Source organism: Micrasema longulum, unplaced genomic scaffold (genome assembly GCF_059751315.1).
Source record: "Micrasema longulum isolate JH-2025_06_02 unplaced genomic scaffold, ASM5975131v1 h1tg001206l, whole genome shotgun sequence".
NCBI classification, from domain to species: Eukaryota; Metazoa; Arthropoda; class Insecta; order Trichoptera; family Brachycentridae; genus Micrasema; species Micrasema longulum.
In genome coordinates this window covers 165,499-237,587 of record NW_028278393.1, presented here as the reverse complement: position 1 = coordinate 237,587, position 72,089 = coordinate 165,499, and the positions used below count along the sequence as shown (strand labels likewise).

The following is a 72,089-nucleotide window of genomic DNA, read 5'->3' as shown; positions in this document are numbered from 1 at the left end:
ACTCGATAGTGCAATGCTCTCTATTTTTGTTGTTTTGTTTGAAAAATGCGTGATTTTCATACATGACTCAAATATGGAAAAAAAATTTTTTTTCATTATGAAAAGTAAGAACATAGCAATGCGCAATGCTTGCGCTTGGCATATAATTTTCTCAAATATATTTGATCATTTACAAAATTCTAGTAAATTTATCTAATTTACCTGGTTAATATTCTTTTTGTATTTTTAGAAATCGAAATAGAACTTCTTATTTGGGCTACCAAAATAGTACTTTGAAAAAATTAACTGTTATTTTTAAACAGTTATTCTTTAGTAACAGCTTAAACAGTGACACAAAAAACTGTTTTTATTTCTGGAACAGTTGCGCAAGGAATTTTAACTGTTAATGCAAAGAAAAATTCATTAAAATATTCATTGAAATCGTTTTCAAAAATAAGGTGCGCGGCCAAAACCACCCTCTCGTTCCTAAAAAAAAAAAAGCTGTTTCTTGAATCACAGATTAAATCATTTTTGTGAACGGCAGCTGCTTATACCAAATGTTTTGCCCACGCCGCTCTGACCTATTTAGAAGCAGCTTCACAAAACAGTTTAATTTATTAAGCGTTAACTGTTATTGTTTTTTCTTTTACATAACCAAAACGCCCAACTCTAGTACTTAAACTTAAAAATTAAGAATGTTATAAAAGATAATTAAAATGTTACCTTATAACCTTAACTGTAATTAGTCATAATTAAGAAGTTTGGACAGTTAGTTCAATAGATATTCAAAGAGGATTGAGTTATTCAAAAAAAATTTCAATGAATAAATGCAAAAAAAAAATGTTTATGTAGGTAGCCAAAATTAGAAACTTATTTTTAGTAATCGAGAAAACTATCTCGATTACTAGTGGGGTGGCGATTACAATTTGCGTGGATATTATTTGACTGCATCGTTTATCTGTGTTAATTTTTGCGGGGAATAAATGGTGCGTTGCGCGGAGATGGAAAATGCGGAAAAGAACAGTATGCGGCCAAACAAACTGAAGCAGACAAAAATCCTACCTAAAGGAAGAAAGGAAAGGGAATCAGGGACAGGAATCCGGATGTTAAGTCTTGGCTTCTATGGGTAGTTTTTCATTTTTTTGTGAAAGATAAAGATGAATGTGGCGGAGCGGCAGTCACATGATGTAAAAATGTTCAGATGCGGGCAGATGATTATAGGACGAGCAGATGCGAGCAGATAAAATTATTTACATGTTGGCAGAAATTATCAAGAAGAGAAAAAATGTGTTTGTTTATGTTGGTCGCTAGGGATATGGAAAATTGTTCCCATAGCAACCGTAGCTACCCATGGCCATAGATACGAGGAGAATAACAAACATTGAAAGTTGGGAGATCACGGGATGGGTAGGATAGGTGGACCTTTATCCACTGGCGGCCCATCCAGCCACAAACCACTCAATCCCACCAACCACTATCAAAAAATATCAACAAAGAAAATTAGATCAATTTACTCGAATTTATTGAATGACGCAACATATTTTTATTTATTTTTTTATATGTTAATCGCAAATATTTCTAAATGCTATATTCTTAAATAAATCATAAATTTACAATAAAAATGTCATATTTTTTCGTAATGTTTGGTGGCCATAATTAGAAGTGCTCTCTCGATTATTAGAAATATGCAAAATACTATGAATCTGCTAAATTAACTAGAAATTTGAGAATTACCTTATTAGACAACTGACAAAATAACTTAGAAATTACTACAGAAATTTGAATTCTATTACTACTGTAATTTAGAACTAAGATATTTTTCTTATAAGCCGATTTTTATAATGAACTATTTTTTCTTGCACACGTAGCATTTTATGATGGCGACTAAGCATAAGTTCAACATATACCTTTTTTAATGGCACTATGTTGACAGGTAACCTAGTCGGATTTCAAAACTGTTATAAATATTCCATATTTTCAATGCACGTTAGTTCTCTAAAAGCTTTATGAACTTCCCCAGGAAATGCAATTTCCCGTCATTGTAAGCTTCCACGATAACTCAAAAGCTTCCAATTAAAGGCCAATTCGGTGTTGAACCAACCCTATTCGAAAAAATCGTGAGTTGTCACCTCAAAATCCCAGGGGACATTATAAATACCGACCTTTCTAAACCAACTTAGTCGGAAAATTTAAAGCGGAAGTTACAAAGGTAACGCACATTTATGAAAATGCTTTAAGTTTTAAAAAACCTTGTGATTTATTATTGTTTGACATCGTAATATCTTTTGTTTAATAATGGTCACTGATTTATTAAAAAAACAAAATTCCATAAAATAATTACAATAATTATTATAATAATCATTATCATTGTTTATTAACAAAAATAACAATTATTTTATGTACTACATACACACTTGGGTAATAGATTACTATGGATTATGTCTAGTCTGTCTAACTAGGTACAACATGTTTTAAGGCAGACATGCTTGTTTGTTTACTATACAGTTATAATTCAGAGTTTGTGATAGACCCCATGACCCATCCTCTAGTTTGACTTCTGGTAGTGTGGGAGTGTTCCTTTTCGGATTTGATAGAATAATTTACTTTCACAAATATTATTATTCTAAAAATATATAATTGCCTTATATCTTAGATCTCAAATTCCTCAAATAACTTGACGCAGGGGTACCTAAACGGCTTTTTTCAAAATTATTTTAATGATTGATTTTTGAGCAGATTCGAGAGGTTTTTATATTGATTTATTAGTGCCTCCCCATCCTATTATGTCATAAGTTATAATTGAGTTACATTAAATAAAATATAGTTGTTTGTTTCAATGCATGCTTTGTATGTTTATCGTGGTGCTAAAAAAATCAAATATGTTCTCAGAATTAATTATGATGAACGATGTAGCCACCTTATGAAATATTTTTCATAAAAAGTTATCATATTAATGATATGTTTTTTTTTGGCATTTTGATTTATGGATTTGGATATGGACAACACTGGATTTTTCAGAATGAGGAAGTTCAGTGGTATTAAAAAAATCATTTTTTATTTTTGATTTTTTTATCGTATTATCAGCGCTATGATTTTTTATATAATAATAATATAATATAATAACTTCACATGTGACGTCTCAAATTCACCTCCGCTTCTTCTTGGTCAATTCTAATGTCAAATGTATTGTTTATTGTTTGTGAACCATAATAAATAAAATAATTCTGCCTATTGGTCCGTTGACGGTAAGTAAACTTGACATATTTCACAACTCTCTTATCATTGGTTGATTAAAATTAACTAGTGACGTCGTTCAAAGTGATTCGTTTTTATAAAAATATTTTTCAATATTTTTTTCGAATATTTTCGATAATCTTTGCCACATAATTTGATGCCTTAATTTTTACCGTACATAGGAAAACATTTTTTGTATCGAATTTTCCGTAGGGCTGAAGTTCCTCATGGTAAAATAAACTTACATATACAAATAATAACGTTATTTGCATCTGTTGACTTCAACTTAAATTCCGATTTTAGAGCCCATCAAAGCTCCCCATAAACAATTAAAAATAAAAATGCATTATGTGATATTACAACAAAATACAAATTTTATGTTAAGTTAATATGTTTATTTAAATTAATGTTTCCCATTACGTATCATGTGTTGCCATCTATCAATATAATATCAGTACCATGGCATTAAGGTTTTTAAAAATTAAAAACATAAATAACAACCCAAAAATAGTAAAATTACAAAGACAACATATTAAAACCATAAAACTAATAGAGGTACAAATTATTAGTCTGCCTGACCCGTATGACTGAATTGTACGAAAAAACCTTCATATCATAACCACTGGAATAATAAATTGGTCTTAAAGGTTATACACAGCAATATTTCATTGTTCCTGGACTAGCACCTGAAGCTTTAGACTAAGCACCTTACCTTCCATGAACCTAAAAAAAATATTTTGATAGAAACGCTGCGATTGGAATGCCATTACGATACTACGTACACCTCTAGTGCATATAAAAAATATTGATCATTATTGAAACAGCTCAATATTACCATTAAAATCATTTTGGATGAATAAATAAATTAATAAATATATAACATGCAGTTCATATAAAGGTAGGTCATAAAATTTCATAAAAGGTTATGTGTCCAATGAAGAATGTCGGTTGATAATAATATGATCTGTCTTCTCGACGTTCATGTGGTTTATGATAATACAAACTACCAAAGTGAGTGGGCGGGATGTAGCGAGCAACCAACAATAGCGACCTCTGTGTATCTTATTCGAACTTAATAAATTAATATTTACCTTATCTTATCGGTATTTGGTTTTTTCACCGCTAGATGGCTTCACATTAAATGATTTTGATTTTATTTGGTGCACAAACAATGTAAATAGGTTTTATGATGCTTTTACAAAGAAATAAAAAGAAACTGACAATACATACTGGAGCCTGCCATCCAATTATGTGTATTCACATATATTTTACAAAATAAAGCGACGCGTGAGGGTTTAAACACAAATAATGAAATAACAAGTAATTAAAACTTCTTTATAATAAAAAAAAAACAATTCCGATAAAACTAGGAGATAATGGTAAAGGAAAATAAGGAAAGTGACGATGAATGACGGAAAATAGGAGGTAACGTTGCGTTTGATTTGATGACAAAAAATATATAAAACGTCTATTCTCTGTTATTTTTAATCGAGTTAATTATTTGTTCAGTGAGAATCTAGACTAATTAAATTCTTGTTTAATGTTTCACAAATACGAGGGATATTAGGATGTTTCCGATGATTAGTTTTAATGTAGGGAATATTGTAAAGATCCATTTATTTGACCTGGAAAGGACACGTGTATATATTGTATTATCTCTCGTGTGTGTTGGTGAATCAAGGTTTTGAAATTTTAAACAAGCTGTTTAATTTGGAAAGTGTAATTTAAATTGGTATTCTGAGTAATTCATAATGCAGAATTCTAATTGAAATCATTTAACTACATTGAAAATCTAAAATAAGTATCTTATGAAAATATTGATTATACAAATCGTGATTTAATTCAATTTTGATGACTAGAAATCATCATTCAGTATTATAACTTCACTACTCATTTTAAGACAGCATCAGTTCCTTTCCTTAAATCAATTTGATCAGTGTTTTAAACACTACAATAACACATGCTGGATATATTTTATACGTACACTTCTTATTGATAATTGAATCTATATTATTTAACATGTTCGTTCAAAAATATGTACAAATCACGTTAAATAAACAAAGGCACTCGATTGTTTTTACATGCGTTAATAAAGACAATGAATTAGTAATTTAGGTTCCTTAAAAATCGACAACGATGTCTGAGCACTTTTTTAAAGTTTTTTTATATTTCCTAACGTATATTTCCTATTACCGCATTTAGGGTTGGGTGTCTCAATTACATGCTCCAAAAGACCGACGCCTTTATTTCCTCCCCTTAACTCTGACAATAGAGGTTGGTTTCACATTTTCAGTATTGCTGGGGGAGGACCGTCAACTCCTTAAAAAAACCTTCTGTCAATGATGTCACAAATGAGCTGTGAACATCTGAAGAACGTTTAAAATCTGCGAGGGATAATAATTTGTTTTGGGTTATTTCGATGGCAGAGCTGAAGTTATTTTAATTTCAGGAATATTTACTTGAACTTACTTGTATTTTGGTGTTTAGTGACTTAAATAAAAAAAATGTGTGATTCCTGCCTCGACACTGGGAGGCAGGTAATCAAAAATAAAATGCTTTGTCTAAAAAAGTTTTTGCATTTATTTATAAATAAATAAACTCGATGTTTGTTCCTTTTCATAGTTATAGTAAAATAAGAAAAATACATTAAAATATTGTTCTACATAATTTTTAAAAAACTTAAAGGGTCACACATTATATAAATAGGCAATATAATGAAATAATGTCATGAAATAAGCACTATTACAAATTCTACCTAAAAATATTTTATTCAATAAATGCTACGAACGGATATGGAGATCCGATAAAAATATTTATCTAAATTAAGGACCATAAATACGCGAGTCATCTTCCCAGTCTCGAAGATGTCGCGAAAGCGATGAAACCGGTCACTGGATATTCCAAGTTTGTGGATTAAAGTATTACTTGTCTTTTATTTATATTATGCAATACTTTATGAAAGATGTAAATGAAAATTTCAATCGATTAACCAAATTCTCAATTGAAACATCGCACGAAATGAAAAATATTTTATTGCAGAACAAAGAGAATATTTAATATTTTAAGTAAAACCGTGTTTGTTGAATACATCATAAATTTATTGTACTTTTCTTTTCAAACAATATTTCGTTTACCAGGGCGACACGAGATACACGGAGGTCATATCCGACCGTTCCACTAGAATTGCTTGTAAATCTACAGCAAGCAAGTACTATGATATCCTATGTTTTCCTGATACTTAAGGATAAAAATCGTTAGGAAAGCGACGTAACATTTGTGCTGGCTCTCTTCTGTATTTCTGCTTCCCTGGTAATTTGAACTATATGATGGTCTTAAAATTGACTTGCGAAGATTTCTAACCTTGGAAAAATGAAACCTACTAGAAAATCTCCAAACGATTCGACCTTAAAATACAGAAAATTACCAAATTACATTTTCCAACAACTTAAAAATCATTCATTTGCTTTATTATTTAATACCACCAACGTATTATGTTATCCTGATAAGTTATCAATATGTTGTTATACCTAGTCACAAGCAACTGTAAAAAAAGTTTTTTAGGCATGCGCCCATGACGGAAATTTTAATTATTCTTTTTTATTTAGTTACCACCGTGAGTGTTAGTTACTTAACAACGACACTAGGATTTTCGAAAATATTTTCTCAATTCAAACGACCTGTTTTTGACAATAAATATTTATTATTCCATATTTTTTTTAATAAACAATAATTTTGTTCCTTATTTTTTTTCAACCTTTTGACATTATTTTTTTTTTAAAGTCCCGTGGTTATCAGAGTATTTTGTTACATTTTTGTGTGACTCCGTGTACCAGGAGTGCATAAAGGCGAGGAGGTAAGCATTAGCGACCAAGTAATGTTCCGTACGAATAAAATGTGAAACAGCAAACTTCTTCAACTTGGTGCTCTAGAAACAAAACCGCATACAGCTGAAAACATTAACTAACAAGGAATGGTTGTGAAGTTGTGCGTTCGAGGTTTTGTAGGAGGGGAGTTTATGCCAATATCTCTAGTAGCAAAATGTGTATGCGGGAACATGCCATATCCAAGCGTTTTATGTTCCCCTAATACTTTACGGTCTGCTAGTTTGTAGCACTGCCGCAGACCCCAACCACACAAATTTAGTAGGAATTAACGTCATCGTAACTCACTGGCTTTGATTAATTTAGAAAAATATGTTTGATTTCAGAATTTAACCATTTTATGGTGCATACAATTCTGAGGATATTTCCAATTAGTATGCTCGTTAACGAAGATTGGTGAATTACCAGCAAACAGTTTTTGTAATTGTTAAGTATTTTTTATCATGGCTTTTTAATAATAATTATTTTCTATATTCACCTCACAATATTTCCTCGACTATTTTTAAACCAGCTAGTTTTTATTAGACCTGCGCGCCATCAACAAAAAGCCTGCACGGCAGCAAACATTGACCATTTTTATGCTCTATAATTATTTAATAGCTTTTTCTTTAAATTTACTGCGATCTTTGATCTCCTGAAGCATTTTTAAAAAATAAATTAATATTATAGATATTATAACATTAATTGTATTTATTTGTAAAGTAAAGTAAAGTAGGTAGCCTTTTTAAAGTTACATGATCAAAAGACGGCTTTGCATAGAGATAGCTTTACAATAAAAGATTTCTTGTATTTATAAAAGTGTCGCAATAAAGTATGTAAGTCAAGTTTCAATTTGATTTACCAAGAAATTGCCATAGTTTTCTATGCACGGATTTTTAAATAGCCTTATGGACTCTTTTTTGTTGTAGCATTTTAATGAAATTGGAAATCTGTAATATCAGGCTGACATTTTTTTCTTTTAAATAGCTTATTGTTTTCGAGAGAGTAAAAATACGACTTTACAGCAGTTTTCGGCACGTCAACAAATAACACTATAATAGATGATAGCAACCGATGGCATTGACAAGTTTAATTGTCAAAAAGCTGTTCATACGTGTACAGAGGAGTGATTTATTTGTTTATAACGGCAGCACGGGAATGTATGTAGGCCCCGTAACCCAAAGAGAGTAAAAAAATTAAGGTTCAATGAAGAAATCGTGCCTTGTCTTCCGTTTTTTTTTATATTTTAAGATGGAATTTTATCTAGTAGACCGATGAGTGGCCGAACGCGATTAGTAAAAAAAATTATCGAGATTTACAAACATCCCGACAATATAAACAGATATTATGATATAGGGTAACCCTGGGGCATACCGACACCGTAGGGCAATTTTGTTGATATTTTTTATAATTCAGGTTATTGAAACAGGTTTTGGAACTGAAATTGAAGAAAAATGTTTATATAATGATAATTAAGAGTAATGGTTTGCCTCATTTGACGGGGCCAACCGACATTTAATTTCTACACCTTTTTTTCACACCGATTCCGCCTGAACTGTGGATCCTCCTAATAGGGTCTTTTCACATTTTTCGATTATTTTAATTTTGAAATAACAAAAAATTATGATAGTGACGGTATAAGTATTTTTTTCGTGCGACTTTGGATAAATTTTCAACAATGTTTTAAATCTTGCGTAATTTGAATTACCCGAAAACGAGACGTTGCGCGCCCTGAAACAAACGACACGTATGACGTTTTGGCGCCAAACTTGTACGCAATATTTATTTGAAGCGCAGAAGCGGCATAACGCGTGACGTCAAAATGACGTGATGCCAACTGCGAGCCGTTTCGTATGTGCTCATTTTTAAACCCGAAAATTATTAATGAAAACTTGTTTTGAACACTTTGAGAGTTATATCGTTGTAATTGTAAAAATCCGCTCTAAATATATATTATAATTTTAACGTTATTCCCAACTTCTGAAAATATTCTATTAGAATCACATTGCCTATAGTACCACTTCGAGCATTCAGGGCACTGGACCCACTCCTTTCCCAAGATTTTGCTCTGATTGCAGAATCCACAATGTTTGGAATGAGATCTTTTTCTGGGCGTAATATTGAAGGTAATTGCAGCAGTCAGTAGATACATTTGATTTATTTTGATTGCTTCTGCTACTTAAGTCTCATATATTTCATCGCAAAAGCATTGTTGAGAAATCCTTGACCTAACCTACCGTGGCTTTTGAAATAATAACTTTGTTTGGATTATATTATACCCACTTGCACAGCGCGGGTTTAAACTGTGCAACTCGGTTATAAGCTTAGACTATACCCTGTCTGCGTAATATATAAGTGTGAAAGCACTACAATTAATGAAATGAATCATACACGTATAAAACATGTGAGTCAATTTCAAAAATAGCTTTGACACGAAACAGATTTCACATTAACAAGCTGCATAAAGTGACTGCATTGTAAAAGCTCTAAGTACACAAATTAATATTCGCATTGATTATTACATTAACCCTGGTAATGTACGCTGCAAGGCGAATTGATTGTGACTGTTTTTTTTAAATAAAATAAGTCCTTAAAATTGTATATACTTTCATGCCGACACCGACACCGACGTGTCTACCGGCGCGGCGCAGCGGCGCGACGCTGCGTGGCGCGTATGGCTTCATTCACGAATACGTATTAAGGTAGGTAGTATTACTTCTCTTTAGTAAAATTTATTATTTTTTTAAATTTTACTATAAACTATATTTATAATTAATATTAGGATGATTACGTTTATTCATTTAACTACCTAATTGAAAGGATTTGGAATATGAAAAGAACGTGATAGGTCGCCTGATTTTCAATACCATGGATAGAAGTCACCTAATTTCTAATGTTATGCTCGGCTAGAGGTTTTTAACGACATAATCGTTTAAAATATTAACAATGACAATACAATATTAATTATTATTACTATGAGAATTTGATTATCAATAGAGATTAGATTTTTTATTGATTGTTCTTACATATGAAAATATTACTCAATCGATTTTTTTTTTTAAATAATATCTTACATCTACACTTTAAAAACAATATAAAAAAATTGAAAAGTGTATTTACACTTTTTGAGTACTTCTAAATTGTTTACTTAAGTGTTTTCCTTTGAATTTAATTTGTAAATTATTTATTTGTCATACTGTTCATTTACGTTTTTCACGCCTTTCAAATATTCGAAGATTGATTTAACCGTTAGTATTAATTTATTTTTAAATGTCATATTTTACAAATAACTTAACTCAATTTACTTGTATGTATGCATTTTTTTCATTATATGTGAAAGGCAAAAATAACTGTTTATTTAAATAAAACAAAATAACTACAATGTTTATGTCGTTATGGACACACATAAAGTATTCCGGACAAGTTTTTTAAAGTTTTATAATTCAAGCACAAATCTTGTGACTTTCAAGTCCGTATATTCCAAAAATGGTTCATGTAATTTAAATATGTCTTTCGTGCGTTTATTTGAGTTACTTCATGATGCAAATCTAAACGTCAAATGTTCAACAATGGCCTAAATAATCTACTTTCTGTAAGTGATTTCAAATAATTCAGAACATTTTAGTGTATGTTTAGTATCTTAATACATAAGTTCCTTCATTATAAGACTTGCACTTTTTCAATATCAATGGACATGATTATAAACTGGATAATAAAATCAAAATGTCATCTAATCAAATTATGGATTTGCATCCGTCTACCTCAGATATGATTATTAAGACATTTTTTTCCAAAATGTAAATCTCAAAAGTAGAGTTGCTTTAATAGGAAATTTAGACGGATTAAAGTTTCTAGGCAGCTTATGGTCTAAATATACTGCCATTATATTGCATAGATTACACTTTGATCTTAATCTGAGTATTACAATTTTGCTTTAGATAATTCAAAATTAATATTATATAGGTTAAACACATTCCGACATCTATATCTGTAATTGCGAATATCTCCTTTCTGGTATTATTTTCCCATTTCACAATACTTGGACGGTGTCAATTTATACGCGAGTAACACAATACAGTCGTAGAAATTTGATATGTTTGAGGTTTTAGCTAATAACGCAGTATTGCAAATCTTTAATAGCAAATTTACTCATTTGTTAACACTCATAGAATTGCGCCAATAATTACAAGTTGTCTGTGGACGCTTAGTGTAATTTTCTCGGTAGATAATAATTACACAAATTACATTTCGGCGTAACCTTCAATTTCTTTAGTTCTTTTGGAGAATCCATTATTTGTTTGTTATTCGTATCAGTGATGTTAGTACTAATGTTTTTCTTGATGGTCGGTTCCTCTTTTGCGCGTTCGCATAACATTCTCGGCGTTTTTCAATTTCCTTATAGAAGTCATTTCGAAGCGTTCGAGCCATTACTGAGAAGACTGGCAGAGAGGGGACATAATGTCACCGTTATCAGCTGCTTCCATATGCAAGATCCCCCCAAAAACTATCAAGAAATCGATATTGAAGGGTATACACAAATAAGCGACGATTATGGAGGCATTCAAGATTTGAATAACTTTGAATCGGGCCGTTATTTTGGAGTTGTGGAAATTCTGCGTCAGTTTAAAAGAACCGTTAAGGATTGTGAATATTTCATCACCCAGCCCGCAGTGCAAAGTTTTTTTGATTCTAAAGAAATATTTGATGTGATTATCGCTGAGCAATTTCTTGGCGACTGCAATCTCGGCGTTGTCCATAGGTTCAACAGCCATCTCATCGCTCTAAGTTTCCATGGCGTTTTACCCTGGCAATTTTCTAGAATGACCTCTTCTAACAGTCCATCTTTTATCCCATTATCTTTCTTCAACTACTCAAGAAAGACGCATTTCCTGCAGCGCATAGAAAACACAATATCGGGGTTGATCTTGAACGTTTTGCATAATGTAATAACTCAAATGGGAGAGCAAAGAGTTTTGATGAAACAGCTAGATCCGAAAACGCCACCGATTAAAAATTTAGCAAAGAAAACGCGGTTACTACTAGTCAACTCGTATTTTCCATTAAATGGTGTGTTGTCGCGAAGTCCAAATATTATTGAAGTTGGTGGAATGCATATAAAGGAATCAAAACTGCCAAAAGTAAGTATTATTGTATTGCTTTTGTCTTGTTTAAAAGTCTGTTGAGACATCAAATACCACTTATACAAAAAACGTAGCAAATCCAACGCCTCGTTTTAATAATCAAGTTTGTATCAATTATGATTTATTTCGTTTATTAATTTAATTTGTATATCGATTGATATTAGTTGTTTCCTTTTAGTGTCTATTTTATTTTGCACCTTTTCTCTTACATATTGAAACTCAAATAAATAAATAACACCGTTTATTAAGTGCTCGTCTGGTTAGTGCAGTCATCATGTGCTGTAAAATCATCATGTGATTTTAAATTTGACTCCAATGTATTTTTTTTAAGTAATCAAGTAATTCATTGTAGTTTTTAAATCCATTTTACAATATTTTTGAATGTCCTGCATTTGTCGTTGCCTTTTTAATGTTGTAAAGTTGTTGTCTTATATTATATTTGTGTATATCAGCATTTTTGGTTACTGTTGTATCTTGTATGTTTCCCAATACAATTTAGTATATAAATTTTAACGCCTCAATTTGCTTCAAATATTTTATGTCAAGGTTTTTTTTTATACAATTCAGTCGTAAGCGTCAAGTAGGGTTAGTTGTACATGTGTAAGGTTTATGATTTTATGTTGTTATCTTTGTATCCTTCTTATATATCCATTGTTTAAGATTCCTAGAGGGCAATCATATAACTCAATTTGCTTTTAACATATGCCTTTAACTCATCAAAATGAAAATGAGTTAGAAGTTGCTCGTAATTTTAATTTGAACGTGGGTTAGAAATTTGGAACTTATACAAAAGGTACTTTAAGAACTTTTTTTGAACAGATTCTAGTGAATTTATATGATTTTGATATGTGATTTTGTATAGATGATTTTAATATATGTGAATGGTTTTAAAAATACGTATTTGAATATGTAATTGATGTACTTTTTTAAAAATTTTAATGTTAATAAAATTAAACATCTAAAACCACGTTCAAAAAATCCAGAAAAATACAAATAATGCATTTCTAACAAGTCTAAAAATGTGATAAAAATACAGTAAAATGTAAAATAATTTAATTTTTCAATAAGTCATCTTAATTGATAGATTTTTTAGATATTCAACTTTTTAAAGCTAGTTTGTTGACAAAATAAATAAATTGGCGACATCAGTTCAAAACTTCAAACCTCAATATTTCAAAATGACGTTTTGACTTTGGCATTGACCGGACGAATAATACAAAATAATTTACTTCCACATTTTGACAAGTATAATATAATAGCCGTGTTGTGGTTCCAAGGTAGTGTTGTAGACTCACGGATCAAAGGTCCGAGGTTCAAATTTCACTCTTCTACAACTTTATTTCCATTTTCCGGCACAAGGTATTGACGCCTTTTGGGACATGGTCCGAAAATTTAAATAGTGGGGTTAATTTATTAGAAGTCAAATGTTTATTTTTAATAAAAAACATATAATAGACCAGCTTTTACCCGCGGTTTCGCTTATGTAGTATTGGAGAAATTAGTTAAGTAATTAATTCGTTTTGTCGTTAGGCAAAAAGAAGAAGAAGAAAGAAAGAAACCAAAAGTAGCTTGTATCGATTGCATGAAAAAAATACGACGTTTCGTTTGTCTACAACGACGTAGCATCGTTATTCTATTCACAAATTCAGAATCCTACTACAAAATTAAAACGAAAATCAAACCAAACTAACCATAGATAAAGCTAGTCAATCATAGAAAATTAAAGAATTAATTTCAAACTGATTCTTTTTGACAACCCGCCCTACCGCCTACTCATTTTCAAACAATGTTGCTCATTATTGACATAAATATATTTTTTTTTTTCTTTATACTTTCTTTTAATTCGAAATGAAAAATAAGCGTCATTTTTTACTTATTACCTCTCCAGTTATCCCTAAACAAAAAAGTATGTCAATCAGCCGCTCCGTTGAGACATGAAGAAAAAACAAACACTCTTTTGCGTTTATAATATTAGTATGGATACAAGGTACATACTTTCACTGCCTTATTATAAATGTGATATGTATTTGAATAACTCAGAACGTTCATTTAAATTTATTATACTTAGTATATGTTTATAATATTATTATTATTTAATTTAATATTGAATGGCTGACATGACCTTGTCTCTATTGTAGAAGTCCATCACAAAAAGCTTCTGATTTTTCATGCTTTTTTTATCTGTGGTTTAATATACTGATGTATGCAGGGTAGGTGAACACAGGGAATTATCTGGGCATCTTTTCAACGGGTATTTATTTAGCGTGATTCAACTTTTGATTAAAATAAGAAAACAATTCTTTGTTGGAATGAGTTTAACTCTTTTTTCCCGGTGATGTGTAGCTATCAAACATACGCGTTGCATCTAAACACTTTAATATCTCCATAAATATAATAAATTATGGGTTAAAATTTTCGGTTTCCTCCGTTATGAGTTGCTTATTTTTTGCCTCGCTTATTATATACAAGGCTTATATTAAATGCAAAATTTATGTTCCTTCTAATTACTTTGATTATAGTGTGAGGATACAGTTTGGATTTAGGAAAGTTTTTGGTACACGTAAAGCACTATTTGTAATGAATGTCTTTGAGGTCCTCATCTAGACTTCTACATCGCGCCTCTAGCTGTATTCGCTCTAAGCTGAAAATGGGACAATACATCATCAAATAAGGGGAATCTTGGGATGTCTCGTCATCACATGGATAGCTTTTGATTTCTGAGAGCTTAACACGGTGAAGATAGCTCATAAAACCTCCGTGGCCTGTGAGGATTTGAGTCAGTTTTTAGCCAACTTACTGCGTTTTCCTAAAATCAAAGGCATGAAAGATTATTGGAAAAAATATTTTAGTTACCTGTTCAGAAGTTTCACTTAAATTCCGGTCGTTCCAGAGCTAACGAGTTTTGCTTCTTATTTTCTTTTTGGCAAAACTTAAAGGAAATCTGGCAAAATCAGGAGCTGTTTTCTTGAGAGTAGCTTCTCGAGCCTTTTCATCTGCTTTTTCATTGCCATGAATTCCGCAGTGGTCTCTTATCCATCCAATATTTACACACAATGATCTGGATTTCAGTTTTTTTATATCTGTATGAATGTTTACAATAAGTGAGTTGACTGGACTTCGATCAGCTTTTGTTTCGATCCCTGATTTACAATCTGTCCAAACAATTATTTGTTTCCACTGGTTTGGTAGTTTCTTTAGGGCATAAACTAGATTTGAAACAAGGCCTGAAAAACAGAACAAAAATCATCAAGTTACAATTTTCTGGCCGGCAGCTATCTCATGCTATCAAAGGGTACAAATGATGCACCTATCTTACCGTTTAAGAGCCTGCCGTCAGTAAATGTTTTCAACTCTCCCTGCACCATTGCCGGTAAAGTTTCGTCACTGTAGCCAAGATCGATCCGGTAGCGCTCAGCAGTGTGAGATAAGAAGAAAAAGTTTGTGGTGCCCTGGTAATATCTGTCATTTGGCAGGTCCTGTATAGTGAAGCTGTTTTTGATGTCATGAACTTTTACAAATTCTCTAATCCTTAGATGAAGGGGCATGAATCCACCCAAAATTTGAGCAGATATTAAGGATATTGTTTTATATCCCTTGCAAAACCTAATGGTGATATGTCGCTGTATTGAGATTATTTTTTTTCAATTATATTTCTGGTTAACCGCTTCTACCCATACGCTTAAAGCATACGTAATCAAAGGCTCTATCGCTTCTATGTATATTTGTTGCATCACCGCTGAAGATGCTCCCCACGATGGTTTGGTTATGTGAACAATTTTATTTGTTACAGCTGCTGCTTTTTTACGAACTTTGTCAATATGATTGGACCAGTTGAGGTTTTGATCTATAGTAACTCCAAGAATCGATCCACATATTTCAAGTAGACACCATTCATCTGTATAGTTGGTTAGAAGTCTTTTCATCTAGATCTATATATATTGCATTTGTTTTATATTCTGCAAAGCGGACATTGGCTTTTGAGCCCCATTTTGTAATGATATCAAGTGCATACTCGGTCTTCTTCTCAAAATCTGCAGTTTTATCAGCTACCACTTTTTATGAAACATCATCTTCGAACGCTTTTATTCAACTCTATGACCTAGATCTTTCTGAAGTTCATCTTCTACGATGTAATTCCAGAAGCTAGGTAGAACATGAGGATCCTTGAACACAATATTTTGATTTGATTTTTTGATAATTTAACTTTTCTCTGTTGAAGATAACTTTTAACAATCATAAACAAGTTTTGAGGGCACTGTTTACAACATAATTGGTACATTAAAAATGGCCACCAAGCATTATCAAAGGCTCCTCTAATATCCAACGAAATAGCCATATTTAGATTTTTGTCTTGCAATGCAGTTTGTATCATTTTAACTGAAGCATTTAAAGCATCTTCTGTCGATTTTTTGAGAGTAAATCCAAATAACTTGAGACTTAGCTTACCGTTTCGATAAAAATGCTAGTTAATTCGATTTATTATTACCTTTTCCAACATTTTTCTAAAAACTGAAAGGAGACCAATAGGTCTATATGATTTTATATTTTCTAGGTCTTCTTTTCCTGGTTTAGGAATCACTATGATCCTGGCTTTTTTCTACTGAGTAGAAAAATGGCATATTCTTAAACACGCGTTGTACATAATTAATAATAATGACCTGTCAATGTAAAAGAAATGAAAGCTGATATCTGCATGGTAGTCCTCTTCCCCGGGCGCTTTATCTAGATTCATATTTAACATGATATCTTCGATTTCTTCTTCTGTAAAAGATGGATAATATGCCGTATGTGGAGTTATATCCGCCGTTCTCCTAACTTGGACTTGCTTAAGAGTTTCATGTTGTGTTGTATCGTCTAGAAAAAACCTCTTTAACAAATGCTTAACAGTTTTTTCAGCCGTTGCTAAGAGTTTGCTACCGTCTTTAAGTGCTTGATCAACACTCTATGTATAGCTGTCCAGGTAGACTCTTTGTTTTGTAAGGCGCAATGTATTTTCCACAATTCAATTTTGGTTTTGTTAATTGCTTCCTTGAAAGCTTGTTTAGCTTTTAAATATTTAGGAAGTAGTTATCCGACTTTCGCCAAGAAGCATGAGCATGAGCATGGTTTTATCATGTTTTTAGCTTCAATAATAAATAATTGCATCAATTGCGTATGCATATTACATTTAACCGATTTTAAATCTCTCATTTTTTGCATGTTTAATGACTTCACAACACCGCAACGCGTGGTGATTTTTGTGACAGTAAAGGAAAGGTTTAATTGTATTCAAAAGAAAGAAAATACAATTATTAAAAAAAAAATGGTATTGAACAATCGTCCTCGTGGCTAATAACGTAGTGGATTCTATGGATACAATATTTGGTGACGTTTCAAAAGTGGTTTTTTATTGTTTTATTCATTTTTGCTTTATTAAGTAAGTTGTACTAATATTGTAATTTCACCACCAAATTTCTCAGTAAGATATTTTTTCAAATTAATTTGAAATACTTTCCATTTCTTTTATTTCCTCAGGCAACTCATTGTACAGTTATAATCTCTTGAACAATGAGATTTGAGACTGTTTTTCTCTTCATTAGTAATCTTTTTTTATCCCTAGTTTGGTATGTACGATATTGTTGACTAAATTTGATTATTTAAAAAAAAAAAAAAATTTCCTTCAATTATTTTATGCATAAAAATTGTCACATATTTTATTTGTTGCTTTACTGTCAGCGTGCCAATTTCTTCGTTCATTCTTACTACATTATAATATGTATTTCTTTTCACTATAATCCTCATTGCCTTAATTTGAAGAATTTCTATATTTATAATATCCTCTTCATTACAAAGCAATGATATTTCTATGTCGTATAGATTTTTATGTCATAAAAATAGAATAGAAGAACAGATATTTATATGCTGGCAAATGATTCATAGATAAGAAAACAACTTTTCATATTTATTACATTTCCTTATCTTCCCATAAATGATTTTTTTGTTCAATTCAAATCCAAAAGTGGGTTTTGCATGCTAGTCTAATTGGTGTCCTGATGAATAGACGAGTACGTCTTGAAACCGGGAGACATAGAAAGAAACAAAGAATGGTTGTATACCAATATTTCTAACGTTTAGTAAAAAACAAATAGTTTAAAAAAACTATTTTGATTTTAATTACATAATTTACAGTATTTATTTTTTTTCAAATCAATACCATTAAACAGCACTTTTCTGATTTTTATAAAGGGCCGTTTAGAAAACAAGAATGCTTACATTGTCAATAATAGTCAGCCGGCGCGTTAGGAAGACCTTGACAGTGTTAGCAACTATAAATAGTGGTATTTTCAATGCTAATGACCGATTAGTGAAGTAGTCCCAGAATAAGTTATGTTGATGCCCCCTGCTCGGTGTATAACGTACTCGTATAGTAATGTAACGAGAAATAGTTCTCTGCCCGCAACAATAAATGAATTTATTATTTTTAGTTACGTAACCATCGAACGCCCGTCGGCCTCTACTCGCAATCGTCAGTCGACAGTATTCGGTTGATATTGAAACGGTTCGCGTCTCCGATAAACCGCGTGATAAGAAAACAAACGTAAACAAACCGAATGATAACGTCGGTAAACAGTTTCTGTTACGCCTTACCGGAAAATGATAACTAGAACTGTCATTGTTCTAATACTATGTGCTTGTGTGAGTTCTCTCAAAATCCTCGCCCTGTTCCCGTACACGGGGAAGAGTCACCACTATGTTATCGACCCGCTGATAACAGCCCTAGCCGACAAAGGTCACGACATCACAGTCGTAAGCCATTTCCCTCCGAAAATCCAGCAAAAAAACCGTAAAGATATCATCCTGACCTCGGAAGCCGGCCATTCGGAAGATGTCATTGATTTGGCTGATTTTGAGGAGATTCCAAAGTTTTTAAGCATGCTGCAAGTAGCGGTTGAAACTGAGTATCTTTTTCAATTCGGACAAGATATCTGTGAAGTTCTACTGAGTAACAAAGAGGTTTTGAAACTGGTCCACAGTGGACAAAAATTTGACATCGCTCTTATAGAGCAATTTAATTCCGATTGTTTACTTGGTATTGTACACAAAATCGGAGCTCCTTCAATTGGTATCACATCTGATACACTTATGCCTTGGCATTATGCGAGATTGGGCGCAATGACAAACCCTTCCTACGTTCCTTGTCACGCCCTCGGCTATGGGACCGAGCCTCGATTCTTCGAAGTGATTACCTCTTGGGCAGTTTGTTCGTGTATGAGGCTAGGATATTACTTCAGATCCACTCTCCCTACGCAGAAGATAATCTCCAAGTATTTAGGAGATAACATTCCGCCATTAGACACGCTCTCTAGAAAAATAAGCATGGTCATGACGAATTCCTACTTCCCCCTTCACGGCTCATTTCCACAATCACCTAATATCAAGGAAGTTGGTGGACTATACTTGAGAAGCAATAATACACTTCCCGATGTAAGTCGAAGCCTATTCTCATGTTTTGATTATAATTTAAGGCAGCCAGTTCCTGAGATATCTCCAATGAAAGAATTTATTTAACTTAAACATTACAATATACCAATTATTCAGGTCACCAGAGATTTCAGCTGTTACACTTTCACTTTATCAGTTGACTGACGACTTTGACGGTCAAATCTTTTAACTAAAATCGAATTCGTTGGAATAAAATAAAAAATAAATACATAATAAATATTATGTTGATTATTATTTACTTTGAGAGTTTTGGTAAAACTGTTAACAATACTTTTTTATTACTTTGGTGATAATTATATTGCGATGAATAAAATTATTAAAATTTTATGTGAATGTAATCGTATGTTTATAAAAGGGTTGTAGTACAATTAATCAACGAATAAAAAAATTTAAAAAGAAAAAAGTGGAAGTAAAAAATTGTTTAGACAAAGCCACCTCAAGAAAGCAGCTGCAAAAACAGAAAAAAAAGCATTAGTATTCGAGTTGTAAGACACCTAGCCACGAAACTAAGACCTGGTTTATAATTTTATGATCATACAGTCATACGTAAAAAAAGTATTGAATAATAAATATATAATTATAATTGTAAAGTGTTCTCGACACGGGTTACTCCATCGACGACACTTCATGTCATTATATATCATGTTTCATATTGTATATAATGGAAAAATAAGTATTTTTTTTGTATTTTTTTAAAATTATATTATTCATTGATTGCCAGATTAGCGCACGAACCAGTACACCATGAAGCCGAATTATCTCCACTCAATTCCCTTTTGCAATATTTTCACCCGCGTGTAAATAAAAACGAACGTTTCACTTAAGAAATAAATCGAAAAAATCAAATTTTAAATAAGTTTAAAACAAACTTTTTTTATTGGTGTTACACAATTTTAATATTTTAAAAAAACACAACTACATTTTAAAGAGAGCATTCCTCCCATCGACGGGTGATATTAAACTTTTAGATGTCGGTCTCTGATAATTTGTCTATATTTAGGTTGTTTGCGTCGCGTTATACGAATAAATACATGAATTTCTTCGTTGAATTCAATTGCAATTTTAAATAATAAGGTATAAATAAAATATTATTATTATTAGTATACTTCCGTTTGCTTACCAAATTAAAATTAAGTCTTTTGTTTTAGTAATAATATTACAATGCAGTTTGCCTTGAAAGAGTTGCAATCTTATAATGGTCCATAATAACGTATTACTGTATTAAATCATATATAAATATTACATGTTTCTCTCAGGGGCGAATCGTGTATAGAAGCGATTATGCGCAGCTTACAATTATATTTGACTAACCATAAAAATATTTTACCCTAACTTTATTTACAGAAAAACAAAAAAAAAAAAATTTTATTTTCAATCATTTCCAGCGTTTGTATTTTTATGCGTGTATAAAGATTAATATTTAAAAAGCGCGCCTAGCGCCTGCGGTGAGCCAAGAAACTAGCCGATTATTTCAGCTTATTTTTTTATACAAATAAGTATACTATATTTTGAATGTTTTAACCCCAGTACAAGTTTTTTCTCCTAGATTTAACTTGCAGATTACACAAATTATTTGCATATTTTTGATTTGGAAAACAGTATTTCAAAATTATTTCTTAAGGACTATTTTTCTTTGAGATGATACTTTTGACATAAGGCCACAATTACTTTCATGCGTCATATTGCAGGACATATTATGGCGCTCGACGCGGCCGTTTTAAGCACTATTAATTTCTAGAACAATTCGGCCAGTTGACATTTTAATTGAATCCCTAATATCGACTGAATTCATAGTGCTATTTTTTATTTATTTTTTAATAAGTTATGTGTTAACGAAATGGATAATATATCTATACAATATATTATATCACGAAGTTACGTCGTTTGAGTTGATTTCATGGATAGGAGTTGTTGTATCACACAGAAACACAGAAAAAAATCAGTTTATAGAATATATTACTTACATTATATTATGTACCTTCTATGTAGGTACAAATATATGATTTTTTTATAGCTTACCTGTAAATAAAATCAACATTTGCCACTGCTATCATCATACCCTTTAAGCACCTAGTGGTTCATAAGGCATCGATTTTGAAACCAAATGCAGCGTAGTTCAATCACCTTTTACAAGAAGGTAAGGTGAGAAAGGGAATGTTGATATCTATGTAATATAATATGTTACTTACATTTAATTATGTACTTTCTATTTAGGTACAAATATATGAATTATTTTTTTTGAATCTTACCTGTAAATAAAATTACCATTGGCCACTGGTTTATCTGCAATCATAATAAACCTTACATGTAGTAAAATAATATATATAACTATTACATAATGGTAATACATATGGGTTAAAAATAGTAATAAATATAACAAGGGCAAAACTGCTTAAAAATCTTGTTTAGTAAACAATAAAATCAAAATTTCAATATCTACCGTAGAATATTCTCACGAATCGGGAATATCAAACATTCAAAGCGGATTTTAACGACTTCTAATGATATAACTTTCAACTTTTCTAAAAACAAATTTTTCATTTATAATTTTCGGATTTAAAAACGAGAACATGCAAAGTGAATTATTTTAAAAATGAAAAATTTTGACGTCACACCTAATGCCCGCCGAGTGCTCTTCTAACAAACACTGCGTACAAGTATGGCGCAGTAACGTAATGCGTGCCGTTTGTCCCGTGGGGCGCGAAACATCTCGTTTTCAGGTAATTAAACATTTTCTTATTTTTAACCATTTTTAAAAAAATATCCTGCGTCGTCGTGAGGAAAAAAATAGTGTTTTAAGCGTATTTTTTGATTGTATAAAAATATAAGCGAGTAAAAACAATAAAAACAACTTATGTTATTTACACGGAAATTCATCTTCTTCCTTTCTACATCCGCTCCTAAGTGGAGCTTGTGGACATCACCAGTTGCCTCCAGAAGACCCTATCGCCAGCCAGCATTTTCGCCTCCTCCCACGTCAATCCAGCGCCCCTTAGTTTCGCCGAATAAAGTCAAAAAATCGTCATTGACGGCTTTCTAGGACAGCGAGAGCCTGCGGGTTTAAAGAAGAGGCAACTTGGGTTTAGGTTCTCCTGAGGCATGCGCGGCACGTGTCCAAGCCAGGTCCACCGCAGCATCCTCAAATCGCTCGTTTTAGGAGGCTGCTGCGTCCGTTCTCGGACTTCAATGTTAGTTATAAAATCAAACCACCTTATACTTAATATTCTTCTCAAGCACTTACTCTCAAAACTCGGAAGTTTTGTGTTTGCCTTTGGTGAGTTGCCAAGATTCACACCCATATAAGAGTACTGGCATTATACAAGAGTTGAATAATCGGCATTTCGTTTTGACCGAGTATATGTACCGAGTATTTGACCGAGTATACGACCGAGTATATTTTGACAGGAGTTGAAACATAAATAATTACTTAAAATAATGTTTGCAGTGAAAAGATCCAAGTGAAAAATACCTTATATTTATTGAACGAATTTTGTACATACTACATACATCTGTGCCCAGGCAGATGAAGAATTCACTAATGTCTGTGAAATAGAACGAGAAATCGGGACAATAATTTTATTTTATTGCTACTAAATTGGGAAGTTCAAGCTGTTTGAGTAATATATACGATGAGATACGTTTAGCTCGTGAATATAATTTGAAATTTCCCCTCATTCATCCGTTTAATTGCCACAAATTAAAATTTAAAATGCGCGTTTCAAAACAAACTTTTTTGTCTTATACTTAGTTTCTATAATAAAATCTTATTTTATCTCAAATTCTTAATATATTATATATTTTTATATTTTTGACACATATGCAGTAATATTTACACACATGTCCACCCCCATTTCATTATAACACCCACTAACCACCCTCTCACACATTTACACTAACACAATATTGTACGAGTATTTAATGTATTTCTGTGGATATCTGTCATTAGCTTTATTCTCTGTATATTTTATCTGTTATATTTTTTTTACGTGTATTACTGTTGATATCCCTAATAATTAAAATCAAAAAATTATAATTAAATTAAATATAAAAATTTCATACCTGAAGGAACCCAAAATTCCTTCAAAAATGTTGTCCTTTGATGAATCGAGAATGTGCAGATTATACTACAGCATTGAAAACGTAGAGATTCACATTTTTAACACTCGGTCGTTGAGGTTTTAGAAGGGCGTTTTAATTTATTATAGATATATTCATTTTTACAATCATTTTATTTTTATTTACCCTGCTACTTTTATTACGATGCATAGTATTTTATTTTGTGTTTTTATCAGTTTTATATTAATGATTGATTTTTTTACAATAATTTAACTTTCATCATTTATATTGTTAACTTGATTTAAATGCGTATTTTATTTATGTTTACATGTGAATAAAATATTAATATTAAATATTTGAATTAATTTGTACAATAACTAAATTTTAATTTTAATCATTTATATCATTAATTTTATTTAAATATGTTTTTTATTAGTGCTTACGTGTAATTCATGAAAAATGATAACATTTTTAATTAAAAATATTTCTGTAGATTAAATATTATTTTTCTTTTTTTTGTTTACTTTTCCATACATATATTTACAAAGAAGTTTAATTACAAAAATACACTTTAAAACATACATCTTACAATAAGGCTATAACATGATTTGGAAAAAATGCCCACAAAGACTTCAGCGTCTGAGGCGGCCACCGTGGTGTAGTGGTCAAGACGCTTGACTTACGCACGGAAGGTTCCGGGTTCGATTCCCGGTGAGGACACTATTTTTTTTTTAAATGTGATTTTTCTCAAGCCTGGTTGTTCTGTAATGTAATTCACCACTGTAATTGGGCCTCCTGGCCTGTTGTGGTGCGAAAAAATGAAATGAAATGAAAAAATGAAATTCTTTTTTTAATGATTTCAAAGTTTATAGCATATGGACATAACCATGAAGAAAGAAAAAAAAATCAAGATAAACATTCATATTTTACTGATAGAAAAAAAGACAGGATTTTTTTGCAGTATTTAACTATAAATTTCATTTTTAAAAAAAGAAGGTGTCTATCTATTTCTTCCATGCTTATCCAAGATCTCAAACATACTTTAACTGGTATCAGAGATTCAATGTTTTGTTATTCTTTGGGCGGAAGATTGAAAGATCTTGGACCAACATGTAAGGAGTGCCTCTGTGCGAACTTAGTTCTGCATCCTGAAACTGGCAGTACACTATCGGATCTATTGCTAATCCTAAATTATTAAATTATTACTAAATAATTCCCTATTTAAGTAAACATATTTTAAACATTGTTTGTCAAACAAATAAATAAACACTTTCAGGTAAAAATCCTAAAAACGTCAATCAAATGGAGATGAGTCCGCCTCGTTGTGTGTTGGTCGGTGTGTTTGCCTCCCATTCTTTAGGTCCTGGGCTCGGAACAATAAAATATTGCCGTGTAAATCCACCTATAAATCAAATATTTGACATAATAAATAAATCCTGTCAGCAATTTAACATGTAACCTCACACACCGAGATAATTTCACCTCCTCATGTATAGAAGACGAAATTATTTCAACTTGATTTTTTTCTCTTCCTTTTTTGGGATTTTTATCTGAGAGCAGATATCGAGTTAAAAACGCTCGTCCAAGGAGAATCATTCCAATAATTGTAAACGGGGCCTGAAAGGGCACCAATTACAATAGTAAGTAAGCAAAATTATCTTCGATTCTAAAATAAAAATTGAAATTCCTTTATGAAAATGTGTGTATATGTGTGTATAAAAATTACCATCGGAAACCTGTAATTAAACATCTAAAAATATAGTTTATGTATGTGTTCAATTTTTCAAACAGAAAATTAAATAAAACTTTATTAACTTCCAGTGTAATTGGAGCCCAGGGGCCCAGAACTATTTTGTTTTATCCGGTCGAAAAGAGAATAATTACACAATATTAAATGTGTTATGTTGAAATTTATAAATGAAGCCTTAACTTTCAGGTTATCTTTAAATATATAATTCCTCTTTACGTGTGATGTCACCATACTCTTCCTAAACGGCTTAACCGATTTACGTGCGGTCTTCAGAGAGACATAGATCTTTGCGCTGTGCGTGTTCGTTGATATTAAAATCTTCAACCTAAAATGTAAAAAATAAGTTAGGAGCATAAATGTTTAATTCATCGATCTACCAGGGTTGCATTCGAGGAGAATGCATTTGCAAAAAATGGAAAAATTGTGTTTTTTTGTGTATGAAAAAAGTTTGTTTTTGATCGTTTACAAAAAGCATTTTTTTTTGTGGGTCTCAATCTGATTCTTTCCTTAAATTCCTTATAATTTCTACCCATTTGTTTCTTTTTATTGGATTTTTAGTAACATTAAAATTATATTAAATTCAGTACATTTAAAAAAATCGTATTCCTACATAAGTACACCCCTTTGTTGGTGAGACGACCGGAGTTTGACATTTGCAAAAGAATGCTACATTTAAAAAAACATTTATTTTATGTTTTGGAATTCAACCATAAACAAGTACCTAGGTACCTAATTAAATGAAATATTTTAATATTATCAATTTTAAGTTTTGGAATTTAATCACAAACAAGTTGTTAGTTACCTACTGATCAATCAAAAATCTTTTTCTAAGCTAATAGCAAGGAAGTCAAGGTTCGGGCAGGACAACGTCTGACGGGTCCGCTAGTTTCATTATAATAATTAAAATGAAATAAAAACACCCTATTTTCAACCACTTAATATTTTTTAATTTTGTTAAAATTAAACCTCGATAAAGAGGTTTGTGTATCTTCGAAACCGGTCGGTAAATACATTTAAAAAAATTAACTTTAAAGTTATTAAGCGGACAACGTATTGACGGGGTCTACGTTTAAGTTGCACAAAAGAAATGCAGTTATGTGTTTTGACTATATGTTGTAAAAAAAAAGCAAGAATACTTTTAAAACAGTCATTTTTTTAAGATAGTTGAAACAGTTTGACAAAAAAAAAACCTGATACTGTAAAGAAAAACTAGTCAGGATATTTTTAGTTCATAAAAACTATATAGATATAAGGAGCTGTTTCTGAAATAACAGTGTAAAGTGGCGTGGGCAAAGCCAGCTAACAGTTTAGTTTTACCGTTTCACGAAATAGTCTAATGAAACGGTAACAGTTACTACTCCTTTTTTTTAAATATATGAAATGCCCATCTCTAATTTTGACCCTGCCCGGTGAAGTTTTGACAATAATTGGCACGTCGGTATTTACGAATATATATTATACATATTTTTATCGAAACTCAACCGGACAGCGTCACACTAAACGACCGCATCCCTTCCGCTCGCCTTGAACGTAGACCCCGTCCATACCTATCAGTTCTTCGACAGAACGAGTAAAAAAAACAAACAAAAGAGGTCTGTTCAGTTGAACAAAACGTATTATTTATTTGTTGTATTATTCTACATCCTAGATGACCAAACGAAATTCCCTTTTTTTACACCTTGAAGATCTAAATCTAAACAATCAACATAACTCACGGTTGTGGATGTCTTATTTCTAAGAAGGATTCATTAATATTAATTGCATCAAATCCGCTATTATATTTAGCATCTTTATGAGCTAATGGGAACATTTTTATTTCTTCGTAGCCTTCAAGGGAAAATTAAATAATCATATATGACCTCGCATGTTTTAATAAGCCCCCGTGGGTTTGATGAACAAAATGTTCAAAAGCTTAACTTTCGCTCATTGATTTATCATCATCACCATTATCAGTGGCGCTACAGCCCGTTATGGACCCTGACCAGGGGCGAATCGTCTATATAAGCGATTATGCGCAGCTTATTATTTTATTTAGCAATCCATAAAAATTATTTACGATAACTTTACTTATAGAAAAACAAACAAGTAATTATTCTATTTTCAAAATCATTTCCACTGTCTGTGTTTTTATCCAAATGTCAATAAAAATATTAATAAATCGCGCCCAGCGCCAGCAGTGAGCTATGAAATTAGCTAATTATTCCAGCTTATTTATTCATACAAATAAGTGTTCTATATTTTGAACATTTAAAAACCGTCCAGGTTTTTTCTCCTATAGTAAGCTTGCAGATTACAAAAAATATTTGAAGATTCTCGATTTGGAAAACAGTATTTCATACATTATTTTATAAGGGCTATTTTTCTTTGTGATAATACAGTTGACATATGACCACCATTACCTTCGTGCAGTCATATTGCGGGACATGTGGCGCTCGACGCGTCTGTGTGGCATTATTAATGTCTAGAACAAATCGGCCAGATGGCATTTCAATCTGTAACTTTAGTTACAAAAAAAACAAACAAATAATTCTTATTTTTTCTAAATCATTTCCACCGCTTGTATTTTTCTCCAAATGTCAATAAAAATATTAATAAATCGCGCCCAGCGCTAGCAGTGAGCCATACAACTAGCTGATTATTTCGGTTTACTTCTTCATACAAATAAGTGTTCCATATTTTGAACATCTAAAACCAAGTCGCGGTTTTTTCTCCTAGAGTAAGCTTGCGAATTACATAAATTATTTGAAGATTCTCGATTTGGAAAACAGTATTTCATACATTATTTCTTAAGGGCTAATTTCCTTTGAGATAATACAGTTGACATATGACCACTGTTACTTACGTGCAGTCCGATTGCAGGACATGTGGCGCTTGACGCGTCTAGGTGGCATTATTAATTTCTAGAACAAATCGGCCAGTTGACAATTCAATCGTTATGAATTTATTGTGTTATTATTTTATATAAGTTATGTACTAAAGTAATGTATAATATAGCTACATAATATTTATTTTTTAATATAAAATAAATATTTGCGTTATTTTAATTTACCCAATTATTAAAAATTTTATGGCCATTTTCAACGAGTTGTAAATACGAGTATCTTACGATTGGAAAATGGAAATCCGTGAGTCCGCAACAGTAGCCACGGGACCACAACCAGATTTAAATAATATACCGTGAAATTAATAATAATCGTCGTTTGAGTTGAATTCATATTAATTCATAGAGATGTTGTATCACCCAGAACAACAAAAAAATATTTTACTATATAAAGCGCGTTTATGTATTATTATGTCAATATTAAAAGTCTAAGAAATATCTTGAATGCTCAACTTGTGGGGCAAATCTATTTTGAATTTTGTTAAAGCAAACCATCGTTTCGCAATTTAGGTTGGGGAGGTTGCTGTCGTTCAATCCTTTAACCTGTGAAAAAAGCACTTTTAGTCCTATGGAGTTGGGGCTTATTGTCTCAAATAATGTACAATCAACTTATGTATGTAAATAAATAAATATATCAATATTTTTTTTTTAAATGTTATTACTATTTTATTTTATTTTTACATCTGAGCATGTTTTTCATTCTTTATTTCAATTCTTAATTTTTAATTACTCTTACAAATTTTCTTCATTTTTAATATTATTTCCATTTGTAAATACTCACTACAAACTTTAAAATATCTTTTTTTCACTTAAATTTTAATTTTTAAACAACTTTCATTTATGTTTTTCTTTTTCCTTCTCTTTTTTATACTTTCATAACTAACCTTACATATAATTGCTTTATAATATGGAAACTTCACTGGTCCATTAGAATAAAGTCTAATTGTGTAAAACATTAAACATTGTAACTGTACTGTATGTTTCCTGAATAAAAGAAAATAAAACTAAAATAAAATAATACATAAATTTACATTAACGTTGCCTATTACGTAAAATAAAAAACATTTTTTATGTGCATAATGAAAGGTATGTTTAATTTGTTGATTGTTTACTTAATACCACGCGTAATGACAGGTCATAAGCTCTGTTAATGTCTAAACTTTCACATCCCTTCTCACAAATGCTTCCCATTTCGATTGTGATATGTGAAACTTAATTATTCACCAGGAGGTAAAAACTAACTGTTGTTTGCAAACATTTGTATAAATCCAAAATACTGATCGATGTGTTAATTTATCATTTCAGGACTTACGTGAATTCATTGATCAAGCACCGCATGGAGTAATCTATTTCAGTTTTGGGTCAATGATAAAAGCATCTTCGATTCCTCCGCTCAAGCTGAAGGAGTTCCAAGATGCGTTCTCTGAACTTCCTCAAAGAGTTCTTTGGAAGTGGGAAAATGACTCAATGGTAGGAAAACCAGATAACGTCATGGTCAGAAAGTGGCTTCCGCAATTCGATATTTTAAGTGAGTAACTTTTGTAATAACATATTATTCAAGTTCAATTTGTACTTGACAGACGCCGTGGCGCAGTTGGTTAGATGGCCAACTGTGAAACTGGCGTCGTAGGTTCGATTCCTGCCAGTCGCCAGAAAAAAATACATGAGATATATTGTTGCCAATTTGTTTGCGTGTTGTGGTATATTTTTCATAACTTCCTTCCGCACACTCTCTTCACCTACTGACAAGCATCAGCAGAAGACATCAGAAAAACAGACTCGGAATCGTAATCGTCAGCTTTATTGTTACTAAATAACGAACCCGATCTTGTGGAAGATGCCCTAACCAATTTACACCCATTTCCTTGTCTCTAATATATTTTTTCTTTTAGATTCGATAGACAAAATCCCCTTTCTTAGTTTGATTTCTAATAATAATCTTACGTTATAACCCTTTTTCCAGATCACCATAACGTCAAAGTCTTCATATCACATGCCGGTATGTTAAGTACAACAGAAGCTGCCCACTGTGGAGTAACTATGCTCAACATCCCTATGTATGGAGACCAGTTTGTTAACGCTGCAGCAGTTGAAGAAAGTGGCCTTGGAACAGTTCTTCACTTCAGAGACATTACAAAAGATAATATCTTGGCTGCACTAAGGAAGATTTTAGACCCTAAGTAAGTTCATTTTTTCCAAGTCAGGGTCAAACAGAACATTTTTATTTTTCTGAAAAATTACTATCATTATATTCATTGTTCTAATTCTTTGAAATTTGTTGGTTCAACCATTTGATAGGAGGATTTTTTTGTATACGTGAATCATAAAGTTGAGCCAGGAATTCAATACTTTATTTCTTTTTATTTTTGTATATTTTTAGAAGGTATTAGAATAATTGAAATTGACAATATATACTTTGTGTTGGTGCTTTGGCGTATTTTTGGGTTGTTGCGCCATCTTTTTTTAATACCACTTGCAACGTGCTGTGGTATTTATTTAAAAGATGCAACGTCTATCATCTGAATTAATGTTGTGGTTACAATAATATTGATGGTCAAAAATGATGAACGATACATCGCATGACGTTGGTTAGAAGTTTAATTGACATATGGCATTACAATGCAGAAAAACACTTCCAATATCTGAGAGGCTATGAAGTTTTCTGATATTTAATCTAGTTAATCCTATTTTGGGTATTTGTAGCACTCACTTTGTGAATCAAAAATATGATATTTTTGAGAGGTAAATAAAATAACGTTATTTTATGAACCACTTTATTCGTTTACAGAACAGACTAGTTTCGACAACAGCACGTTGACTTTTCAGAGTTATTTAACAACTCTATTATTATCTTAATTTATAAAGTTATCAAATAACCCTGAAGAGGGCAACGTGTTGTTGCTGAAACTAGTCGGCTCTGTAAATGAATAAAGTGGTTTATAAAACAACGTTATTTCATTTATCTCTCAAAAATACTACGTGTTCAGTTAATCCTAATTATATTAAGAAAAATATGAATACGGTTTTATTCCACTTTCATTCATAATTTTTACCAGTGACCTAGTTTCGTCGATACCGACATCATCTGACCGATGGGTGACTAAACAAACTTCTATGTTATTTTATCTAAGTGCATGCAGTGGTTTTTAATTATAGTTTTATATAACTAATTAGAATAAACGAGTTTCAATTAAAATAATTTATGTATAAAGTAATAACAAATGCAAATCCAACAAGAAATGTCAGTAGAAAAAGTCAATATATTAATCAGTTAATCCTAGTTAATAAAGTGTCAAACTTTATACTGGTTGTAAAGAAGATAACGTAGAGTTTATATCTTGGCTTTACACATAGTGTAGATACTGTCATTCTTCCTAATGACCTTATTGCGTTTACAACAATGATAAGAGAAATTTTATTTACTAGTATTAAATTCCACATTTTTGTTTTTGTAAATTTAATAACATCAATTTACATTACAATTAATTTTTTTTTGTTGAAAAATTGCTTATTTATTGCAAGGCCCTTCATACAACCTTCGTTACAACCTATTGAGGGCCTGTCTTCTTCCACGAAACGTCTCCTCTCGCCATTGTCTCCATTCTTCCAAATTAGTGAAACACAAGGACGCTATTTTCTTCCCATGTCCATATTTCTTGATTTTTATTTTTAAGAAATCTTTTACATTGTTTTCGGCAAATACTGCGGATTCCGTGGACAGCCAAACGTACAAATATATCGACGACTATACTCCAGGAACTAGAAATAAGATAAAGACTTACATCTATGTGCCAGAAAAGAATCTTGCAGTTCTTTGAACATATTTCCAGGGTGAACTCTGATAGTTAAACTATCCTACTCGGAAGTGTAGAAGGGACAAGGTCGCGTGTACGTCAACGGATAAGGTGGAGCGGCATAGTCACTGAATCTTCACAGACGAATGCCTACAGAAGAGCACAATACAGCTCTATGTTCGATCCGTGAGCCATGCCTGCAGTCAGGCATGGCTCACGGATCACCATCACCAGACATGAGACACGGATTGAAAAAAGAGAAATAAATTGTAAATTGCAAATTTATCCCATTTTATCATTTTGATTACTTTTTTGTAGATTCCAAGCATCAGCTATGAAACTATCTGCAGTTTGGAAAGACAGGCCTATTCCTGCCTTAGACACGGCAGTATTCTGGGTGGAACATGTCGCTCGTCATGGAGGAGATCATCTTAGACCAGCATCAGCCGACCTTCCATTATACCGCTACCTCCTTTTGGACGTCGTTGCCTTCATATCTATTGCACTTTTCATATGTGTTTTCATCTACTACAAGATTTTAGTGTGCCTTCTCAGTTACATGTGTGGTACCAAGAAAAAAACTAAGAAAGAATAAAAGGATTTTAGTCCAATTGCGTGTGGTTCTTTGTGAAAAGACCCATCTGTTTCGTTTAGAAATATACAAATGAACAGAGACAAAAAATATGAAGGTCAAAAAAATTTTTAATCTTGAACATTTAGGATTGGTGAATTATTTTGAAATACATCCTTGTTAGATTTTCAAAAATAAGTCATTTCAATGTTTTTTTAAAACATATTACTGTTAAGATTTTTAACTAACTTTTTTTCTTCAATATTCTACAAATACTAATTCAGTAGTATTTTTCATCCATCAAAACAAAACTAACTCTTACTTTAAAACTCTTGGCACGAATTCTATTAATTATTTTTTTAATCCATGTTTCGTATCAATTACATTCAAAAACAATCATTTGTGTTAAATCACATCAGCTGTTTTCCGAACCAGCCACAGCCATTTTCGGAAAACTTATTTAAAAGATGCAACCACGACATTTTATTTTATTTGATTTAACAAAAAAAATATTATAAAAGTTATTTTTTGATGTAATAATCGCAACGAAAACACTTCGATAAAAAAAAGAAAATGTTTTTTTATGCCCGCGTTCATATTGCCTACATTTTTACAATTTGCAGCTAGTTTTATTTATTTGCATTGTTTGACAAAAACATAAAACATCAAATTGCTGAAATAAAAGTTATTTTATTTTATTTAGCCAAAAATGAAAATGTATTGTAAATATGCAATTAATTATTATTATTAAAATATTATTTATTCAATGTTTATCTCCTACCTTACCTTAAAGTTATATTTCTTTATATTACGTGACCCAAACTGAATGTGTGCGAATATGAAAAAAGATACTACATAGTTATTGTATTTTTATTTTTGTAATAAGAAGAATATCGTTTTTACACCAAAGCTTTTTATTATTACATTATCAGTATTCCATTTCCGCGCTTATTGGTCCATAGGGCACTGTAAGAGTAAACCTTTTTAATAATTATTTTATTACTACCGTTTAAAAATCCTGTTTATTGGTGATTTCTTTATAATACAGGTAGAAATAATTATTATAACTTACCAAACTAGCACAAACCGAGTCAGAGGTTTGAATCCCATCCTACCATATCCTGATTTCCATTTTTCTAATAGTGAGACATTTACAACTCGTTGAAAATGACCCCTAAAATTGAAATATTTGGGCTTAAGTTACAAATTAAGATTCTAAGAACACTTTTAGCTGTTTATTTGACGAAAGGGTGCTTTTTCCTTTCAACAGACATCTTTAGACCATTCTATACAGTGTTGAAATAATTTATTCAAAAAAAATATTAATTTAACATTTTAATAAAACAAATCAAATGCGATCCAATAATATTAAAAGAAAGGGACAATGTTATGAGGATACATGGTATTATATTTTGTTAGCGGTAAACAGTAAGGGAAAAATGTATCGTATTATATTATTCATTGTCTTTTTACGTGCCATCATGTCCAGGGTTATTTTTTATTTTTCTATATCTTTGGTTATAATTGAATAAATAATTACGAAACAAATTATTCAGTTGTCCAAATTATGATGCAAGGTATATAAATGCAAAATTATAATTCAAAATATATGTATTTATGTATATGTAAAAGGTATATTATCCTACGAGTTATTAACCGAGATTAAAATAATAGAATTTTATGTTTATTTTATTATTATCAAAGGAATTAAATACAATTTATTTGTGTAAAGTGACCTCTTTTGTATTCGTTATTAAGTTTTATCAATGTTCTAGAATTTATAATAATATCTTATATATGTGTCATGGAGGTACTGATAAACGCTATATTTCCTAAATAATTTAATCTCACAAAGCCACACATAAATACGTTTTTTCGATAATATAACACAGATAAAAATGTGTCTTTTTTATGTGTAGACGTCATATTATTTCATTTATTTTACGGTACAAAAATATAGACATAAATGTTTTAAATACCAAATGTTTTCTTTTTGTTATAGTTGTGTGTGTAACAGATGTCTTAAGTCTTAAAACTTATATTCAATTAATGTTTGAGTGAACGTCAAGATGTTTAAAGTTTTTTAATTTTAGTCCTTTGGCATACAAAAATATAATATTAACAGTATCTTAATAAAATATGCGAGTGATTTATGAAACGGTTGCAACCAAAATAATTTAGAATCGAATTGGTTAATTTTCAGTGAAAATGAAATTGCTACTTCAGTATTACTTCCTTGGTTTGGTGTTTGTGGAAAGCGTCGACAAAAGATACAGAATTCTTGGTATTTTTCCACACACTGCCAAAAGCCACGACTACGTGTTCAGTCCTCTAATGAGGGGTTTGGCGGAAAAGGGACATCATGTTACAGTTATTTCACATTTTCCAATCAAGAATCCTCCAAAAACCTACCAACATATCAATCTACGAGGATCCTCGCCAATTTTGGAAGACGCTTTAACTTTCGATAAACTCAAACGACCTACATCTTTTTTTGGAGCTGAACATATACTGAAGCATCTTGATAATATTTGGATGTTCTCTGAAATGTCCAACGCAACATGTTTGCCAATGCTGCAAAATAAAGAAGTTCGAGCCTTGAAAACCGGTCAATTTGATTTGGCTATATACGAAACGTTCAATAGCGATTGCAGTCTTGGAATAATTGATCAGTTGAATGTTCCATACATCGGTTTCTCTTCACATGCACTTATGCCCTGGACTACGAGAAGACTCGGAATCACTGAAAACCCTTCATTCAAACCAACGCACTTTCTTGGTTATGGAAGATACCCTAACTATTTTCAAAGGATTATATCTTTCATTACTAACGAAATTTACATTATTCTCTACCATGAACTGCTGCAGAAAAATGATATGAAAACCTTATCTAGTCATTACAAAAAAGAGTGTTTTCACTTAGAGGACTTGGCAGAAAACACGGGACTAGTACTTTTGAGTACATATTATCCGTTTCATGGTACTTTTGAGTATCCACCAAATGTAGTTGAAATTGGAGGACTACACATAACAAATAGCGAACCTTTACCGCAGGTTAGTCTTAATACAGTATTTAATTATAATTTTATGGTTTAAAGTAGATATTTATACCAACAATATTTTGAGTTTGTCCAAATTTTTGTAGACAAGGACTGGATTCAACTCCCTGGGGAGCTGTTAACATTAACATATTACAACAGAGATGAAGAACATTTAGGAGAAGGTAATATAGAAGTCTAGGCGTCTACAAGGCTTATGACCTGTCTTTGGCTGGTTTAAGTGGCCACTTTACACTCTGTGTAACACCTGGTCTATGAAGAAGTAAGAAAATTGAAAAAATAAAATTTTCAGGCGTTGCTTAGTATGTAGGTGAAATAGCTCAATTAGATGAATCTCACCCGCATTAAAAAAGGTTTCAGCTCTTTAACTTCACAAACAACAACAGATGAAAAAATTAAAGGAATATAGATGTTCAAATATGGGCAGAATGGTGAATGTTACACAGTGTGTAAAATGGCAACTTAAACCAGCCAATGGCAGGTCATAAGCTATGTAGATGCCTAGACTTCTATATTACCTTCTCTTAAAGGTTCTTCATCTCTGTAAGAATATGTTAGATATATATATATATATATATACATATATAAGCGAGTTTTCCAGAGATGGAAGAGTAGAAAAATATGTTGAAAGCGAGCAACAAAATCAACGGTGCGAAGCACTGAACACAGTAATTTCTATAAATGTGTCAATCAAAACTAGTCTGGCATTTCACTATAGAGTTTTAGTCTCAACACTAATGTATAATAGAGAAAGATGGAACTGGCAGAGGAAGGATACAAGCAGAGTGAATGCGGTTGAAATGCGGTCGCTTAGATGCAAATCTATATATGGCAGGGTTACGAAGAAGTTACGAAATCCGATAAGAGTGCAAATCTGAAATAAGTGTAATTGATAATTTTAAGAAAGAGTTGCTATCATGGGTTCGTCATGTAAATCAAATGAATGTTGAAATAATGGTAAAACCGATACATATGGCTAGAATGAATTATAATGTTGGACGTGAACGATCAAGCAAGACGTGGCATGATCAGATAAATTAAAATCTCTCTAAAAGTCTGGTCATATCCAAAGTAGACACAACCGAAGGCCATATGTGACAATATTTATGAATGTGGAAAAAGTTAGGAATGTAAAGAAACAAACACGCCATAAAGGCGTTTATTTGGCGGTACGATGAACCAATGAATTTCTAATGTTTTCAAGGATTTACAATTTTACATGGATTCAGCTAAAAATGGAGTCATTGTGTTTAGTATGGGATCGATGATAAAAGCGACATCTTGGCCAATTGAAAAGTTAACAGCATTTAAAAAAGCTTTCTCCGAATTGCCGTACAACATATTGTGGAAATGGGAAGATGAAACAATGAATGGAATGCCTCCAAATGTGAAGCTGGTGAAATGGCTCCCTCAATTCGATATTCTCAGTAAGGGTTTTCAAATACATTATTTATAGATTTCTTTTTTTTATTTTCCCTTTGAATAATTTTTGATGCAGTATTTACACTCTCAGTTCACTAGAATTCCCTTGCATTGTATACGCCTTAATATTTATGTAGATCTTCTTTAGAGATTGTAGAGTACTTGAATAAAGCAATTATAGAGAATGATAACCTATTACTAATTATTTCATTTATTTGTACACGGGTGGTCGAAGAATACAGTTCTGCACGTGAGACTCCTAGACGAGTGTTGTTGAATCGATGGCAAGTCCGCTTCGAAATGTAATAGTTGGCGCATTCGCCTACCGATCTTGAGTTTCTAGGTCCGAATTGCAGACCTAGTGAATTCTATGCACCATCACGTGCAGATAAGGATTTGATGATAATGAATAAGAAAATTATCAAATTTGGTCAAAAAAGTAGTCAAATTTACAAAGTTTTCATTTTTTAATAGAAGTGCAATTGATTCTTATGATTTCCTTAGATCATGCCAATGTCAAAGCATTTATAACCCATGCTGGTGGCCTCGGGCTCTCTGAAGCAGTTTTTTGTGGAGTTCCAGTCCTGGCAATACCAATATTTGGAGATCAGGCATTCAATGCAGCAGCAGCGAAAGATAGCAATATCGGAGAAGTTTTAAACTATGAAGACATTACTGCTGATAATGTTTTGGTATCCCTCAGAAAAGTTCTTCATCCTGAGTAAGATTATTTTTTTATCACAACAATTTAATAGGTTTGAATTATCCGATAATACTTAGATTAAGTAGTCGTTTTATTATTTACATTCACCGATCGCGCACACACATATAACAGGTAGGCGCTCAAATTACAGTTTAACTGGTTCGCGATGTTTTTAGCTGCAAATTGAGTAATTTTTCATGTACCAACTTGTTTTTAATTTTTAAAATGTTGTTACTGTTATATTGTTGCCAACTTGTTTTTAATTTTTAATATGTGAGTTGCATTCTTTTTCTACCTTGCTTGTAATGTACAAGGTTAATATTTACTTCAAAGGGATAGTTATTTACTTGTTAACTTCAAAAAAATAAAAAATTCTTTTAAATTTACTTCAATAAAAATTTTTGTTAAGTTATTTAGTTGATATAATATATAAACATCGGGTGGGATGTTTTGGCTGTGGCCTGTTTCAGGAGCTTCTTTGCATTTGCTCTAGTGACGAGGAAACAACATAAGATTCGTCAGGAGAAGGCGGACTGTTGTCATTCGTCAACAGATCTTCCGATCCACTTGAAGAGTGTTCGGCATTTGTTGTCCTGCTATCATTGATACCTTTTATTGCCTTTACTTTATCTATCATGTAAAATGTTACCTCTTTTGATAAGTCTTTATGACTAATTACTACATGAACATCGTGTTAATCCTCATTTAGACTTTTGTGTCGCGCCTCCAGTCGCATTCTCTGTAGGCTAAAAAAGGGGCAATGCATCAATAGATGGGAGACATCTTAGAGAGTAGCATCATCAAAGATAGTACCCACAGTAGGATAATGCAACATTATCACAAAGGCTTAATAGGTCAAACATGACTTTTTAACGAAAAAGAATTGGTCATTATTTGAACCTAAAAAACCAACATATGTAGTAGATTACTTTTTTTTTTTAAATATACCAAATAAACATTATATTGGTGTTTTTTTTAAATTAAATTCCACAATTTATTTTGTATTCTTACTCCTATCGCATCGCATTAAAATCGCATATGTGCTGCGCAGCGTTGCGTTCGCACCACGTCTAAACTACATGAAAAATGTACGAAAAATAATGTATCGGTATGTTTCGATTGCTTCTTCAGCCTAGTGAAAATTTTAGTCTGCGCCTACTCCCGGACTGCGCATTCAGTACGGCGCGACGCTGGAACAGAATTTTGAATTTGGTTCCATTGCGAGCGTTCTCATCTCAAGACGCAGCCAGCCAACTGCAAGTACGTACCGATCAGTATGCGGATGACAGCGCTGACAAATGGATGTGCTTGGGGTCACGTTGCATTTTTTTTAATAGGCGATAATAAAACTCCTCCGATATTTATCCCGATTATGATTTAAACTATTATTAAATTATTTGTTTACAGGAATCTAAATGTTACATATTAAGACTGATAATTCATTTATTAAACATGCTATTTTATAAACATTATTTGTCTTAATTTAGGGGAACAAAATACATATCCGAGAATTTAAAGCCAAACTAAAAAAACATATTTGTACCTCAGAGTGCCATGCTATAAATTATTGGAAATCACTTTGATAAAGTAAATTTTTAAGGCTTCTTTTGATAATTTGATGTAAGGATTTGCATCCGTCTGCCTCTGAAGTACAAATATATTAAGCAATCCATTTCATAATAATTTCCACGAAAAACTTTTTTTATTAAATTAAAACAATATATATTTTTAAATTTATATTTATGACACTTATTGTGTGGTTATTCACTATTAAAAAATAAATATAAAACAATTTTGTTTTAAACCACTTATTTATTCTAAGGTACAGTAAATTATACCTTGGTAAAGAAGCGTGTGTAGCTTTTAAACCGGTCGGCAGAAAAAAAAATAAGTGGTTAAAATCAAAGTTGGTTAATATTTATTTTTTAGTTACATATTTGTTTTATTTTTTTAGTTTATTTCACTGTTTTTACAAGATACAGAGATTTTTTGATTCAGGTCCCGACTATCTAGGAATTCCCAGTGTTTAGAATGAATTTTTTTTGTTACATGTCACATGTTTTTTCATAAAAGTCAAACATAAATATAAATTTTTAAATATGAAATATAATACAAGATAACGAAATACAATTAAAATGAAAACACAAATTATTTTGCCATGGAAATAAACAAGTCAGAAATTTATTAGAAAGTAAATTAATTTTCAATTCAATTTATTTGCAGGACAAAAAAGACCGCAATGAAGCTATCAGCCATCTTTAAAGATAGGCAGAACTCTCCTTTGGAAACAGGAATTTACTGGGTAGAACATTTTATCAGACATGGTGGGAAACACTTACGACCAGTTTCTGCTGACATTCCACTACACCGCTATCTACTTTTGGATATTTTAGCTTTGGCTGCCGTGATAACTTTGATTTCCATGGCTTTAATTGCATTACTTTTAAAGCGAATTAAAAAATTGCAGTGTACATTGGATCATTGTGAAAAAATATTAACAGACGAAAAACTTAAAAAAACAGCAACAGATAAAGAAAAATTACACTGAATAAATTATGTAACTCCAATGTTGTATTTTAGTTATATTAGTTTTTTCTCATATGGTGTATTTGCCTTATTTGTGCCTCTGTGCGTATCTGAGACAAAAAGAAAGAAAGGACACTTGCCTTGTCTGCCTAGATTATACAATTACCATACTTGTGGTGGTATTCTGAATCTTCTTTATCTATATCCTAGAGAGTGATTAATTTGAGGATTTTCATTTTTTTAATGCAACGATACTTTACTTCATAAAATGGCCACGCTGATAATTAAAGGTCAAATGATGGATAAAACTGTTTTGAAAACGGAAAAAAACTAATACGGTTGGGTCAATTCAACCTTATTAAGTTTGTTGAGTAATGCTTAAGGTCACTTTAATGGTCTAAATGAAAATTTTCATATTTTGTTTCACGTGTTCGTATTTGTTTGACGTTTAATCATCAGTGTGGCCCATAAACGAAGCGAAGTTTAAGTGCACGCAAAAAATAAATATCCGCAAATTAATCACTCTACGGGATAAAGAAGATTCAGAATACCACCACTGGGCTGGTATTCTAAATATAATTGCGCGCGTAAATACGCGTTAAAAATGAGTTTTCTACGCGCGCTTTTGCGTTCAGAATACCACCCCTGCTCTAATTTTAAATTTGCATTTCGAATGAAAATTCAACTGCAATGGTCACCCTTAAGCAATTAGCAGAAATTTACAAATATGCTTTCCTTCCATACTTTTACTTTTATTTGCTTTTTATATATTTTTTCATTATTTATTTTTGTATTATTTCATTTAGTACGAACTATTATTTGGCATATTATTTATTACTCCTATTTCTTATATTTTTTACTGTAGTATTGAGTGAGTTTTTAGAAAACATATCTCAATTATCATTTAAATTTTGTTTTTATATATACATTCTTTTACAATTCTTTTTCTGTTGAATACAATGATACTCTTATTTTGTTTTTTTTAATACTACTATATTTTAATATTATTTTGATGGTTTTAATAATACCATTATTTTGTATATTTGATTATGTGTGAATCTTAGTTTGTATAATTTATATTTTAAAAGTTATTTCTGGTTATCTTTTTTGCATTGTATTCTTTGGAATTTTACTATTTATTACTTATACCTTTTTTTCTAGATTGTCATTCTATTGCATAACATGTCTCGAAAATAGATAGACATAGAAAATACTAAATAATATTTAATGTAATATAACCTTTTATTAATTTGTGAATGTTTTTCATACGTTAATACCTTCTCCAAAGTGAAGTATGTGGACATCACCAGCTCTCTCGCCTCCTCCCACGTTAATTACGCTCTCTTAATCTTTTTATTCCGCCAAGTAAAGCCGAAAGATCGTCGACGGACTTCCAGAATGGCGGAAGCTCGCTGGTGTAAAGACGTGGCAACTCGGCATAGGTTCTTCTGAGGCATCCGCAGCACGTGTTCAAGCCAGGTCAACCCCTCCACCCTCTAATCGCTCGTTATAAGGGGCTGCTGCGTCCGTTCTCGGACTTTAACCTAGCCGGACCGAAGGGGGGATTTGAATCCCCCACTGACCCATTTGGCCAATTTCACTTTATAAGCATAAGCATTCGGCAAACTAACAAAAATGAATAAAATACACGAATGAGTAAAACATGTGTACGCGAAAACATGAATAAATTATTGCACGGTCATAAACACTTCCAACGTTTTATCCTCCTGATGCCGTTTACAAGTAGGCGCTGGGGTCGTTTGGTCCCCCTGTTCGGATCATGTTTAATTTTTGGATGCTTAGTGAGGGAAAGTTTAATGCTAGTAATGATAAGTAACGTTACGTACATTGACTAATATTTATAATTTAAATGCAAAATGACATAAAACTATTTTTTTACGTGTTTTTTTTATGGACCGGCTTTCTTTACCGGTGGCTTCTGGGGTATAAATCCTGAAAATGGAAATCATGTGGACACAAGTCGGCTTCGTAATAAAGTGGTTAGCGCACTCGCCTACTATGCCTGAGTTTCTGGGTTCGATTACTACCAAAGTCGACGTGATTTTTTTAAATGTGGTTTTTCACTGCAATATTGAACTAATAATCGCAACGGATTTTTCGTAACTAGAGTGTACACTTTCAAATGGTTTTGGATATGTGGAGGAACTGTTTTCCATGTAATATTCAACTGTACTTGGACTGGCACCTAAAACGTAAGACTAAATACCTTTCTTTCACTTAATTAATGATCTAGATATTCTAGATACACTGCATTTTGTATACTTATGCACAGGATAGTAATATTATTATCTACTGTTATTTTGCTACGGATATCAAAGTAAAGGTTTTAAATATTTTTTTATATTTGCCACAGTTTTTATGTATTTAGGTAATTATATTTTTTGTTTATGTAGTTACTTAACTGTTGTGTCTTTTGTTTTTATTTGATCAAATGTATAAACCGTTGAATAAATAAATAAATCCTGATGATGAGTGCTTTGCATCTCTTTTTTTTCTTTTTATTTTTTCTGAAAAAAAAATGATAATGCAAACTTTTATATAATTTAATATCGCTCTAAAATTCGCAAAAAAAATGTAAAATAGCGCTATGATCCATTCCCACCTATCTTATCTATCATGCATATGGGGTTTTGCCAGCAAAAATCAGATCTCGGAAATACAAGTTCTTTAGAACAGAGCTCTAAGAAACATTCTTGGACTTAAATGGGGTTCCCATGTCCCATGTCCCAAGGATATCTACCGACAAACAAAGATACTTCCTTTCAAGTTAATGCAACTGCATAACATAACTAATACTATTTTAAATATCATGTACTTTTCTGCTCACACAAATTTAAAATACACATTTGGTCATGATATTCACAATAACAATACGCGTTACTCAGGGAATCTTCATGTGTCTAATACCCGTATGCACAGACAAACCTTAAGGTGAGGAGAGTACATTCTATTGTCTTCACCTTCGGGTTATTCTCTGCATTTGAAATTAGAATGTACTTTCCTCACCTTAAGTTTTGTCTCTGCATACGGGTATTATTCAACAAAGTTCAACATTAGGTCTTTGGAAAATATTGGCCATTCCGAATATAATAAACTGCTTCTAAATCTTTTTATTAGTGATAGTTATTATTGTAATTTATATAGATGGTGTAAAGTACTGTTTTATGTTTCTTATTATTTCGGATGTATTAACTATGTATGATATTATGTATTATCTCAAAAATGTTTTTTTTATTTTATGTACGGTCCCAAATGAGTTTCTTCAATAACTCCTGGGAGTATGATATATATTTTTTGTATTACGTGTTTTATTAATAATATAATTATAATAATAGTTAAGATATTCATTTACTATCTAATCGGGCTTTCTTAATAATCCAATACCATGTGATTAAATTTATACCTGTAAAAGACAGGAAAAATATATGCCGTCTTCTTTACTCGTATACCCGCGTGAGGCAATAAGCGCTATCTGTATTAACGTCTGTTGTCTGTGTAACGCCAGAGGCATTAATTCCTAGACCTGTATATTTTTTTGTTTCAACATGATCGATTGCGGGTTATTAATTGTGTTTTTATCTATACACTTTTGATCAAATCAAGTATATTGTATTTAGAGTTATGTATATTTTTTCACGAATTGATTGTGGCAAGACGAAAAAAAATCAAGGACAATTCACAAATAGTTATAGATTTTAAAATTATTATTATGGTTTGGATGAAACAGCGGCGTGCTTTTGCTATCGGCGTCGGCGGTTGACATTTGTGGATTTATCAACACCGAATCACTTCCGCGCTAGACCTTTTTATCAGACGCAGACGATACAGATACATCTTGGCTTTGGCGATGACTATTTACATATGTTTCTGTAGCCTTTTATCCGTCAGCTAAATTTTGTGCTTAAAACCTAAAATTCCTGGGCTAAAGCCAGGGTGTTTTGTACTGTAATTCAATTGACCACTAGAAATGAGCATTCTGGTTTATTTTGATACCAGAAAAAATACATGTTATTTCTTTTACAGGTTGTCCCAAAACTCAAAATATTCCCTTTGAGGGCTGATGTGCCAGTTCATGACTCACCAGACTATGCCTGTACCTATGCACATATCAGTAAAAAAAATATTGTTTTCGATTCTAGCACTTTTATGAATTTCTTAAAAATCTACGACTTAGATCAGTTTTTGGAGTGCCAAACTACGAATTTCCGTATTCTGGAATTTTAATTTTTGCTACGCATTTCTAAATAACTCGGCCGTTGATTTCAGACCAAAACAATAATAGTAGTCCTGTACCTTTGCGGAAAAAATATGAATGCCCGATTCATGTATCACGCTAATTTGGCAATTTTGAAAATTATCTTTTGATGTAGTATTTAGAATTGACTGTATTTTGCTTTTAAAAAAAACAAAACAGCAAACAAAGGTTAGCAAGCAGTTTGCACAAAATACAAAGTATTATTAGCAAGGGAGACCATTAAAATAGTTTTTTTCTGAAGACATAATAATTTAAATCATGTTAAATAAAACAATTTTAGAAATTAAATAGATGTGTAATAATAATAATTAATTAAATATGTGCTTCTCTCAATATTTCTATGACTTTTGACTTAAATTTACTATCATTTTCATGAAAAACATCAACCTTGGTAAATCTATAGTTATATTACTCGCATATTCTAGGTATTGTATATTGTTTTAAATAATTTGTTTACACGTTGTCGGTGTAAAACAGGCAATTTTGTCTTATCAGTCTAGATGTCACAGTAATTGGAAGTCTTTGAAGTAGATCGGGGGAATCAATTTTATTGTTTATTAGTTTGTACAAAAAATGATTGGCCTAACATTATCCTTCAATTTTTAAGAGAGTTCATTCTGTGGCACTGTATACATTCAGTATAGTTAGAGAAGTGTAACCAGTAGTCGACTTGATCAAATTTTTTTTTAAAACTTTGTCCAGCTAACAAGGGTACATACCCCGTTTCAAGCTAGAATTGAAATATTTATATGAATATTTTAACGTTTTACTCATAATAAATTTGCTGAATATGTCCTTGTGTTTTCTAACAGCCCAATCTGCCCAATGTTTCAGAGGAAAGAATATTTAAATTTATGACAACCAATACCAAGCCAGTACTGACATATCTTAAATAATGTTATCATTTCACAAGAAGCGCCGATTGCTACATTATCTACATGACACAATCACTTAGAATTTTTGTGTTCAATTCTTCAAAACAATTCTTACTAATCATTTTTCGGTTTTGATATCATCACTGAACACAGTCTTTTCAAAGCTCTGTACACTTTCCAGTTGACGTAAGCAAGAATGGACACCAGAACCAGGAGAAATAGAATAACATCCAACATCCAGTATCTGTACAGAGGAAGATTAGCTGAAGAAGATCTGAGGTGACTTCCGCCGTGTCTTGCTACATGTTCCACCCAATATATGGCAGTTTCGAGGGGATTTAATGGTCGGTCTTGCCAAATAGCTGACAGCTTCTTGGCCTTAGCTTGCACACTAAAAAAAGAAGAACACATAATGGGCCTTACTTACAAACCTGGTATCTATAATATAATTAGTCCTAAAATGATTGATTGAGTCAGTTATGTACGGGCCCGTTCACACGTATTGCGCAAATTCACTCGGTCCGGAAAAACTCCGTGCTCACTTCGGTTTACGAGACATTAGTCAAACACAAAGCGCAAAGTCTATTCGGAAATAGAACAAATTGTTTGAGACAACCGGCTCAGCAGTAAGAATAATGAATGAAGGCCACCCGAAGTCGGCGAGGATGCCAGTAGTTATTCAGAGTGTTAGTGAATCAGTAAGGGAAAATCTGCAACAATCAACTCGCAAGAGAAACCAAGCCTTAAACAACAAGAGAACCTTACGCAATTGTTTACATCTGAAATCGTATAAAATTCAACTGATGCTTGCAACTCTTGAGTTGAGACTGAATGATACCGATTTTCGACCGTTTGAAGGATATGTTCCCCGAGAAACTCATTTCACGAGGAGGAGACATTGTGTGGCCCCCACGGAGCCCGGATCTCAGCCCGTGTGATTTTTTTTTTTGGTGATACTTAAAATCAAGAGTCTATGAAGACAATCAAACAAAAATAAATCAGTTAAAATAAAACATTGTCCGGGAAATTAACGCCATCCCACGGGCAACTTTTTAACATGATTTTTGAGAATTTGCGAATCCGCTTTAAACAATGTCAATAAGCAGGTGGAACTCACTTGGACAATATAATTTTTAAAACCTAAATATTATAAAAATTTCCGTGTACTGTAGTTTCTAAAAATATAAATAAAATATTTGAAAGTTCTACAAGTATTTAATTTTTGGTAATTGAAACTAGGTATACAGTTAAGGCCTTTTCTATATATAGGCAAAAAAAAACGCATTTAATTCTTGTGTTTTCACCAAGAATCGAACCCGGAGCCTTCCATTCGTGAGTCAAGCGTTTTAACCACCACACTACGGGGGCCACCGGGATATGTAATGTAATAAAACTGTGTGGTTTTGCCCAAACGATTTATTTATTAGAAAATGAGAACCAAGTTGAAAATGGCCCTCAAAATTAAATATTTGGGTAAATCATAAGAACGCAAATATTTCTTTTTTCATTAAAAAAAAATAAAAATAAATAAAAGTTGTGGTAGAGCGGGATGCGAAGTTTGGACTTCTTATCCCTGGGTCCGCGACACTAGCCACGGGACCACACCCCGGTTCATTATTATGTTTAGATTGCTCCTAACAGCAAAAAAAAAAATATGAGGCTCAAAAGGGTGAAATTTCACAGTGCTCGAGATTCTAATTAATCAACTGAGGCCCGAAGGGCCGATCAACTGTGAATACGGGTGGTAATATCATCCTTATCATAGTGGTAGAATAAGGATAGTATTTCCATCCTCATTTTACCACTATGCTTAGACGTAACTTTATACAACGTTTATAAGTAAGGCCCTAGACTTCATTGTCAAATTAAAACATAATGTTTATAAGGGCTAGGCAAGGACAAACGAAAAACAGTAAAAAATACTACAGAAAAGACAAACACCCGACGGCAAATATATATATTTTTAAAACATTTTTTTAACCGGAATTCAAAAGCACACTAAAACTCTTTTTACTAGACGAGATAGGTAATGTGATTTCATGTAGTTAGTTTATAGGGCACTGTAGATTGAACAAACACCTTGGTAGAATGAACCATTCCAAAACTTTTAGATGTAGGTTCTGCAGTGCAGATGACGTAACATCTATACACATTCTATGTAAATGTGATACTTTACATCATAAAAAGAGCCTCATCCTCGGGGGACCAGTGGTTAAACCTGAGGATGTTAAAAAGCGCGCTCCCTACCTAATAGCCCGATACTGTTCGGATATGGGCTTGGAGGGGGAGATTTAGCAAAATGTTAACTCTCGCCTTCCACACAGTAGCCAGGCTCTTTATAGACCTGGGCTTGGAGGGCGAGAACTATTCACGGGGACCCGTCCCAATAAATCTTCACAGGTTTCTGTGACGTCAGAAGCTTGCATAGCACTGACCTGCACATCTAAGAATTGTAATAAGATAGTATATAAATCGGGTTTGGTCCTGTGGCTAGGTCCGTTGTTCGAATCTACTTTACCCCATATTGATTCTCATTTTCTAATAGTGATTTAATATTTAGGTAAATCATATGAACGCAAATATTTCTTTTTTTTATGTATGACGTGCTTTCAACCAAATTATGTTTTTTAAATTTTACGTTCTCCATAAATTCGGCAATGCGCTTTCTGATCATTTTAATGGGTCCAGCTTTGCACATATAAATAAGATGCATTGTGCAAGTCTTCGATAAATTAAGAAACTCCAAAAAAATACAGAATCAATCAAAAAATGTTATGCAAGGTCCCACCTGGGTTCTAAAACCTTTCTCAGCCCCTCAAGAATAGCTTTTTTTGTTATGTATCTGTACTCCAGATAGGTTCCAACTCCACTGTCCCTTGCTGCTGCAGCATTGCCGAATTGGTCTCCATATATTGGAATAGAAACTACTGGAATTCCACAGTGGACAGCCTCTGTAAGACCCAGCATTCCAGCGTGCGTAATAAAAGCTTTGACATTTTTGTGACCTGGAGAGAACAAAGAATCATTATTACAAAAAAGTTTAAAGGGAAAAAGTTCCTAGAATTGAGGGGGCTGAATGCAAAACGGCCATTGTGCATAACTCCTGTGATAGGTTGACATAGGACACAAGACTTGATATATCTCTCGTATTTTTTAAAATGATTAACTCGTATTTTTTCCAATCATCAAATGGACATTTTCACACCAGACTTTAAAATTTAATTTTGTATAACTATGCTGGGTGTCAATCCAAAAATGATTTATCCTTGCTACGCGAAGTATGAATCTCCGCTTATTAAGCAACACATCTATACAGATACCATATACAAGAGAGAACACGAAGATAGAAGTCATAATAAGAAAGACAAAAACGCTGTTCTGCGGCGGGTGTTGTCTAAAACAAATTCAGTCTTCAGTCGGTTAATGACAGTGATGGGGGACGCAAGCACGTAACATGAGCGGCGTATTTGTGATTTTTAATTTATTTTGCTATAACGGGGCTAAATTATATGTTTATTCACATAAATTATGGAAAGGGAATTATTAAACAATCTGTTTCCATTTTTCTTTTCAAATGTCAGAACTTTAAAATATTCCGTTTTAACGATGTTACATCACCGCGCGCAAAGGAATTATTTACCACAGTTTTTTAAGAGTTAATCACTGAGTTAATCAACGCTGCTGGTTTATGGTAAAATCAACTAAACCAGCAGCAAAAAGACTATTCCTTTTAAGTTCAATGTGCAACTTGTGCGTGGTATAACAGGTAGCGAAAAGCTAATTCATTTTAGCTAAATGTGAACACTGAACTTAAAAGAAATAGTCATTTGGCTACTGGTTTTGTTGATCTTCCCATAAATAGTGATTATGCGCAGTGGTGGTTTTGCATTTAACCCTTCAATAATACATTTATTTATTCTTGTAGCGTTAGCAAAATGATGGCCACTTTTCATCATCGTCCGCTTTCCGTATACTGTGGTGCAGAGGGCACTGTATTCTTAAAATAACAGTCTTATGCTTCAGGTGCCAGTCTAGGAACAATGAAATATTGCAGTTCAAAATACCATTAAATTCAATATTTCACCTCCACTCTGCCAGGAATCTAACCAAGGACCTCGAGAATGGCAGGCATGTCAACTTTATCTCCGAGGCGGACTTATCTCCACTCGATTTCCTGACTCGGGGTGTAATGGTCAGCGCGTTTGCCTACCATGCAAGAGGTCTCGGGTTTGATTCTCGACATGGTTGACATGGAATATTATTTAAAAAGGTGTTTTTAGACTAGAATATTTTATAGTCCCTAGACTGGTACCTGAAACATAAGACCGATCACCTTACTTTCATGTAACAAAAAAGATCAAGATACGCTGCGATTGGTGTACTAATGCAGTGCCCTATGCACCATTAGGTGCGGAAAGGGAATTATGATGTTAGAAGATGCAGCTATCGAGTCAAAAACACTCGTCCAGGGTTTTTGTTCTATTTCACTCACAGAAGTACATGTTTCATGACACAGAGACATTTTTAAGCTATTAGTAATAGCAAATTCATATGAATTCAGCCAGCACCCAGGATGGATACTGATTGAACCCCGGGAATAACAGTGGCACAACTCAAAAAACTCATTTTTAGAAGAGAGTATTTAACTAACTACTTTTAATGTTTTTAGAAATCACAATGACATCATAATGGTTCGGAATAGCAAACAAAAAATATGTTTTGGAACAATTCTGCATAAAACTCAAAATCGACTATTTTGGAATTGTGCCATTAAAATTGCTTAAATGTGGAATAATTTTCACAAAAAAATGACTTTACTATTATCGACATATATTATAGATTGCGTATTAAAATTAAAGAGTTTGGTGAAACATGCAAGAACAGTATTTTTATTCTTAATTAGGTAGGTTTATTACGCTGTGATTATTTCAACAATAATATCATTGTACTTACTCAAGACTTCGAACTGTGGGATCCATTTTTGTAATCGAACATTCGACGGAGCTCCATCCATGGTATCATTTTCCCATTTCCACAAAATATCAAAATCAAGCTCTCTAAAGGCGTCTTGGAATGCTTTAAGCTTTTCTTCGGGCCAAGAAGTTGCTCTAAGCATTGATCCCATACTGAAAAGAATAACTCCTTGCTTTGATTCGTCCAAATATTTCTCCAGTTCCTAAGTAAGAAAAAAAATAGGATAGTGACATAGCTATGGCTATTAAAATTCAATTGATCGCTGATCTGTTAACTTGCGTTTTTTAACTAAAAATATAAACATCAATGTTCGATTGTTGTCAACTCATAAATTTTACTACTATGCGCGTACTTGATAGTCACCCGGTGTTATTCACTGTTAGTACTGCGGTCAATCAAGGTCTTATAGCAGCGCGAATGAGGAAGTTCAGTGCTACGCTTAATTTAATTTTAAAAATGTTTTCTTTGACACGATAAACATTATGACATTTAATTGTACGGCTGATTTTCTCAAAAACGTATTTAAAAAAAATGGTTTTCTTAAAAATTAACTACTGTGAAACCGTCACAAGAAGTTAAAAATAATATAAATCAAATAAATTGAAAAATTTCAATCTTCATCATCATCATCATTATCATTCTTTTCCGCACCTAGTGGTGCATAGAGCACTGAATTGGTACATTAATCGCAATATGACGGGATAACTTTTGTTACATAAAGATAAGATAATTCATTTTTCGCTTTGGGTGCCAGTCTAGGGACTATGTATGAAATATTCCACTGTAAAAACACTTATTTAAATAAATATTTCATATCAACCATGTCGGGAATCGAAACCGAGACCTCTTGCATGGTAGGCGAACGCGCTGACCACTACACCATGAGGCCGACGATTAATTACAAGGAAAATCAAATTAATTAAGTAAACTGAATATATTAAGCAAATTAAATTACTGAAATACACTAAATAGAAGAAGTAAAATGAATTAAAAAAAAGGTATATTTTCAAATTAAAATAAATATAATGAATTTTAATTCATTAAAGCAACAAAATAAACAAATAAAAAAATTGTTTATTTAAATGCACGTAAAAATCTTTTAATACCCATTCACCGCTCTAATTTTTTTGCCTCCTCTTTCACAGTAGTAGCTGCTTGATTGTGGAATAATCTACCCACTAATTTCAAAGACGCCCCCTTCTTTCTGTACACTTAAGTCAAAATTAAAATGTCACTAGCTAAATATTTGAGTTTTTCCTTTCTCATTCTTCTTTCCTTTCATCACCTCATCTCTCTTCATAGTATAGTGTACATTTAAAGTTAATTTTTGTTTAAAATTATAAGTTTCTGTAATAATACCTAGAATATGTCCATGTACCTCTTATTTACTCAAACTGAACGGTTTGGGTAGGTAAGAAGAAATCGTATATAATAATATATAGAAATCGTATATAATAATAATCGTAATAATGTATATAAAATGTGTATGGTAAAAATAATAAATTAAATCATGTAAATAATTACCAGGCTTAGTGGTTTCTTTTTCTGCAAGTGGATTCCTCCTATTTCAACTATATTAGGAGCTGAATGAACTGCTCCCATAAGAGGGAAATATGTGTTTACCAAAATTAGACTCATGTTTCTAGCAATATCTTCCAAAGCAGGAAGGTCATCACCATAGTATTCAGCCAACATTTGCCTTTCGGCATCTGTGAGAACAGATAGTACATGGCTTTATACCAGTTTCCAAGAAGAAGTGATTCTGCTGCCTGAAAGACGTTAGGGTTTCTTCCATATTCTAAATAATGGCTTGCAACATATGATGGGTTTTCTATAACTCCCAATCTGCCGTTTGTGAAACTCATCATAACGTGAGAGGTTACGCCAATAAATGGTATTTTAAGCTTATTAATTATACCCAAACCACAATCACTGTTAAATTGTTCAACAATTGCCACGTCATAGTCACCAGCTTTAATTGCCTGGACTTCTTTATTTTCTATCAAGGCTTTGCACGTGATACTTCCAATTAAGAATAAGTTTTTTGCTGAATAGATGTGCTGCATGAACCTCTCGGTTCCGTAAGGGTATGAAAAATACTCCATATCGAAGGCTGAGATCCATATTGCCAGTGAACCTCTAAGGCTTATATCTTTATAAGTGTTTGGAGGATTTTCTAATGGAAAATGACTTATAACTGTCACTTCGTGGCCTTTCTCAGCGAGACCTCTCATAAGTGGCTCGAATGCGTAACTATGACATTTACCAACATGTGGAAATATTCCTAGAATCCGATATCCACAAATTTGGTGATAAGATAAAACAAAGGTTGAAAAATATAAAAAAAAATTGATCTCCATTTTGTTTGTGTTTTGTTATTTTTATTTACTACTTTTTATGTACTTTTGATTACATTTTCAGAAGCCTGAAAAAAAAAACAAACAATAGTTATTAATTCTACATCTTTTTATATATTTTGATCTTATCAAATTACATATCTTTTTTTATTTTTTTAAACCCATTGCATTCATTTAACAAAGTATTTTTCTTTAATAATATTTTTAATATCATTTGTAAAGGTTGTGTGTCTTTTTTTGTCTCGTATTTTGTCCATGTTTACAAGATTTTTTCTACGTTTTAGTTCTTCTTCTATATTTACATTACTGCCTAATTTATAAATAAATTTTAAAAGGATTCTACTTGAAAGAATTCAACTGTACTAATTGTTTCGTTTGTTAAAATAGTTTTTTAATGGCTGTTAGATAAGGTAGGTCTTATACTAACTTTAATAGTTAGTTTCGCTGGCTTTGTAGTCTATTTATGTCATTTTAATTTCCCGTTTCCAATAATAGTTGCATATGCGTATAATATATTTTAACATAGAGCATGAAAAAAAAAAATACATATCACTCATCATGAATATTGCATAACCTATGCCACACTTTTGAGTACAAAGTCTTTTTCTGGTTAGTTATCTGTAATTTGGTGATAAAAATAATATGATAATAATGACCTAATAGAACGCCTTTAAATTTTAATTCATTGATAACAGTTTTTGTTGTAAAAAAATATTCATGAAATATATTAATTTCTTTTTAAATCCTTATTAAGATTCTTAGTTTCATAGTTTACTCATCAAATACATTTAAATTTATTTATGTAATAAATTATTTATATTTTTAAAATAAACCGCAAAACATTGCACAAGTAAGATTTGTTTTTAGCTGTTATGAATTAATTCAATGGTTGATCATTGTTAGTTTCAAAATTATTATTTACATAATACAACATATATGAAGAACATTTAGAGAACGGAATATATAACACACAGGGCTTATGACCTGTCATTGGCTGGTTATTGGTGTAACATTCACCATTCTGCCTATATTTGAACATCTATATTCCTTCGATTCCTCCATCTGTTGACGTTTGTGAAGTTAAAGAGCTGAAACCTTTATTGTTGCGGGTGAGATCAAATGATTGAATTGATGGCTTACATACCAGGCAGGCTTGAAATTATTTTTCAATTTGTGTACTTCTTCTTGGACCAGGCTAGCCAATGACAGGTCATAAGCCCTGTGGATGCCTAGACTTTTATATTCCCTTTTTTAAATGTTCTTCATCTCTGTTGTATTATGTTAATATTAACAGCCCCCTAGGGGGTTGAATCCGGTCCTTGTCGACCAAAGTTTTGGACAAACTCAAAACATTATTCAAAATTTATACATAAATTTATTTACTTATTTAAACGCCTCGTAGGCTTTTACATATTTTATATATATTTATATAAAAATAACAGACATATATTTTACACAAAAGTAGCAAAAAATTGAAATGAAGTTTTAAGAGTAAGAAAATAAAAATATTTAAAAACTAATCATACATATAGTACATACATACATATATTCCATTAGAGACAGAAGTTCATTTTTTCCAATCGGTAATATCAAAAAAATATTTAAATTAGAAGAATGTAGAAAAATAATAATTAAGAATACCGATATAAGTTAATAAAAGGTAAACAATATATAACAACATAGTTATATTTAAGTATTTAAATTTGGAGATGATAAATTGATACACTGCCTTTTAAAATTTCAAAAGTGTTATATTAAAACATTTAAGTTTGTAAGTGAAAATTCTTGATGGAAGTTCATTGTAATTTATTATATAAATAAAAGACGAGTGATACTTAAATCCACAAATTTGGGATATCCAGTGACCGCTTTCATCGCTTTCGCGACATCTTCGAGACTGGTATACTGCACCTAGAGGCCATAAACTTGACAAATTAGAAATTCTCGAAATTAATAGATTAAAAAATAAACCCGACGTAGAATTACTTAATGAACAGATAACACACGTGCATTCTCTATTACTTTACCCATTGTAATATATTTTTACTAATAATTTTTTACCCTTTGTTTTTCAGAAATCATTATTTACAAAACCACACTCACGAAGGATGGGACACTAAAAATAAAATAAAATACTTAAACACATTAAAATAGCGTTATATCAACTCATTGGTTAACCCGAAGAAAAAAATTTGATAATGATCCTTAAGATAAAAATAACTTTATTTATTTACTTTCATATAACTTTGAATTATCTATCCTTACCTCTGTTTTGTATAAATACATTGAACTCTTTAATAAAGCTACCAGTCTCGAAGATGTCACGAAAGCGATGAAACCGGTCACTGAATATTCCAAATTTGTGGATTAAAGTATCACTCGTCTTGTTATATTAAATATATTTATATCATTTGCGTATTTATTTGCAAACTCATGAATTCTCCTTATAGGCAAGTGTGCACTGTTGTTTGTTGTTGTAATTTGATTATATTGCTTAAATTACTCCCATTTTGTATAAAAAAATATGATAAAGAAACCAGCCGGTCGATCAAAATATTTATTTATAAATTACTGTATAAAATTATTTTTTTATAATTTTTTATTTTTATAATTATTTTTTTAGATATCTGCTCAACAGGGTAAGTGAATATATTGTCGGAGGTACCGAAATTTAGGTTATGGGGGTTACTATCAAATTAGTTATTATTTATCTCTAAAATATTGATAATTTAACATCATATTATTGTTTATTGCAATGTGATGGAGTAAACAAATTTGCTTGGTAATAAGTACCTACATAGTTTTTACTACATTGACTACATACACACACTAAGATAATATCAAAAATATGGATGCTTCATCTTTGTATTACATTGTATTTTTTCATTTTTATTTTATTCAAATATTTAGAACATTACAGAAAAAAAATCAATTCATTCTAAAAACAATAATAACTCGCAAATGATAATAGATAGTTATGTTAGTTAAATGTATTTATCTTTATGTTTATAAAAGGCATTTGTGCCGTGTAAACACTGATAAATAAATAATATAATAAGGTGTAAAAAGAAAAATAGTGGGTTAGAAAGTGCTTTTCTAAGAGAAAACCCACTGCCGTGAAATATGTCGACATCTGAGATGATGCGATTAAGTAGCAAGATTGCTCTACCAACCGGCATAACCATTGGCAGGTTGGTTCTGCATTGTGGTAGGTAAAACAATCGATGCTGTCTTTGTGGAAGATAGTTATCAGGTACGAAAAGACCTACATCCATCAGAATTTCTGAGTTATGTATGCGACCACCAATCCCCTGGAAGAAGTGAACACCAAAATGAACGTCCCTTCTCCTCCATAATGACTGATAGCCTAGCATCCCCAGTAAAAAGTCGGTTGGGAAGAGCCAAGGATAATATCCACACTCTTTTAGGTACAAATAGCGCATCAATTTCTTCTGCACTCTCTACACCATCAAAGAGTATCGAGCCTCATGTGGCGACCAAATAATGGAACTAAATTCCAAACGACTTCTTACCATGGAATAATATTGTTGTATCCTAACTCAACACAGGGCCAGCTCTCACGGAGTTTAGGATACGTTAATATTTTATGAATATAATATGTGTCTTATATAAGTCGTAATGAATAAATAAATAAATAGAACTGTGACAATGTTGTGATCTAATTAATATCTACAAATTAACTTTGACATTATAAATAATTGTATAATTATAGTGTATAAAAATCTCAGATTCTACCTAATATGACTATTCTGTTTTTTGTTTATTTTTATCAATATAAATCATGATGAATTAATCTAGAAATTTAACCTGAATCACATTAACTAATAGTCAAAATGGACTATTTTGTGTTGTCCATTTAAACAAAAACTTAATTTCAACTGGCCTTTGTGAAATTTTGAATAATTGTCACTAACGTCAATAAAAGATTCAGCTTTTTCATGTCACAAATATAAATAATTAACGAAATACAGACAAACAAACGAAGTCAAAATTACAAATGTTATAAAGCATATAATGTAATCACTCAAACCAGTCAATTTACTATTCAAAAACCTTAAAAATGCCTAGACTTTGATAAGCCGTTATTCAATTTCTTCTCAAAATCTGCGGTCTCACAAATATATTAATTGAGCTAAAATTAGCGAGAGAAAATAAATAATTAACGTTATGATGTTGATATTGGTACTTACACTCAAAAAAACATATTTTTAAAATCAAAATCGTTCACTTTTATATCACTGTTAACTTAGATACACTTAACACTGATAAACATAAAAATATTGTAACTTGGGGATTATTTCTTAAATAAATCCGAAGAAAACACGCTTTGATCGCTGTTATATTGTTTGTAAATAATCGAAATGTATTATGTATGAATTTTAATTTGGAGCAGCGCGATGTTTTATTATTGACTGTCGGTAGTGGAATGATTTCTTTGAAGGCCGGTAGCCCAGAGCACGTGTGGTTAAACGTGTTTGGTGAACAGTAAGTAAGTCCCCCTTAATATTCAGTATACAAAACTTGAAATTATCATGCAATCGACATGCATTTCACTCGCACGTTTTAAAGCTACTTTGAACTAGCGATGCACAATACCGCAAACATACTGACGAAAATTCCAAAATCGATTAAAAAATAATCGATTTATCAATTAACTAATTTTATTTGAACATAGTTATGCACAAAGCAGCCAGCTTTAAATAAGTAAGACTAACATATTACAACAGAGATGAAGAACATTTTAGAGAAGGTAATATATTAAGTAGGTACTATTATTTGGCATTTGATTTATTGCTTCTATTTCTTATATTTCTTACTAGTATTGAGTGAGTTTCTAGAAAAAATATCTCAATTAAAATTTCAATTATGTTTTTATTTGTATTATTTTTCTGTTGATTTTATATATATATATATATATGGATAATTTATATAGCGCCGTTTTTGTGAAAATCACCTCAAGGGCGCTGTACAGTAAATAAATATCCCACCACGTCTTGCAGCTACAGAGCGCATGGACGGTTTGGATTCTTGTTCCTCGTCTCCAATTATGATATACAGGAGCTAGATTGTAATCTACAGCACGTCTTGCAGCTACAGAGCGCATAGATAATAAGAAATCTAGCCCCTATTTACAAGTTAAGAGATTTAGTGATATTTAAAAAATATATATTACAAACAAATTTATAAAAATAGAAGTTAGATAACAACAAGTCTTGCAGCTACTGAGCGCATGGACGGTTGGAATTCTAGACCTCATTAACTAAATTAGTATATTTGATAGTTGATAACATTTACCTATTGAAGCTAGATTACTAATCGTCTGGCAGCTACAAAGTGCATGGACGAGTGAAATTCTGGCATCTGGTGTGATTTTAAAAATTATTTCTGCTTATCTTTTTTGCATTGCATTCTTTGGAATTTTATTATTTATTACTTATCCCTTTTTTTAGATTGTTATTATTTTGCATCACATGTCATTATAATTTTATCTAATTAATTTTACAATGTTTTTTATTGTTATTTATTGTGGCTTGACACGGGCTTAGCCTAAAAAGCCTTAATAAGTTTATTAATATTTAAACCAGTGTTATTTTAAATGAATAAATAAAATAAATATAGAAGTCTAGGCATCTACAGGGCTTATGACCTGTCGTTGGCTGGTTTAAGTGGCCACTTTACACACTGTGTAACATTCACTATTCTGCCCATATTTGAACATCTACATTCCTTTGATTTTTTCATCAGTTGATGTTTGTGAAGTTAGACTAAGATAATAGCACTTTTTAGGAGCATTAATCTTCCCATTATCATATTTTTCTAAGATTTTTTTAGTGATGTGAGTGATTTTAGCAAATTTAGAAATGGTCTTTTTGTGATCAACACTGTTTTCAGAAGATTATTATAACAGTTTTGTGTATGAAAGTGGCCTGACTATTTTTAGCTGAACATAGAACTGACCTTACGGCACCCGATAACACCAATATTTTATTTTATAGGAGTTAGGAAGGAAAAAGCCAAACCCAAGGATGAATGTACTTATTGATAATGAAACCATAGAAAGGGTTAATGAAATGAAATATTTGGGGATAATACTTGATTCAAAATTGACATTAAATGCAAATTTTGAACACGTTAATAAAAAAATATCAAAAAAAATATTTTTCCTTAGTAGATTGAGAAATAAATTAAATAAAGATACTGCAGAACTAATTTACAAAACAATCATTCTTTCACATATAGATTACTGCTCAACAATATTATTTTTAGCAAACGAAGGAAATTTAAATAAACTAGAAATTTTACAAAATAAAGCGATGAGAATAGTTCTTAAGAAAAATAAATATAGCAATGTAAAAAAAATGAGAGATGAACTAAAATGGTTATCTGTAAGAAGGATACTTAAATTTAATATGTTGATATTTATACATAAATTTTTTCACGATAAATTACCAAAATATTTTAAGGATAAAGTTGTCTTAAACAAAAATTGTCATGAATATGCTACTAGACAAAAGGATAAAATAAGACTACCATTATTAAAAAGAGCTGAGTCGCAAAATTGTTTGATGTATAAGGGTATAAAAATGTATGATGAGATGCCTGAATGTATGAAGAATGAAAAGTGTCTGAAAGAATTTAAAAATAAATGTATAAGTTACTGTAAGGAAATGTAAATATATATAGATGATGTAAATGTACATAATAGTTTATATTAGTTTTAATATAAGCTAACTTAAGAAATAAAAAAAATTAAAAAAATTTAAAAAAATATATCTTTTTTTTCAAAATTTTGACTGGCTATTTTCTGCATAACTACGTTCATTTTTAGTACAATATTAGTTTTAAATACACGCACAGTCCGTTAAAATTTTAAATGACATTTTCTTATGTGTGCGTAACATGAGGTTTTCGTCATAAAATAGTTTATTTTCCTGAGAAGCATCTGGAGGATATAAACAAACCACAAAACATCAAGAGACTTCCTCAACCATAAATTTTACGTTTTCTCGATTCAGCGACAGGCACTTACAGATTTATAAAGATGATTTACGCATTCCAAAGCACTTTATAAAGACTTCATCTCAAAAGTGCGCATCGTTTCAAGATTTTTTTATTATCAAACATGCACTTTTTAAGATATTATGTATAATATGTAAATGGTTTACTTGTCAAGGTAACAAATATGTTTTTTTTTACCTATCGGTGAATTACAACTATGGAAATAGAAGAAATAGATACATTCAATCCTATGATTAACGATTTTAAGAGGAAATGCAATCTGACTTTTTTTATACGAACAGATTTCCATATTTCCTTTCTGTATTATGGCACTAGATTAGTGTTTTTGACACAATAAACATATCTACCTTTGGCGTGTCTCTATAGCTATCGTTTTTCTTTTTTGATAAATTGTTTTTTTATTTTTTTATTTATTTATTTTCACCTTTTATAGAAAACACAATTTTACGTTCACTTTGCCCAGCTAATAAGGGCACATACCTCGTTCCAAGCTAGGTAATTACATTATAATATATGATTATAGTTAACAAATTAATAGAGGGCACAGACTACTAAGTTATAAACTTACTCGTATACACATTTTGATACATATACATACACACATACACATATTGTATACACATATATATATACACACATATATACATATGTACATACACACACACGTACATACACCCATGCGCATACACATACATACATTCATAAAACATAGACAATTTATTTATAATGCGAAACTTCATGGTTGCCATCTGTATATATATTTAAAATTATTTTATATTTTTATATTTTATTTTCGACGCCCAGAAAGAATCTCCAATCCGTGGCATGCATAAATTGTATGTATTTATTTGATATGTAATATATTTTCTTTACTAACTTTGTATACTTTGTGGAAATCTGTTATTAGTTCTTAGTTTATACACTATATCTGTTTGTTTACTAAAAATATATATGTAGAACTGTTGATTTCCCAAATAAAATAAAATAAATAAATAAAATAAAATAAATAAAATTCTGGATTTGCACACGTCTGCCTCTGAGGTGCAGAAATTTAATCCGAACCGAATGAATGTATTGTTGAAGTTCCCGAACGCATAGCATTATACTATGTAAATAACCTATTATTTAAGCAACTGAAAAACATAAACAGTACTATTCTATTATTATAATTATTGTTTGTGTCATTTATCTGTGTTCCATTATAATTGCACTGTTAATCAGTTCATAATTATATACCACCAATTTTAATCATTCAACCATGAATGACGCATCGTTCATTATTATCGTACATATCAGATGAAATGGGAAAGTCACACGTTTTTAAAATGGCTGAATAACTGTTTTAATTGCAAAAGTTCACATTCACAATTGCAATTTTTACTGCGGGGATTTCTTTCTTTCAATCATAAGCAACACGAACAATACTAATATTACAACAAAATAATATATATTTTTTATACTAAAATGAAAATTAAATTTACATATTACAACAGAGATGAAGAACATTTAAGAGAAGGTAATATAGAAGTCTAAGCATCTACAGGGCTTATGACCTGTCAATGGCTGGTTTAAGTGGCCACTTTACACACTGTGTAACATTCACCATTCTGCCTATATTTGAACATCTATATTCCTTCAATTCTTTCATCTGTTGATGTTTGTTGAAATATTGTTGATAAATTACCTGGTCCATGAAGAAGTATAGAAATTGAAAAAATAATATTTTCAGGCCTAGTATGTAGGTGAAAAATTTCAATTGGATGAATCTCACCCGCATAAATAAAGGTTTCAGATCTTTAACTTCACAAACATCAACAGATGAAAGAATTGAAGGAACATATATGTTCCAATATAGGCAGAATGGTGAATGTTACACAGTGTGTAAAGTGGCCACTTAAACCAGCCATTGACAGGTCATAAGCCCTGTAGATGCTTAGACTTCTATATTACCTTCTCTTAAATGCTCTTCATCTCTGTTGTAATATGTTAATATAAACAGCTCCCCAGGGAGTTGAATCCAGTTCTTGTCTACAAAAATTTGGACAAACTAAAAATATTGTTCATAATTAAATGTTGGTTGTCCTTTTTAGAAAACGAAATATAAAAATATTAAACAAACAACACTGTTTTGCTACATTAAAAAGAAAATTAAAGTTATAATTTTCACATGCTGAACATTAAATTAAGACAAAAAAAACTTTGCATTGTTTTTATTGATGTTACTTTGCTCCTACGTTCTATGTAAGACGCGTGGGAGAATATAATGTGAAACTATTAGGGCTTAGTAAAAGCTGCCTAAAGGAGCCCTCTGTAATCAAAAGTACATATTATTAACGTAGTTATGCAGAAAGCAGCCAGTCCACAATTTTGAAAAAATGAGATATTAATATGTTCTGCTAAAAACAACCAGACCGCTTTCACACAAAAAGTTGTTTTAATCACCTTCTGAAAATAGTATCAATCACAAAAACGGTATTTCTCAATTTGCAGAAAACACCCACAGCACTAGAAAATCATAACGAATTTCAAAATCATTTAAACTGGTCTAATACATAATTAAATTCTTGTTTTTTATGTAAAAAAAACTAATATATACCTTGTTTATTATTTGTTAAAGTCAAAAACATTCCAACTGTTGCGGAGATTTGTTTATTCACTCTTTTCACAAAGGTACTATTATCTCAGTTTCACTTTTCCATGGCTGGCTGCTTTCTGCATAACTACGTTCATATGTAGATCACTGGATTGAGGAAAATATAGAAGTGAATTCTTAACTAAATGTTTTTTAATATTTTTATTTAACCTTTTATCGACTTCTCTATGTCTACCGCTGTCGAGACGTACCCGTCTCTTCGTCGGGACACCAGTTAAACCAACATGCTAAACCTACTATACACCTTCACTGTAGTTGTTGCACAAAAATGTAAAACCAACAGTTAGGGTTGCTTATTAAAATGCATGTCGTGTTGGTTTTATATGTTTATGCAACAACTATGGTGAAGGTGTATAGTGGGTTTTGCATGTTGGTTTAATTGGTGTCCTGACAAAGAGAACAGGTACGTCTTAAAACCGGTAGACACATAAAAGTCGGTAAGTGGTTATGAACAAATATTTAATAACATTTTTTTTTTATGTTTGACCACAAAGTTAATGCTTTAAATATCAATAGACTTCTTTACTGACTGGAATGAAATTTATTGGATTTGCCGAAAAGTCATTAAAGCTGCCAGATTTGCACATCCGACAGGACCTATAAAAGGGCCACGGATAGTAGCTAGAAGCGCCATTCGATGTTTATAGAAAGAGGAAAAGGGGTAGGACCACATGATGTGTCAAAGAAATTGATTAGGATATCCGCAACAGTACGAAAGGGAAACAACAATATTTTTTCTTATCATTCAATTTACCATGACGTGATTAAAACTGAGAAGTCCAATGATCAAGATAACCCTAGCAGTCTTTAAGCGCTGAGGGATTGAAGGGAAAGAAGAAAGATTTCCCTTCCCAAAGGGGAAAATTCCCATCGCGATTGCCAAGCATCAATAAAAGCATTTAAAGTCATTTATTTATATCCGGAAGAAACCTTCCTTCAGTTGGGTGTAAACGGATGCATGCCACCAAACACAGAGGAATGCTTTCTTTTTAGTGGATATTCGCAAATCGTCACTGGACCTCCTGATCCAAAAGGAACAAGCCCGTTAGAACCAGAAGTGCTTCAGTTGAACAAGTCCTATGTTTTAAAATAAAATAAAATAAGAGGTGCTTAAACGCTGTAAGAAATGTACGAATATCATATGTCTACTTGCATTGAATTTCACATAATTGTCTATAATGAATACCACATAATCAACGAAAGTAATTAAAAAATAGCAAGCAAACACTAATTTAATCAATAAATAAAAAAAACTCCTCAAAAAAGCTTTATCGACAAACATCGAAAAAAATTCTTACTCCATATTCCTTATTGAGGCGCCGGAAACCGTAATAACTTATCCTCTTATTTTATTTTATTTTCTTACACTTAAGTACCGCACACCCTTGGTAAATATATTTTTTCTTTATTATCTACTCAGCGCACGATTTACTACATACATAACTCTATCGTAGTTTGGCAATCACGCCCCTAAGCATTTTTTTACACCCATTTAATGAAAATAGCACTTTTTGTGGTTTTATTAACAATAAACATAGGTGCCTTGAACAATTTATTTAATAATCATTTCTAATACGATCATAATGGTGCGTAGGGCACTAAATTAGTGTATCAATCGTAGCGTTTCTTGATCTTTTTTTGCATAAGGGTTATTAGGATGATTATACGGGTGTTCATTAAACCATGTCACATCCAATACCACGATCAATATGAGTAAGAAGACATATTGGCACAATAAAATAATATTTTAGAACAAATAAAAATTTTAAAAATAAAATATCCAAAAAAGCAAATAGTTGCTTAATTCTGCAGGGGTGAAACGAGGAGAGGGGAGTCTGGTACTGCACCGCGCTCCCCTTACTTCTTCCCTGCTGGTAAGCAACCATTTGTTTCTTAAATATATATTTTTTTAAATTTCTTCGTTCAAAATATTTTTTTAAATATGCTAATATGTCTTCTTGCCCATACTGATCATCGTGGTTTCAAATGTGCCAGGGTTTAAAGAACACCCTGTACGTATGCATGCGGTTTAAAATATGGCTCATTCACAAAAGCTCATTTTTAGCCACAAAAAAATATGTTCTAATAATATAAGCACTCATTTTTTAACTTTTTGATATCTATCGTATACTTCCAGTAGACTTTATTTTTTAATTTCAAATAAAATGTATACACACACAGGCCACGCCTTTGTGGGATTTTTTTTGTGTTAATATAATTTTTTTTTTGTATTTGCTAATTATGTATACCTATTATAAAACGCAAAGAAAAAACTATGATGAATAAAAAAATTACACGAATTTGTAAAAATCGACAGTGTCATTAAAATATATTTTTAAAAAAAGACTTGACGCATTTTACTTTAAAACCGCACGCATACATTATTAAGCGTATTTTTACTCTGCTCTATTTCGAACCGTCACGCTGGACTGCGTCACAAGTGATCACTGTTAATTATGCTCGTATTGGCTATTGTTGAATAAGATTGTTAATTGAATTCACGCCAAAAAAAATCACAAAGAACTCTTAGCCTTGAATACAGCAGGCTTATTGTTAGGGAAATATAACGTTTTTATTACATTTTGAAAGAAATAAAGATCTATGAAATACTGTTAAGTCAAAAAAAAGTTTTTTTTATTATTAGTAGCATAAAAAATATTTTTAAATCTATAATTTTGAATTTTCGCAAAAACGGTCACTCTATTAGCCATACCCCTAATACGTCACGATTTATGTTTTTTTGTTCAGAACATTATCACGAATATTGACATCACAACAAACACGTCGCGTTTTCCTACGAACGTATTTTTATAGATTTTTTTTTTCACATTTACGTATGAAAACATTGCTCCACAACATTAATATTGATTTCAAAAATACAATTAATTATTCTAAATCCATTTCCTATATTCTTATCGGTATGCGTAGTATGTGATATTCCCCTAACATACGTATCTCACTCTAACGCATTCAAAATCAAATTTCACTCTTGTTACAGAATGAGGCCACAAGACTTCCATTTTCAAAAATTATTAATATTCATATATTGAATTTAAGTAGCTACTGTTAGGGCCAAAACTAAATTGATCAATATTTCGTTTATTAAATAATACATTTTGTAAAGAACGCATTTAAATTACTTACTTCGTTCCGAAGATTTGGCGAGTTAAAATAATACTTTACAAAGAACGCTTTAATGGTTAATTTTGTATACCAACTAGCAATTTCAGATGTTATTGTTCGGCTTTGCAACATGTTTATTTATTTCAAAAGTGTCGTATATCGTGAATTATTGTTTTATGCCCTTTTAAATGTCGTCTACTGAAGTTGAGATGTTTATTTTTCTGTGTATACTTTGTACCGTTGTATTTTTTATATAATATTTCAAAGAACCGGACATTTGTCCTATACTTAAGTGTTAAGATCCTAGTTTAGTTTATTGTTTCTTGTCCTAGGATGTCACATATAATTTAATTTATTGAGGAAGAGAAATCTTGCAATTGTTTGAAAAGGTCTCAGATATATTTTGTTTGGCACTATAATGTATCGGCATTATTTTTTGTAGAATGCAATTAAAATAGGTTTTGAAAAGCTTGCGAGAGAGGAACAATTTTTAGTCTTCATATTGAGGTCTGCAAGTGCGCTTGTAGAATTGCTGACGGAAAGTCAGACCGTAGCAGGCGAGGAGTGTACGCATCTTCGAGTGTTATGTGTATTAGGTAAATGTGTTTACCTACGTAATAATTTAAAGAGCTACCTTGGTACTTTTTTTACGTGGCACTTGTTGTCGGCCTCGTGGTGTAATGGACTGTAATAGACAGAACAATTCAAGAGCTAAAGGATGAGATAATTCAGTACATTAATGACATTGAACCTCAATTATGCCTCAGCGTCATTGAAAATACAGACCATCGGATAGAGGTATGGTAATGTTTATATTTTTATAGTAGCGGCTATAAAGAAGCTTTGCGATTCAGTTTTGGGATCAGGAGGGATATTATATAGTGAACCTATCAAGAACTTCTCAGCATTTGCTCTTGTGAAGAGGAAACCACTTAAAATTCTTCCGAAAAAGCCGGCTCGTAGACAGTCATCAACAGGCCTCCCGTTCTACTTGAAGAGTGCTACATTGGTTTATTTTACCAATGTCCAGCAATAAGTAAACCATGGAAGATACTACCTGTCATGTGAGTTCTTTATGAAGTACCACCGATCCAATGTCGCCTAAGTCATTGCTCAGACTTCTGCATCGTGCCTCCATCTGTTGTCTCTGAAAGCTTAAAAAGGAAATATCAGGGTTTTTTTACCTTTTTAAAGATTTATGAAATACTGTTCTGTAAAAAAAATAATTTTGCTAGTTCTTAGTGACAAAAATAATATTTTTAAATTTGTAATTTTTAATTCCCGCAAAAACGGTCATCCCCTTAGCCACGCCCCTAATACATCACGGTTCGTGTTGATTTATTCCTGCTCCTGCCATTCGAATTTGATTAGAACCTTCTCACGAATCTTGACGTCACAACTGTCAAGGTCCAAACATGTTGCGTTTTTCTAACGACGTTTTTTTGTTAAAGTTTTTTAAATATCTATCTATGAAAACATTTCTCCACAATAGCCATATTGATTTTGAAAATACAATTAATTATTTTTTATCCATTTCATATATTTTTATCTGTAATCGTAGTTTGTGATATTTCCCTAATCACCTGTGTGAGGGACATCTTTGGGTGTTTCATCATCACATGAACAGCTGTTGATCTCAGAGATCTTGAAGCGATGCTGGTGCTGTTACAATTTGATTAATTAAATGCATAAGTATAAGAGGTAAATAGATAAAAATTTCATATTTATTATTATTTTACTATTATTGGATAAGTAAGGTCAAACCTACTACCACTAAAATGAAAATTCCCTTTAGCGGGCAAAAATTACCTACTTTGCCCCATACGATCACTCCATTTTTTGCGGAACATCTATTCAAATTCATGCTTCGCAGAACACGGGTTTGAGAAACCCTGTCTTAAACGATCTCAAGCAATTTCCTAAAGTAATAACACTTTAAAGTATTCCAAATCAACCCCTTGCAAACAATTTACAAGACATACATAATTGTTTGGCGAACATCGAATGAAAACTGATATTTATTGGAAAAGTTAAGCCCCAAAACCGTAATTATAATTATTGACCTTAAAGATTCAGTTTCATATTGTATTGTGTAATTGTATATGAGCTTAACTCCTATTCAGCGAAACCATAAAATTTGATTACTGGAGTTAGCGGAACTCGGAATTGTTCAGAAATTTCTCCGAAAATTTATTTATTTTAGAATTGTACTATGGAATTATGTAATCTGAATTCCAGTAATAGTTCATTTCAAAGCAGATTGCGGTTATCAAATGTCATTTCGTGCAATTATTATTATTATTATTTTTTATTTAAATTCTATTGATAAACCTTTACGGGTTACATAAATTTAACAAAATATTTTCACTTTTAAAATTCACATTCTATTGTTAATAATAATATTTTTAACATCTTTTGTAAATGTTTTCTGAGTCTTTTGTTTAGTTTTGACTGGTAGTTTATTGTATAATTTCAGTCCATGGTTTATAAATCTCGATTGTCCTTTTCTCGTTTTAAAAGATTGTACATGATATTTTTCTGATATTCTCGTATTGTGTTCATGTTTACTACAGTTTTTTTCAAGTTTTAATTCTTCGTCTACAATTACATCAGTGGCTAATTTATGGATAAATTTTAAAGATTCTAGTTTAAAGAGTTCAGTTACATTTAATTGTTTAGTTTGTTCAAAAAGTTCTTTAGTTGCTGTTAGATAGGGAAGGTCATATACTAACTTTAATATTTTATTTTGCTGTCTTTGTAGTCGGTTTATGTCATTTTGATTTCCTGTTTCATATAACATATTCTAGTTTTTACATAGGCTTCATACATTATTTTTTTTTCCTTTATTGGAACAAAGTTTTTGATTTTAAAAAATAGACTCGATAAAGTCGCCACTTTGCTAATTAAATTGTTGATATGAATTGTCCATGTCAATTGTCTGTCTATTGTTAGTCCTAAGTATTTAACATGTTCAATTTCAGTTAGTCGTTCATTATTTATGTAAGCATCTACAGCATAATTTACATCGAAAATTAAAAACATGTGAAATGGAAATCCTATAACGAGGGTTTTGAGGGTCCGGCGGTGGACCTGGCTTTGCAACGTGCTGCGGATTTCAAGAGTTGCATCTTCTTCACGCCTGAAGAATCCCACCGTCCTGGAAGGCCGTCGATGATGATCTTTACGGGTTATTTTTTAAGCTATTTACATGTTCGTAATAAGGGTTAGTTTTTCGTTTTATCTCCTCATGTGAGAGTCTAATCCAGTCTAATAGTTCTGCTTGTGCTTAATCAAAATCGTTCAAAAATCACTGCGCTAGTGTCATAATTAAGGGAGAAAATACGAGAATACGTGTTAATGAAGAAAAATCAGACCACGTTTTACCCTGAGCCCTCTAAAATTATGACACTCACCTCATGTCCAACGCGAATTTAGTCATTCTTTAACCGCCAGCCGGGTTTGACGCGAGCTTGGCATTTAATTCGAAACCAAAAGAAATAAAAATAAAATGCCTGATTGTGTCGTTAAAGCGTGTGCAAAAACTGTTCGGATTAAAGGTAAAAGTCCCACCGTCCTGGAAGGTCGTCGATGATGATCTTTCGGGTTATTTAGGGGAACTAACGTACATGGGATTGACGTGGGAGGAGACGAGAGTACTGGCTAGCAATGGGGTCTCCCGGAGGCGTCTAGTGATGTCCACATGCAATGTGTATTTTCATTCATGTGAACACAGTAAAAACAAACTCATCCTAATATATATTTCATTTTATGTTTTAATATAAATTTGCAATATGATTTAATAAACAATCGACGTTATTTTTTTTTTAGTTTATTTTTCCGTACATATATTTACATAGAATTTTAATTACAAAAATACAGTTAAAATACATCTTAAAATTAAGCTATAATATATTTTGGAAAAAATGCCCACAAGGACTTCAGTGTCTGATCGTGGGCCATTCCTTTTTTAATGATTTAAAAGTTTAAAGTATATAAATATGGTATGACATAACCATGAAGAAAAAAAATCAAACAAAACTAACATATGCTGATAAAACAAAAAACAGGATTTGTTTACAGTATAGGTCATAGAGTTGCATTTTACGAATGTATTGGATTCGATTGAAAATGATGACATTGCATCGTCGGTCATTAGTCTATTTTAGGTGAACTAATTTAACACGTGTGTGTCGTCGACTATGGACTATGGACCTTACAACAGTATTTCAATCTAAATTTTTTTATTTTTTAAAAGGTGTCTATCTATTTCTTCAATGCTAATCCAAGACCTCAAACCTACTTTAAACGGTATCAGTGATTTAATGTTTTGTAATTCTTTAGGTAGAAGATTGAAGGATCTTGGACCAACATGTAAGGAGTGCCTCTGTGCGAACTTAGTTCTGCATCCTGGAATTGACAGTACACTATCGAATCGACTGCTAATCCGTTTTAAATTATTACTTAATAATTCCCTATTGAAGTAAACATATTTCAGGCACTGAAATAAATATGATTTTCCATAACTAAGGAGTCCACTCTCTACGTATAGTGCATTTCATTCGAATGTTTGACATGTTTTTTCAATTGCGATATTAGTTTTAATCGAAACTGAATAGTCGGCTTACCGGTAATCTTAATAGCTTTTCTACCTGCATTTTACTGTACGGTGAATTCCAAGAAGGCGAACAAAAGTAATATCCGCTTTACAGATACGTAAATTGAAAGAAACTCATTTCCCTTTACTATTATTGCATCGAATTGCATGGAGAGAGTATGGCCGTTAAAAACAGTGGAGCTTACCTCTTGAAAATTAATTTCAATATATTATACAAACATCTGTTACATGAAGCTAAGGTAATCAATCCTAGGCTTCAGATGCCAGTCGAAATCAGTTTAAAATCAATATTTCAAGTTCACCCGGCCAGAAACCTAATATATAATGGTAGGCAAACGAAACGGACTTGTCTCGACTCGATTTCCTTATTCGGGATTTTTAACTTAGAGCAGCCATCGAGTCGAAAATACTCGTCCAAGGTTTTGGTTCTATTTAACAAACAGAACTATGTTCTTCATCCGCCTGGACACAGAACGCTACACTATGTTTTCCGTACAGTAAACTCCAAGTATACGGAATAATGAGTGCCAGATTTTATTGATTTCGAAATAATAAACCGAATTGAAATTACATTCAAAACGTACGCAGAAAAGTTAATCGCGCAATTGAAATAGAATAAAAAACTTATTTTTGTTTCCTGATAACGATCTGGATATTCAGTAATCCGGACGACTGTGTTATGTGCCGATGTAGTGCAGCACACAGAGATTCAATATTCGAAGTCCAACAGATCAATTGAGAAGACACGAAGATGTTGTATATTAATTTATTTATTTGAAAGACATTACATGAACCATTTTACTGTTACACTTGAAAGCTACCGTGTATATTAAAACTAAGTATTACGTCAGAGGAACGTAATAGCCACGAGAGATCACATTTCTAATTCTTCCTCAAAGGACTGTGTAGGAACTTATATAATACAATTTTGAGTCCTTGTGGAAGGGACAAGTAAGGATAAAAATAGTTATTTTTATCTTTAGGATTATTTATGTCTACATGTCCCATTTGGCGATGCATGTGGTACTTTACTAATGGATTCCATAAATAGCTATTTTGAATAGTAGCTGTAGATAACAGAACTTAAAATACACTGTTTTTAGTATTACAGATAATCTTAGACAAATGTCGCCCCATTATTTTAGCAGGCGGCTAATTATATAAATGCATCTGGGAACTAGGTACCTACTTTGAATCCTGAGTGGCACGTTATTATCTACCCCCAGTTGATAAAATGCAACATGTGCCCTGTGTAAGTGGTAAAACCATAACAACTGGAGCTCGGATAAACAGAGTTCTACTGTATTTATAAAATAATCAACATCATTCTGCAGCTTGGATGAAAAAGAAATAGCTGAAAAATGATGTGCTATGTCGATGAGTGGAAAATGTTCTCTTCTTTACTCAATTACCTTAAATCATGTCAGAAGTTCTTCTAACCAACCAATGATAATGTTGTGATAGATTTCCGGGAAGCCAATCCATCAATCAGGAAAACTCAACAAAAAGAACTAGTAACATCACACGCGGAGTAATTATACAATTACAAAACTTTGAAAAAGCAACTGAACTTCTTCATTACAATATTTTATGTAAATTTGTACATCATCGAGTCGAAAATATCCAGGCTTCTGTTTCTATTTTACCTACAGATTATATTATTTGTGTATTGTTTATTACTATGACTGCTGGTTTTAAAAATATAAATAAAAAATAA

General features: G+C 31.7%; 4 protein-coding genes across 5 annotated transcripts; 3 read left to right on the top strand and 1 right to left on the bottom strand.

The window, feature by feature from the left end:
• Positions 1-11,392: 11,392 nt before the first annotated feature.
• On the top strand, positions 11,393-15,088 carry LOC148276532 (UDP-glycosyltransferase UGT5-like). The gene is made up of 2 exons (XM_088234128.1): positions 11,393-12,211; positions 14,984-15,088. The coding sequence occupies exons 1-2, from the start codon at positions 11,402-11,404 to the stop codon at positions 15,086-15,088; spliced, it is 915 nt and encodes a 304-aa protein (XP_088090254.1). The 5' UTR covers positions 11,393-11,401.
• A 3,641-nt stretch (positions 15,089-18,729) lies between these two features.
• LOC148276531 (UDP-glycosyltransferase UGT5-like) lies at positions 18,730-33,322 on the top strand. Its single transcript, XM_088234133.1, has 4 exons — positions 18,730-19,678; positions 29,689-29,911; positions 30,347-30,563; positions 32,496-33,322. The coding sequence occupies exons 1-4, from the start codon at positions 18,848-18,850 to the stop codon at positions 32,770-32,772; spliced, it is 1,548 nt and encodes a 515-aa protein (XP_088090259.1). The 5' UTR covers positions 18,730-18,847; the 3' UTR covers positions 32,773-33,322.
• Positions 33,323-33,782: 460 nt separating this feature from the next.
• On the top strand, positions 33,783-43,903 carry LOC148276530 (UDP-glycosyltransferase UGT5-like). Of its 2 annotated transcripts, XM_088234130.1 has the most exons (4): positions 33,783-35,802; positions 37,012-37,234; positions 37,734-37,950; positions 40,156-43,903. In XM_088234130.1, exons 1-4 carry the CDS (start codon positions 34,957-34,959, stop codon positions 40,478-40,480), a joined length of 1,611 nt encoding a protein of 536 aa, XP_088090256.1. In that variant the 5' UTR covers positions 33,783-34,956; the 3' UTR covers positions 40,481-43,903. The 2 variants fall into 2 exon arrangements, with proteins under 2 accessions (XP_088090256.1, XP_088090257.1); XM_088234131.1 differs by lacking the exons at positions 37,012-37,234; positions 40,156-43,903 and having other exon boundaries at positions 37,734-37,951.
• Positions 43,904-45,262: 1,359 nt separating this feature from the next.
• On the bottom strand, positions 45,263-57,534 carry LOC148276529 (UDP-glucosyltransferase 2-like). The gene is made up of 5 exons (XM_088234134.1): positions 57,152-57,534; positions 52,108-53,008; positions 50,563-50,785; positions 48,398-48,614; positions 45,263-46,000 (listed from the first exon to the last, which is right to left on the bottom strand). Exons 2-5 carry the CDS (start codon positions 52,276-52,278, stop codon positions 45,724-45,726), a joined length of 888 nt encoding a protein of 295 aa, XP_088090260.1. The 5' UTR covers positions 52,279-53,008; positions 57,152-57,534; the 3' UTR covers positions 45,263-45,723.
• Between the last annotated feature and the right edge of the window lie 14,555 nt (positions 57,535-72,089).

Bases quoted from the DNA above. Each gene is read 5' to 3' on its own strand.
- LOC148276530 (XM_088234130.1), top strand. From the start codon at position 34,957: ATGAAATTGCTACTTCAGTATTACTTCCTTGGTTTGGTGTTTGTGGAA. The intron at 37,235-37,733 runs GTAAGGGTTTTC...TGATTTCCTTAG, and splicing joins CCCTCAATTCGATATTCTCA to ATCATGCCAATGTCAAAGCA. The intron at 37,951-40,155 runs GTAAGATTATTT...ATTTATTTGCAG, and splicing joins AGAAAAGTTCTTCATCCTGA to GACAAAAAAGACCGCAATGA.
- LOC148276532 (XM_088234128.1), top strand. From the start codon at position 11,402: ATGTTTTTCTTGATGGTCGGTTCCTCTTTTGCGCGTTCGCATAACATT. The intron at 12,212-14,983 runs GTAAGTATTATT...GTGGCCTGTGAG, and splicing joins AGGAATCAAAACTGCCAAAA to GATTTGAGTCAGTTTTTAGC.
- LOC148276529 (XM_088234134.1), bottom strand. From the start codon at position 52,278: ATGTTGGCTGAATACTATGGTGATGACCTTCCTGCTTTGGAAGATATT. The intron at 48,615-50,562 runs GTAAGTACAATG...TGTTCTCTCCAG, and splicing joins CCCACAGTTCGAAGTCTTGA to GTCACAAAAATGTCAAAGCT. The intron at 46,001-48,397 runs GTGGGACCTTGC...TTCTTTTTTTAG, and splicing joins AGAAAGGTTTTAGAACCCAG to TGTGCAAGCTAAGGCCAAGA.
- LOC148276531 (XM_088234133.1), top strand. From the start codon at position 18,848: ATGATAACTAGAACTGTCATTGTTCTAATACTATGTGCTTGTGTGAGT. The intron at 19,679-29,688 runs GTAAGTCGAAGC...TTATCATTTCAG, and splicing joins GCAATAATACACTTCCCGAT to GACTTACGTGAATTCATTGA. The intron at 29,912-30,346 runs GTGAGTAACTTT...CCCTTTTTCCAG, and splicing joins TCCGCAATTCGATATTTTAA to ATCACCATAACGTCAAAGTC.